This window comes from Capricornis sumatraensis, chromosome 17, assembly GCF_032405125.1.
Source record: "Capricornis sumatraensis isolate serow.1 chromosome 17, serow.2, whole genome shotgun sequence".
Taxonomy (NCBI): domain Eukaryota; kingdom Metazoa; phylum Chordata; class Mammalia; order Artiodactyla; family Bovidae; genus Capricornis; species Capricornis sumatraensis.
In genome coordinates this window covers 61,211,134-61,270,879 of record NC_091085.1, presented here as the reverse complement: position 1 = coordinate 61,270,879, position 59,746 = coordinate 61,211,134, and the positions used below count along the sequence as shown (strand labels likewise).

General features: G+C 41.0%; 1 protein-coding gene across 1 annotated transcript; it reads left to right on the top strand.

Moving 5' to 3' along the window:
• The first annotated feature begins 20,858 nt into the window (after positions 1-20,858).
• PPTC7 (protein phosphatase targeting COQ7) lies at positions 20,859-59,307 on the top strand. Its single transcript, XM_068990285.1, has 6 exons — positions 20,859-21,093; positions 47,646-47,825; positions 52,819-53,017; positions 56,213-56,336; positions 57,734-57,863; positions 59,171-59,307. The coding sequence occupies exons 1-6, from the start codon at positions 20,859-20,861 to the stop codon at positions 59,227-59,229; spliced, it is 927 nt and encodes a 308-aa protein (XP_068846386.1). The 3' UTR covers positions 59,230-59,307.
• The last annotated feature ends 439 nt before the right edge of the window (positions 59,308-59,746 follow it).

The window sequence follows — 59,746 nt, the reverse complement described above, 5'->3', positions numbered from 1 at the left end:
CATCCCTATATTCCATTAGGTTGAGCATTTGGAAAATAAGGCACAAATCCTTTCCTCCTGCCAGCCTTGCCCAGCACCCACTGCTCAGACTAGACTTGAAAGCACATTTTAAATCTTGTGAACATTTTTCAAGTCTTAAAAAAAATCAGACTCAAACGAATTGTGTAGTCTTCAGTCTGTGGGGTTGCAAAGAGTTGGACATGACTGAGCAACTTCGCTTTCCATTGCTTTACTGTAAGAGCTGCTTACTTTGAGGCATCAGTGAAAATACATTTCACTTTCCTTGAAATTTTTTAAAGGGATGGCGCAGGGAAACAAGTTGGTCTGCCTTGGTGATGTCTGTTGGTCAATCGATCATACTGACCTCGGGTTTTGACATTTCAGAAAGAAACTTTCCAGGTCAGCCCAGGATTCTTGGGAAATAGCAAGCAGATTGTCCATTGATCAAGAGAAATCCATTTATTGCTCTTACTTAATCTTCAGATTTCACCTCCTCCAAGAGGCCCTCCTACCTGACCCACCAAGGAGGCAGACCTTTACAAATTTAGTTGCAAGACCAGGCTGTTATTCTTGTTCCATCCTTTATGAGCTGGGTGACCTTGAGCAAGCTAAATAACCTCTATGACAAAATCCATCATACTGATGTTTCCAACTGAAATCAAGACTAGAGGGCTTTTATTTAACTATATCGACTACACATGTTATTTTGTTTCTCCCACACCATAGAGCTTGGTTCTCAAAAACTTCAACATAATTTATTATTTGCTTTGTTCCAAAATACATTTAGCATAGTGCTAAGTCTAAGAATAACAATACCAATACTACCATCAAATATATCATTTTTTTATTCCGATTTTTTTAGCTGCACGCTTTCATCTAATACCTCTGTTTTTAGTGTGTTACCTCACTTCCATCCTTTTCTCTGACTGTGATCTCTGAACCTAGAGCTATCATGTTTCAAATTCTCCAAAGAATAATCTTTGCAGGGATAGGAACAAGGAGTCACAGGAGGGAATCTGGGGTTGACAGCTCCTATTACATATATACAATTAATGACCTGCTTTCAGGGGAATTGCCTGGTTGTCCAGTGGTTAGGACTCTGCACTTTCTCTGCCAAGGGTCTCATGTTACTCCTCACTGACTTTCTCCTCCATAAGATCTAGGGTTTTTTCCACTTAGCTAAATCATCCATCCACTTTCTATCTTCCAGAAAGGATCTAACATCTCTCATGAGCAATCATCTTCTCTCCTGTTGTCTGCGGGCTCACACTCTGGATTCCTTTTCTATCATTTTAATACTGTTTCAGGGGACAGCAGAGATACTTGCATAGGTTTCGTTCACCACGCTTCTACATGTTTTCTATAAACATTTTCCATACCCGGCGTAGAGAGGTAGTGTAGTGAAATGATTAGATGCACTCATTCTGAAGCCATGATCTTCAGGTTCAAATCCCTAGTTTTCCCAGCTTCTGTGTAATTCAGTCATACTTTCTGTGCTTAGATTCCTCATGTATAAAATGGAGATACTGGTGAAGTAAAAGTTGCTCAGTTGTGTCTGACTCTTTCCATGGACTACATAGTCCATGGAATTCTCCAGGCCAGAATACTGGAGCGGGTAGCCTTTCCTTCTCCAGGGGATCTTCCCAACCCAGGGATTGAACCCAGGTATCCCACATTGCGGGCAGATTCTTTACCAGCTGAGCCATAAGGGAAGCCCAAGAATACTGAAGTGGGTAGCCCATCCCTTCTCCAGTGGATCTCCCCAACTCAGGAATTGAATTGGGGTCTCCTGCAAGCAGGCGGAGTCTTTACCAACTGAGTTATCAGGGAAGCCCACAGATAGTGGTACCTACTGCAAAACTGTGTGTGAGGGATGGCCCTGTGAACTTATTAAGCACTCCAAAGGTTTTAAATGTTATTAAAGAAAGGGTACAGGTTTCCACAATCAGAAAGAGCAAAATGACATTGATTAACTCTGCCTTAAACGAAAGGAGAAAAAATTGATTCTCTCCTAATCCTGCCTGGAAGTTGACAGTATTTTCCTCAGGATTTAGTAGTTCTGAATCTTGCAGTTTCATTTTTTCCCTGCAGGTGGCAGCCTTCATCACCAAAACTTTGTTCCTCATATAGAGCTGACCCTGAGGGGAAAACAAACCCTCTACCTTCAGTGTTTCATTGGATCTATCATTCAATCAATAAATATATTATTGAGCATCTACCATGTGCCAGGAACCAGGGGAAAAGCAGTGGTCAGGTGCACACTATTGTTGCCTTTTCAAAACTTGCTGTTTGCCACAGCTGTAAAACTTAATTTCAAAGAAGCTGAGTGGACATCCCAAGAAAACTTTCCATATAAATGTACTACTACTATAGGTAAAACCTTAACTCTGAGACAGAGTGCTCTGTTGAACAAAATGACTCTGTAAAGGAGGTTTTCATAAACTCCACTATCAAAGAAATGGGTTGGGAGGCTAAGGGGCATTGAGATCAGTCACCAGTGCACAAAGAGGGTATTGGGGTGTTCAAGTGGGTAGATGGAAGAGCTTAGGAATTACAGGCCAGAGATGACAACTCTCCTATTGTCCCCAATTTTTAAGCCAAACATCTTTCTTTAAAGAAAAATTAGCCATAATTTGCAAATAAGACCAAGATAGGGCAGTGTAGTTCTTGCCATGTCATGGAGGACATTGTTTAACAAGCTCACCCTAGTATTAATTCTCTAGAAGGAGCTGGCCAACTTTTTCTGTAAAGGTCTAAGATAGTAAATATTTTAGGCTTTGGGGCTATATACTCTCTATCAACGACTTAGCTCTGTTATCATAGTACTGCAAAAGCAGCCTTACACAGTCAGTTCGGTTCAGTCACTCAGTCATGTCCGACTCTTTGTGACCCTATGCACTGCAGCACACCAGGCTTCCCTGTCCATCACCAACTCCCAGAGCTTACTCAAACTCATGTCCATTGAGTCGGTGATGCCATCCAACCATCTCACCCTCTGTTGTCCCCTTCTTGTCCTGCCTTCAATCTTTCCCAGCATCAGGGTCTTTTCAAACGAGTCAGTTCTTCGCATCAGGTGGCCAAAACATTGGCGTTTGAGCTTCAGCATCAGTCCTTCCAATGAATATTCAAGATTGATCTCCTTTAGGGTGGACTGTCTGGATCTCCTTGCAGTATAAGGGAACTTCAAGAGTCTTCTCCAACATCAGTTCAAAAGCATCAGTTTTTCGGTACTCAATTTTCTTTATGGTCCAACTCTCACATCCATACATGACTACTGGAAAAACCGCAGCTTTGATTAGACAGACCTTTGTTGGCAAAGTAATGTCTCTGCTTTTTAATATGCTGTCTAGGTTGGTCATAGCTTTTCTTCCAAGGAGCAAGCCTTACACAATAGGTAAGCAAATGAACGTGGTTGTGGTCCAATAAAACTTACTATAAATGCAAGCAACAGAGTCAGATTTGGCCCACTGGCCGTATATGCAAACCAAGGAATGTATCTTTGTTTTCTCGCTATTTACTTTTTATTAAAGGCTCAGATTTTTGACTGTTTTAAATTCCAAAGTATTTCTTTCCAGTATGAAAAAGGACCAGAGATTAATCAGTTTAGCATTTAAGACTCCTCCTTCTTCAAATATCTACTTCCTCAAAATGCTCTCTGAACCAGCTTTTCCATCCTACTGTTTCCTCTTTAACAAGTTGAACAAATTTTTGACATGTGACTGCCCTCTATTTGAATGAGTCATGTTTCAACGTTGTTGTTTGTTGTACTTTTGTTGTTCCCTAGTAATTAGCAATAAAACCTGTTACCTAAGAGTGCTGTGTTACCATGAAGAGTAGCAAGGAAAGAAAGAATTTAGGAACTGCATCTCATCTTGTGGCCAAACTCAGAAGACAGAGGAGGGAAACCCCCTACAAATGGGAACAGAGTTTTTGAGCCTTTAGTGCTTGTGTGCTTAGTTGCTTAACCACGTCCAACTCTTTCAGACCTTATGTACTATAACCCGCCAGGCTCCTCTGTCCATGGGATTATTTCAGGCAAGAATACTGGAGTGGGTTGCCATTTTCCTCCTCTGGGGAATCTTCCCCACCCAGGGACTGAACCCAAGCCTCCTATGAATTTCTTGCATAGCAGGCGAATTCTTTACCTAGGGTCTAGCAGGGAAGCCCTTTTGAGCCTCTGGCAAAGAATTAAGAGCCAAGATAACTTCCTCCCAAATTGCTCTCCCCTCAGCCCAAATAAGGCTTAATTCCTCATACTTCCAAAAATGGACTATGGGAGGAATCCTTCTGTCTTATCCAGTCTGAGTTGATCTCTAGGATTTCACTTCCACATATCAGTACTGAAGCCCTGGCCTCCTCAAATTGACATTTTTATTTTCTGTTTTTGCCCCTGAACCTTGAGGGAATCTTAATTCCCTGATCAGTGATCAGTCCTATGTCCCCCGAAAAGAAACACACAGTCCTGCCTGTTGAACTGCCAGGGAATTACCTCAAACTGACTTTCTAAAACAAGCCCCACACTGAGGTGTTATGGACTGAATGCTGGTGTCCCTCCAAATTTGAATGTTGCAGAGGAACCTATTTGCAAAGCAGAGACACACAGACATAGAGAACAAATGAATAGACACCAAGTTGGGAAAAGAGGGATAGGATGAATTGTGAGCTTGGAATTGATTGTCAAGATTGGGATTGATTATTGTTTTAGTCACTAAATCGGGTCTGACTCTTTGCAGCCCCGCCAGGCTCCTCTGTCCATGGGATTTCCCAGGCAAGAATACTGGAGTGAGTCGCCATTTCCTTCTCCAGGGGATCTTCCCGACTTGGCAATCAAACCCACGTCTCCTGCATTTGCAGGCAGATTTTATAAAATAGATAACTAATGAGAACCTACCATATAGCACAGGGAACTCTACTAAATGCTCTGTGGTGACAAAGAGAGGATATATATATCAGTTCAGTTCAGTTCAGTTCAGTCGCTCAGTCGTGTCCGACTCTTTGCGACCCCATGAACCGCAGCACTCCAGGCCTCCCTGTCCATCACCAACTCCTGGAGTTCATTCAGACTCACGTCCATCTAGTCAGTGATGCCATCCAGCCATCTCATCCTCTGTCGTCCCCTTCTCCTCCTGCCCCCAATCTCTCCCAGCATCAGAGTCTTTTCCAATGAGTCAATTTTTCGCATGAGGTAGCCAAGGTACTGGAGTTTCAGCTTTAGCATCATTCCCTCCCATGAAATCCCAGGGCTGATCTCCTTCAGAATGGACTGGTTGGATCTCCTTGCAGTCCAAGGGGCTCTCAAGAGTCTTCTCCAACACCACAGATCAAAAGCATCAATTCTTCGGCGCTCAACCTTCTTCACAGTCCAATTCTCACATCCATACATGACTACTGGAAAAACCATAGCCTTGACTAGACGGACCTTAGTCGGCAAAGTAGTGTCTCTGCTTTTGAATATGCTATCTAGGTTGGTCATAACTTTTCTTCCAAGGAGTAAGCATCTTTTAATTTCATGACTGCAGTCACCATCTGCAGTGATTTTGGAGCCCTCCCAAAATAAAATCTCTCAGTGTTTCCACTGTTTCCCCATCTATTTCCCATGAAATGATGGAACCAGAAGCCATGATCTTCGTTTTCTGAATGTTGAGCTTTAAGCCAACTTTTTCACTCTCCTCTTTCACTTTCATCAAGAGGCTTTTGAGTTCCTCTTCACTTTCTGCCATAAGGGTGGTGTCATCTGCATATCTGAGGTTAGTGATATTTCTCCTGGCAATCTTGATTCCACTTTGTGTTTCTTCCAGTCCAGCGTTTCTCATGATGTATTCTGCATATAAGTTGAATAAGCAGGGTGACAATATACAGCCTTGATGCACTCCTTTTCCTATTTGGAACCAGTCTGTGTTCCATGTCCAGTTCTAACTGTTGCTTTCTGACCTGCATACAGATTTCTCAAGAGGCAGGTCAGGTGGTCTGGTATTCCCATCGCTCTCAGAATTTTCCAGTTTCTTGTGATCCACAGTCAAAGGCTTTGGCATAGTCAATAAAGCAGAAATAAATGTTTTTCTGGAACTCTCTTGCTTTTTCCATGATCCAGCGGATGTTGGCAATTTGATCTCTGGTTCCTCTGCCTTTTCTAAAACCAGCTTGAACATCTGGAAGTTCACGGTTCATGTATAGCTGCAGCCTGGCTTGGAGAATTTTGAGCATTACTTTACTAGCATGTGAGATGAGTGCAATTGTGCAATAGTATGAGCATTCTTTGGCATTGCCTTTCTTTGCGATTGGAATGAAAACTGACCTTTACCAGTCCTGTGGCCACTGTTGAGTTTTCCAAATTTGCTGGCATATTGAGTGCAGCACTTTCACAGCATCATCTTTCAGGGTTTGAAATAGCTCAATTGGAATTCTATCACCGTCACTAGCTTTGTTCTTAGTGATGCTTTCTAAGGCCCATTCGACTTCACATTCCAGGATGTCTGGCTCTAGGTGAGTGATCACACCATCATGATTATCCGGGTCATGAAGATCTTTTTTGTACAGTTCTTCTGTGTATTCTTGCCACCTTTTCTTAATATCTTCTGCTTCTGTTAGTTCCATACCATTTCTGTCCTTTATTGAGCCCACCTTTGCATGAAATGTTCCCTTGGTATCTCTAATTTTCTTGAAGAGATCTCTAGTCTTTCCCATTCTGTTATTTTCCTTTATTTCTTTGCATTGATTGCTGAGGAAGGCTTTCTTATCTCTCCTTGCTATTCTTTGGAACTCTGCCTTCAGATGCTTACATCTTTCCTTTTCTCCTTTGCATATAGCTGATTCACCTTGCTGTAGAGCAGATCCTAACACAACATTGTAAAACAACTGCTGCTGCTGCTAAGTTGCTTCAGTCGTGTTCGACTCTGTGCGACCCCATAGACGGCAGCCCACCAGGCTCCCCCGTCCCTGGGATTCTCCAGGCAAGAACACTGGAGTGGGTTGCCATTTCCTTCTCCAATGCATGAAAGTGAAAAGCGAAAGTGAAATCGCTCAGTCGTGTCCGACCTTCAGCCACCTCATGGACTGCAGCCTTCCAGGCTCCTCCATCCATGGGATTTTCCAGACAAGAGTACTGGAGTGGGGTGCCATTGCCTTCTCCGTGTAAACAACTAAACACCAATAAAATAAAATAAATTAATATATTTAAGCCCTTACCCCAGTGTGATTGTAATCAGTGATAAGGCTTTGGGAATGTCATTGAAATTAAATGAGGTTATAATGATGTGACTCTAATCTGATAGGGCTGTGTTCCTTATAAGAAGAGGGCTGTGTGCCAGGTGAACACACGGTGAGTGAGAAGGTAGCCAGCTGTCTGCAAGCCGGTAAGAGAGCTCTCATCAGAACCCAAGCATACTGGCACCCTGTTCTCAGACATTTTTCTTCCAAAACTGAGAAAATAATTTGTTGTTTAAGCCACCCAGTCTATGGTATTTTCTTATGGCAGCCTGGGCTAAGACAACTCCAAACTTATTCCAGCCCAGGACGTTTGCATTTGCTCTCCCCTCTGCCTGGAATGGACTTCCCTGATGGCACAGATGGTAAAAAATCTGCCTGCCATACAGGAGACCCAGGTTCAATCCCTGGGTGGGAAGATCCCCTGGAGAAGGCAACAGCAACCCACTCCAGTATTCTTGCCTGGAGAATCCCATGGACAGAGGAGCCTGGCTGGCTACAGTCCATAGGGTCACAAAGAGTCGGACACTACTGAGTGACTAACACACACACCGGCCTGAATGCCCTTCCTCCAGAACTTTACATGGCTGGCTGTTCTTCTCAAATTTTCACTTAAGTTTCTTTCCTGCATTGGGAAGCAAAGTCTTAACCACTGATCACTAGCAAAATCTCTTTAAGTATTTTTTTAATAGTGTCTTTTACTGTGCAGACGCTCCAATCATTGCTTAAAAATGTTAATTGTGGTAAAATATGCATGACATAAAATTTAAGACAGCATTTTAAAAAGTGTACGGTTCAGTGCCATTAAGTACATTCACACTGTTGTGCAACCATTACAATCATCCATCTCCAGAACTGTTTTCATCTTGCAAAACTGAAACTCTGTACACATTAAACAAGAACTCTCTATTCCCTCTGCCCTCCAGCTCCAGGAAATCACCATTCTACTTTCTGTCTCTATAAATCTGACTCCTCTAGCTTGCTGCCTCATAAAAGTACAATCATATAGCAGTTGTCTTTTTTTGGTTCTGGCTTATTTCACTTACCATAATGCCCTCAAAATTCATCCATGTTATAACATGGGTCAGGATTTCCTTCCTTCTTAAAAAAGAATAATATTCCACCATGCTGCTAAGTTGCTTCAGTTGTGTCCGACTCTGTGCCACCCCAAGGACGGCAGCCCACCAGGCTCCCCGTCCCTGGGATTCTCCAGGCGAGAACACTGGAGTGGGTTGCCATTTCCTTCTCCAATGCATGAAAGTGAAAAGTCAACGTGAAGTCGCTCAGTCGTGTCCGACTCTTAGCGACCCCATGGACTGCAGCCTACCAGGCTCCTCCATCCATGGGATTTTCCAGGCAAGAGTACTGGAGTGGGGTGCCATCGCCTTCTCCGTATATTCCACCATATGTATTATCAAATTTTTGTTTATCAGTTCACCCATCAGGGGAAGATTGGGTTGCTTCCACCTTTTAACTATTGTGAATTATGTTGTTATGAACCTAGGTATATAAATATCTGCTTGAATCCCAGCTTTCAATTCCTTCAGGTACATATATATATATATATATATACAAAAGTGGAGTTGTTATATCACATGGTAATTCTGCTTCAACTGAGGAACTAGCATACTGATTTCCACAGAGTCTGAACCATTTTACATTCCCACCAACAGTGCACAAGAGTTCCAGTTTTCCCACAGCCTTGATAACATTTGCTATTTTCTGGGGGGTTTTTGTTTGTTCATTTGTTTTTTAAAATAGTAACCATGATAATGGAGAAAGACTCTTGAGAGTCCCTTGGACTGCAAGGTTATCAAACCTGTCAATCCTACAGGAAATCAATCCTGAATATTCACTGGAAGGACTGATGCTGAAGCTGAAGCTCTAACACTTTGGCCACCTGATGTGAAGAGTTAACTCATTAGAAAAGACCCTGAGGTTGGGAAAGATTGAAGGCAGGAGGAGAAGAGGACGACAGAGGGTGAGATGGTTGGATGGCATCACCGACTCGATGGACATGAAGGGAGACGGTGAAGGACAGGGAAGCCTGGTGTGCTGCAGTACATGGGGTCGAAAGGAATCGGACACCACTGAGCAACTGAACAACAACAATCCATCTTAATGGGTGAGAGGTGATATCTTTTTGTGATTTTGATTTGCATTTCCTTGACAATTAGTGATGTCAAGCATCTTTTTCCTATGTTTGTTGGCCATTTGTATATATTCTTTGGAGAAATGTCTATTCAAATCCTTTCTCTGTTTTTAAATCTTTTTTATTGTTCTTGATTTATCGAAAAAGCAAGAGAGTTCCAGAGAAACATCTACTTTTGCTTTATTGACTATGCCAAAGCCTTTGACTGTGTGGACCACAACAAACTCTGGAAAATTCTTCAAGAGCTGGGAATACCAGACCACCTGACCTGCCTCCTGAGAAATCCGTATGCAGGTCAGGAAGCAACAGTTAGAACTGGACATGGAACAACAGACTGGTTCCAAATAGGAAAAGGAGTACATCAATGCTGTATATTGTCACCCTGCTTATTCAACTTATATGCAGAGTACATCATGAGAAACGCTGGACTGGAAGAAGCACAAGCTGGCATCATGATTGCCAGGAGAAATATCACTAACCTCAGATATGCAGATGACACCACCGTTATGGCAGAAAGCAAAGAAGAACTAAAGAGCCTCTTGATGAAAGCGAAAGAGGAGAGTGAAAAAGTTGGCTTAAAGCTCAACATTCAGAAAATGAAGATCATGGCGTGTGGTCCCAACACTTCATGGGAAATAGATGGGGAAACAGTGGAAACACTGAGAGATTTTATTTTGGGAGGGCTCCAAAATCACTGCAGATGGTGACTGTGGCCATGAAATTAAAAGACGCCTGCTCCTTGGAAGAAAAATTATGACCAACCTAGATAGCATATTCAAAAGCAGAGACATTACTTTGCCAACAAAGGTCCATCTAGTCAAAGCTGTGGTTTTTCCAGTAGTCATGTATGGATGTGAGAGTTGGACTATAAAGAAAGTTGAGTGCTGAAGAATTGATGCTTTTGAACTGTGGTGTTGGAGAAGACTCTTGAAGGTCCCTTATACTGCAAGGAGATCCAACCAGTCCATCCTAAAGGAAATAATTTCTGAATATACATTGGAAGGACTGATGCTGAAGCTGAAATTCCAATATTTTGGCCACCTGATGCAAAGAGCTGACTCATTTGAAAAGACCCTGATGCTGGGAAAGATTGAAGGTGGGAGGAGAAGGGGACGACAGAGGATGAGACGGTTGGATGGCATCACTGGCTCAATGGACATGAGTTTGAGTAAACTCTGGGAGTTGGCGATCGTCAGGGAGGCCTGGCGTGCTGCAGTCCATGGGGTTGCAAAGAGTCAGACAACATTGAGCAACTGAACTGAGCTGAACTGAGTTATGGGAGTTTTTATATATTCTGGATGCAGGTGTGCTGAGTCATAGCCAACTGTTTGCGACCTCATAGAATTTACCAGTCAAGAATACTGGAGCAGGTTGCCATTTCCTCCTTCAGGGGATCTTCCTGACCCAGGGAGCAAACTCTTGTCTCCTGCCTCTCTTGCACTGGCAGGCAGATTCTTTTGCCACTAGTGCCAACAGGAAAGCCTATATATTCTGGATGTATGCCCCTTATCAGATATATCGTTTGTGTATATTTCCTCCCATTCCATGGGCTGCCTTTTCAGCCTGTTGGTAATGTTCTTTGATGAACAGAAGTGGTTTTTTTTATATAAATTTATTTATTTTAATTGGAGGTTAATTTGATGAACAGAAGTTTTAAATGTTGATGTAGTCTAGTATATCTATGTTCTTCTTTTGTTGCCTGTCCTTTTAGTAGTCGATATAGGAAGTCAAATCCAAGAAAATGAAGCTTTCACCTATGTTTTCTTCTAGGAGTCTTAAAGTTCTAACTCTCATGCTTATGTCTTTGATCCATTGTGAGAGAGTTTCAACTTTTAATGTAGTCAAATCCATTAAAATTTTCCCTAATAGCTTGTGCCATCATTTCTTATCAAAATATTCTATATTTTCTTCTAAAAGTTTTAAATACATGCCCTTGCTATTGGCTTCTAGAATTTACTCTTGAGTATGGTGTGAGAGGGATCCAATTTAATTTTTTTCCCCCAGAGGGATGGATTATCAATGTCCTTCCACCATTTAAAAATAATTTCTTCCCACAAATCTGTAATATTACCTCCATTCCCTCTCAAGATGGCACATGGGCATGAGTCTATTCACCCTCTCAATTTCTAATTAGATGAGCCTTCAAAATATCATTTCCTATGAATACTCTGGTGATCGAATGGTTAGGACTCCGAGGTTCCACTGCTGGGGACCCAAGTTCAGTCCCTGGTCAGGGAGTTGGGGAAATAAGATCCTGAAAGCTGTAAGGCACAGCCAAAGTAGAGGGGGAAGAGTTAAAATTCTTTTAAAACTCATTTCCCTTTCATATCTGTATGGTCTGTCTACTAAAATCATAGTGTTAGCTTTTATAAATCTCTGATCTTTGGGGAGAGTAATCAGGGTGAAGATGGGAGCAAGGTGGAAGGGAAGACAGCTGAGCCCACAGAGAAAAAATCTCACGGGGCACAGGAAACCTGGGTGAAGTCAATTATACCAGCACTGAAAGAAAATTCCCAACAAAAGCAAGCAGTTTAAGGAGTACAAACACCCCCCACACCCCAGCCAATTCTTCTTCTGGGACCAAGGATTTCATGGCCCAGAGTGGGCAACAGATGGGAGAAGATTTAAATCTGCCGTTACTTCTGCCTGTCTCAGCTTCACATCTATGTGTCTGTTTCTCTTTAGTGTGATTGAAAATCCTGTTTGTTTGTTTTTTTTAAATCCTTGCCTTCCTCAATTTAGTCAGCCAGTCTTCCTTTATTTGTCTTCTGCTCTCCTACTAGTTCTGTTTTGGTAGCACGACAGAAGCTTTCTTTTTTTAAGTGATATATTGGGGATTTCCCTGGTGGTCCAGTGGCTAGGACTCCATGCTCCCAAAGCAAGGAGCCTGGGTTCAAACCCTGGTCGGGAAACTGGATCCTGAGTATAGCAACTAAGACCTGGTGCAGCCAAATAAATAAATTAAATAAAAAATTTTTAATTGGTATATTGGAGGTATATTTCACATATTAATTTCAAAATAATTTGCTATTTGTATATATTGCAAAATGATCACTACAATAAGTCTAGTTAACACCCAGCATCACACATGCTTACCAAAACAAAGTTTCTTGTGATGAGGGGTTTTAAGGCCCACTCTCAGCAACTGTCAACTATGTATGATGGAATCATATTTTTGAAAACAACCTCGTTCTTCCTTGATTCCCTGAGCAAACCTGTTTCCCAGAGACAAAGTCTGGGCATAAGCTTCTTGAGCTGCCTTTTCAGCTTTTGGATTTTCATTAGTTTTCTCTACCTCAACCCACAAAGAAGCATATCTCCTGTATAAGAGTGCTGTTCTATTAATTTGTTTTCTCTAATAAAGTGCACCCCCATTCTGCAGGGCAACTCAGCCTGGGCTCCCCAATCCAAAGCCATGATCAAGGCTTATGCAATAGACAAATCGGAACAAACGTGGGCTCCCAGGAGTGGGGTGAACCTTACCAGCATGTACCAAACGGAGTCAAGAGATGAGTTCCTTCATCCCTTCACAGGTTCTGCTCATGACCCTGAATGAAGTTCAAAATGACCTATAGAAGAACAGCTTCGCAGATTCCACCTACTCCCTGGGTTCACGCTGTAAAAAGGCTACAACCTCACCAACAAGAGCTCCCTTGACTCTGTACAATTTCATCACCTTTGCTATTTAAAATCCAGCCTGAAGCTTTGCCGAAAGACATAATACAAGAAGCAAAAATCGTCTACCCAAGAGAGCAAAGCTAAAGCTCTGTCCTCTTTAAAGTAAGCCTTCCCTGGAACAGACAGGCTGTTTTCCCAGTAACGTAATCCCTGTCCCAGCCACCCACTGAGGTCAAAGCTATACTCACAAGGGGTTAGGTCAAGGCCTGCCTGCCCCAGAGGCTCTCGTATTCAGGTCCCCACTACAACCGTAACTGTCCAGGTCAAGAATCCACTTGACCTACAATTACCTTTCAGCCTAAAGTCCTGACTACACCAGAAATCTGATCTCCATGTGTTATTTCTGCCCCCACATGTCAGCTTTCCTGCCCGCCTCTGAAGTTTTCTGATGAGAAAATAACATGTTGGGAGTTTACTGGGCGATAATTAATTGCTCCCTTCTTGGCCCTTCCAAATTCTAAACCCACTGAGACGTCAATGCATGAATCAGGCAGCCAGAGGTACAAGGTATCATCTTTATTGACGAGGCTGACTGGAGTACACCGTTTCATTGCGCCCACAGTTCAGTTCAGTTCAATTCAGTCGCTCAGTCGTGTCCGACTCTTTGCGACCCCATGAATTGCAGCACGCCAGGCCTCCCTGTCCATCACCAACTCCTGGAGTTCACTCAGACTCACGTCCATCTAGTCAGTGATGCCATCCAGCCATCTCATCCTCTGTCGTCCCCTTCTCCTCCTGCCCCCAATCCCTCCCAGCATCAGAGTCTTTTCCAATGAGTCAACTCTTTCCATGAGGCGGCCAAAGTACTGGAGTTTCAGCTTTAGCATCATTCCCTCCAAAGGAATCCCAGGGTTGATCTCCTTCAGAATGGACTGGTTGGATCTCCTTGCAGTCCAAGGGACTCTCAAGAGTCTTCTCCAACACCACAGTTCAAAAGCATCAATTCTTCGGTGCTCGGCCTTCTTCACAGTCCAACTCTCACATCCATACATGACCACAGGAAAAACCATAGCCTTGACTAGACGGACCTTTATTGGCAAAGTAATATCTCTGCTTTTGAATATGCTATCTAGGTTGGTCATAACTTTTCTTCCAAGGAGTAAGTGTCTTTTAATTTCATGGCTGCAGTCACCATCTGCAGTGATTTTGGAGCCCCCCAAAATAAAGTCTGACACTATTTCCACTGTTTTCCCATCTATTTCCCATGAAGTGATGGGACTGGATGCCATGATCTTCGTTTTCTGAATGTTGAGCTTTAAGCCAACTTTTTCACTCTCCACTTTCATCAAGAGGCTTTTGAGTTCCTCTTCACTTTCTGCCATAAGGGTGGTGTCATCTGCATATCTGAGGTTAGTGATATTTCTCCCGGCAATCTTGATTCCAGCTTGTGTTTCTTCCAGTCCAACGTTTCTCATGATGTACTCTGCATAGAAGTTAAATAAGCAGGGTGACAACATACAGCCTTGACGTACTCCTATTCCTATTTGGAACCACAGTTCCCATCTAAATTACACTGATTTACTTGGTCATAGACTGCAGGCCTCCTTCAGAGGAACAGGCTCCCCATGGCAGAGGGGGAAACACGGGTATCTGAAGGACAGACCACAGCAAAAAAGAAAAAAGAGAAAGGACTGGTGACATGCTCATTGAGACTGAGTTACCCTGAAATGGAGGTCCCCTGCCTCTTTTATGATTAACCTCTCTATCCAAAACTTTATTCCTTTCTTGTCCCACTCCTGTTCCCCTCAGGACTGAGGAACACCGAAGAAAGAATGGAATGAAACTGAGCAGGACTCTGGGGGGCCTTTCTGGGTACAAGCCCCTCAGTGTTCCCCACTTCTTGTTTGATCTTCCCCAAGTTCCAAACAGCAGACTCTGGCAGTTAATGATTAGAACAGTAGGGTCTCAGGATTCTGAGTTCTTTCTGAAGGGATATAGACAAGAATCTGACATATATCTGAGTGTTCTGCAGAAATTAAGACTCCCCACCGCCCCACTACCACCCACCACCCTGCCTTGCACCCAGGTGGAGAACGGTGGCAACATTCTGACCACAAACACACAGACGCCAGACTGGCTGGAACCAGAAAGCTAATGAAGATTTACGAAACATCACCCTGTTACCTCACCCCCAATCAATCAGAAAAATGTTCATGACCTGATCATGCACCCTGCAACTCTCACCCTCAATGTTGCCTTTAAAAACCTTGGCCTGAAAGCCATCAGGAAATTTTCAATTCTTTTGAGTACTAGCTGTCTGTTCTTCTTGCTTAGTGCCCTGTACTTTTCTTTACCACAACCTCGTGTCAGTAGACTGACTTTACTGAGCATCAGGCAAGGGAGTTGAGTTCAGTGACATCAGCATCTTCTTCTGAACCCACTAGTCAGACCCAATTCTCCTCTCATGGAAGTAGTAAAGAAATAAATCAGATGTTTTATTTCAGTAATTTTTCTACTGAGGCGTGGCAGTTCCCTCTCCTCTATGTAAACTGGCGGAGAAGTTCCCTTCTAAAAACTGCCTTTGGTTTAGTAACTTATTCCTGATTCAATAATTGTAGTCATGGTATCAGGATCACCTGATCTGTCAGAATTCACTTCACTGCAAGTCAAATTCAAAGTTGCTTAAATAAAAGAGGGAATTAATATGACTTCAGGGACTGATGACTTCAGGCAAAGCTGGATTCAGGGGTTTAATCGATATCACAAATTCTCCTGTCGTTCACCATCTCTAGGCTCTGCTTCTCTCTAAATTCCCTTCATTCTCAAGCTGGCTCTTCCCAAGCAGTGCCAAAAATGGCCATCAGCAGTTCCAAGCTTGCATCTTATGGGTTTAGAAAACGCTAGTGAGAATTTCTCCTTAATGCTTTCAAGCAAAATCCCATAGTGGAGTTTCATTGGTCTAGCTTGGGTCATGTGCTTTCCTATTGGACCAATCACTGTGACCAAGAGAATGCAACGCACTGATTGGTCAGGCCTGGATAATGTGCCCTCCTGAAATCTAGTTCCTTCCAAACCACATAAACAAACATAGATTATTCCCCCAAGGAATCAAAATACTGTTATCAGAGACTGGAAGGCAATGGATTCTAGATGGGAGAGAACATGACCATCACACACAATGCAAAGTTCAGTGGAAAGAGCAGCTTGTGGCTAGTGCCTTCAAAGAGCCTTCAAAAAGGCTTTGCAGGGCAGGGACCAAGACTCTCCCGGAGGGCTCTCCAGTTAACCTAGCTCCACCGATAAAATTCCTATGGGAGGAACCTGTTACTTACCCTTCCCTTTTCTCAGTTGTGAAACGAGTTGCTTGTTCTATATGACCTCTAATGTTCTCTTAGTCAACAGCATTCACTTCTTAGGTATTTATTTATTACCTATTGTATGCTAGGCAGTGTTCCAGACACTTGAGATAAAGGATAAAATACACAAAATCCCCTACTCTTATGGAACTTACATTTTAGTCAGGGAGGAGACAAACAATAAACAGAAAAAATGAGTCCCACGTGAAGCATAGACAGGACTGTTGGGTGTTTTCATGCTTAAATAGGTGGTCAGTGTAGGTCATGCAGGTAATGCACATGGGAAGTTCTTAATCCATGGTATCTTTTGCTCTCATTCTCATCACTATTCTTGCTTTATTATCTTATATAATATTAGTTATTGTTATTTTATTATTATTGGCACATTTAGAGCATTTAGTGACCCCCCGCCTTGTTGTCTCCAGCATTAAGCACACTCAGCTTAGCATACAAGACCCTCTGCTTTAAGTCCTAAACTACTTTTTTTTTTTTAGTGGAGATATTGACACACCATAATATTCACTCCTTTAAAGTGTCCAGTTCATTGTTTTTTAGTACGTATAAAATGTTATGCAACCATTACTACTAATTCCAGAACATTTTCATTACCCCAAAAAAGAACCCCAAACCCATTAGCAATCATTTCCCTTTCCCCTTCCTCCCAGTCTCTGGCAACTACTAACCGGTTCTGTCTCTATGGGTTTTTCTGTTCTGGACATTTCATATAAATAGCATCATACAATGTGTGGTCTTTGGGGACTGGTTTCTTTAACTTAGTATAATGTTTTCAAGGTTCCTCTATGTTGAAGCATGTATGAGTACTTCATTCCTTTTTATGCAAAGTAGTTTCTAAACTATTTTCCTAGCTCCATTTCTCATTATTCCTCATGCAAATCCTAAAGTTGAGCTGCACTGGACTACTTGCTCTTCTTCAATCACACTCTGCATTTGCTGATTTCCCATTTCTTTCTCTTGGAATGATTATATCTCCTCCTCAGACCTCTGTCCATGCTCTTGCTATTGCTTGTGCTCAGTTGCTAAGTCGTGCCTGACTCTTTGCAACCCCATGGACTGTAACCCACCAGGCTCCTCTGTCCATGGGATTTTCCAAGCAAGAATACTGGAGTGGATTGCCATTTCCTCCTCCAGGGGATCTTCCTGACCCAGGAACTGAACCTGTGTCTCCTGCGTCTCCCGCATTGCAGGCAGATTCTTTACCACTGAGCCACCTGAGAAGTCTCTGTCCATGCTGGCCTCTCACAAATGTTACTTTTCCATAAAGTGCCCCGACTGTTCTTCCATCCCAGCGGGTCCTCTTTCTCCTCCTTACATGCCTTTATTTTAACTGATGGTGCTTATTTTCTCTATACACTTACTTAATTTTAACCCTCTTTGTCAATACTATAACTGCTATGAAGGCATCAATGTTTTTTAATCCTTAACACAGAGCCTCAGACTTAACAAGTGCTCCCCAAATATTTGTTCACTTGCAAGGCATTGGTATAACTCAGTGGTTCTGAACTAGAGGCAATTTTGCCCCCTAGGGGCATTTGCCAACGTCTGGAGACATTTTTGGTTGCCCCAACTAGGGAGTGAGTGTGCTATTAGCATCTAGTAGGTTCAGATCAGGGATGCTGCTAAACACCCTTCAATGTGTAACCACCCCCTCCCGCAAAGAACTATGTGTCTCCCAAATGTCAATAGTACCAAGCCTGAGAAATCTTGCCATAAACTAATTAATTCTCTTTTTGAATAGGTTAACAAAAAGAAATCAGAGATCAGTGTACCAGTTTGGCAGAAAATCTCATTAGGGAATTCATGCCTTTTTTTTTTTTTTTTCTTTCTTTCTTTTTTTAGGAGCTGGGGGTGACTCCAGTGCAAAGCTCTTTCCTAATGCCATAGAGGTGCCCTGGGAACACAGATGGTATTTTCACCACTTGCTCGCTTCTGAGAGTGACAACTGACCTCCCAGGAATCCTTGAAGTGCTAGGAATGTAACTCTGTTAAGAAAGAAAACTCTTAGGGCTTTTAAAGTCTAGCAAAATGTCACAAGTGAATTGTGCTCCCAGGGAGGGCAGGGGAAGGTGTATTTTTTTTTCTCCAAGTACCCTGTCCTGGCTTCCCCACTATAGTGAGACTTTTCAGAACTGGCTTTGGAATAAATGATTCAAGGAAACCTGATGCCCTGTCTCTTCTTTCCAAAAAGAGCAAAGGAGCTTTGAGAAAGGATTCTGTTCACACTGTGCTCCGAAAAGCAACTCATTTGCAGGAAACTCAAGGCACCGGTATCATTTAACTCTGAAAACAGTAGCCCCAACAGAGCAGAGGTTACCCAGCATGAGAGTCACATCTTATGTTCCTACTTATCTCATCCAACTGGTTCCTGTGAGTGACATGGAAATGAGGTAATATATGTCCTGAAAATGAAAAGATAGTAGCAGTCGGAGGGAGTCTGATGAGGCAAGGAATAAGGGTTGACATGCTATTTTAAAAAGTTTGTCCTTGGGGTAGAATTACCTGACATCCTGGCTGGGATTTGGTAGTGTTATGTGCTTAAAAGAACAACCTTAGCACGGCTGGCACAGACATAAATGCCAAGCTGAGGATCCACAAGATTCCACCCTCTTCTTCTGGGCACTCTCTAATTCTTGCAGGCCATAAAAAAATAGAAAGGTGTGACTGCATGCCTAGAATCACTCTATCTTTTATCCGGTAAATGAATCTTTTTTTGTCTACACATTTGACAAAAGACCACTCATTGTGTGAAGTGGTTTGTTCAGTCCAATTTTGATGAAAACCCTTAAGGACAGAAACATATAGAGTACTTAGCACACCGTGAACCACAAAAGTATTTAATGATGACAGTAATTGGGATAACGGAATGTGCTTTGAGTGGATGGTTGGCACGTCTTTAGATATACTTAAAAAGGTGTAAAAGAGATTTGTTTGTAGATTGAGACAGGAATCCCCAGAGGAACTATCAGTCAGTCAGTTCAGTCGCTCAGTCGTGTCTGACTCTTTGCGACCCCACGAATCGCAGCACGCCAGGCCTCCCTGTCCTTCACCAACTCTGGGACAAAAAGCTGGAAAAGGACGAATGCTTCTGGGTGATAGCAAAAACTATTTCAGATTAGATCATTTGCCTCAAATCTGTTTTCTTTTATTTCTGAATCCATTCATTTAATCATTCCTTTATTTGACAAATGCTATGTTTTATTAATATTTATGGTTCCTATTCAATTATCCTTTCTTTTGTTCAATAGTTATATAAATTGTATCAGTTGTAATAATATAGTGGCAAATGATCCTTGCCTTTAGGGTGCTTAGGATCTAGTGAAATATGCTTTCATTCATTTATTAAAGTGTTTATCATGTGCCCATATGTTCTGGGGATACACTAAGAAAGAGCACAGGACACTCAAGAAATGGAATTAGATTCACGTGGATGGAAAGGGGCTTCCCATGGTGGTTCAGTGGTTAGGACTCCATGCTTCCACTGCAGGGGTGTGGGTTCAATCCCTGGTGGAGGATCTAAGGTCCTAATCATTCTGGAGTGCAGCCAAAAAAAAAAAAAAAATACACAGTGGGTGGAAGGAAGAGCAAAAGCAAAGGCCTTGAGGCACCTATGAGCATGAGGAGCTAAGGTCCTATTCACTGTGAAGTGCAGCCAAAAAAAAAAATATATATATATATATAATGAAAATAAATACAGTGAGTGGAAGGAGGAGCAAAAGCAAAGGCCTTGAGGCACCTGTGAACATGGCTACAGTCCAGTTAGTGGACTAAACCCGTCCCTAAACCCTTCCAATATACAAATGCTAGAGGTGTTACTAGATTTGTGTACTTCAGTTTAATATATATGTTACAGAAAAATCATACGTGACCCGATTAATTTTTCCAGGTTTTTTTTTTTTTAAAGGAATAGTGGCGTTTTCTCTTCACTGAAAGCAGGGGGGAAAACTTTCAAACAACCCATTTGCAATTCTCCGCATTTTAACTTCGGTCTCGCGTCTGGGAACTCCTCCTAGGTCCTTGAAGCTAGGCAGTGAAGTAAAAGAAGCGACTACAACCTCCTGACTACAACTCCCAGGAGACATTGTGACCACATCCTCTGCGCAAGCTCGACCTCTGTGACTGCATAGGGCACCGAGCCGAGGAGGAGGAGGCTTGGTCCTAAGCCGCGGGCCGTGGGCGGGGCTATAGGCGTGGTCATAAGGGGGGCGGTGCTGCCGGCGCGGCCCGGAACACGCTAGTGGAGCGGAAGATGGCGGCGGCAGCGGTGGCTGCAGCCGGGACCCTGGTCGGGTTGAGGCGGAGGAGCCGCCGGTTCTGACCTCGCTCTGGCTCCAGTGCGCGCGGCGGAGCGTGTGCGAGGCCCCGCGCGTCGGGCAAGGGCGGCGGCGGTAACTGCACGCCGCCTTGAGCGTCCCGGCGGCGGCTCGGCTGCGGCTGAGGAGAGAGCCGGCTCCGGGCCTCCGCGTCCTCCTGTTCCCCGGGCCCCCCGCCTCCTCGGGGGGGCGGCGGCGGCGATGTTCTCGGTCCTCTCGTACGGGCGACTGGTGGCCCGCGCCGTGCTCGGCGGCCTCTCGCAGACCGACCCCAGGGCCGGAGGCGGCGGCGGCGGCGGCGGCGGCGGCGACTACGGGCTGGTGACGGCCGGCTGCGGCTTCGGCAAGGACTTCCGTAAGGGCCTCCTCAAGAAGGGCGCTTGCTATGGGGACGACGCGTGCTTCGTAGCCCGGCACCGCTCAGCAGACGTGCTTGGTGAGTGCCCGGCCGGGTCCCCCCTCCCCAGCCCCGGATCCGCCTCCTGGGGACTCCCCCTGCTCGGGGCTTTTCCAGCTCCTCCAGGCGGTAAGAGGAGCCAGTGAGCCAGTAGTAGCTCATTGTACGGAGCGCTTACTAGGTGCCAGGCGCCGTGCCAAGCGCTTGAAGGTGCGTTTTCCACTTGATCAACCCCCATTTTAGAGATGAGGAAACTGAGGCGCTGAGCGGTGGAGCCACATGCTCAAGGTCACACACCCTGAGAATGTGACCAGTTTGTCTGAGTCCGGAACCGCACTGTCAGTCACTTGGCAGTGCCAGCCCCAGACGACCTCGTTCCCTTCCCCGGCGACACCTGCAGGCTCCGAACCTCGCTCTCACTCCCTCGCTCCCTTCCTCCTCCCTCTGCGTGCCCTGGGGATCCCTGCTTCTTCGAGTTCCTGACGCCTTGGCCCGGCTATGGGTTGCGGGCTCCCGAGCAGACTGGCTGTCGTAAGCCCTACACAGCTCAGCCGCATTCTTTCGTCGCCTCGATCCAAGACCAGATCTCCATCCTTGTCGGAGTCTTGCAGCAGAGGCCGCTGGCCTGGTAAAAAATCACTCGCAGTGCATTCTTCCAACTGATCTTGGCCACTTGAGGTCACTTAGGGTGGAAGAGAGTCTCCTTGACCCAAAATAGAATGGTCAAACCCTCTTCTCCACTGCGGCCAAGAAAGCCTTGAGAATTGGTTAAAGCCATTTCAGGCCACAGGTGCTTCAGAGGGCCTAGTCCAGTTACATCTTACGGGTTGGGAGTCTTTAGAGTTAGAGCTTGCAGAAATGGCTAAATAGAATTCAGAAGCGATCAGAAACTTTTATCATCATGCATGTCTTTGGAGGCAGTGCGTATGCTATAGACTCCTATGCCATTTAAATCTCTCTTAATAAATGGAGCACTTCCTGTGAAAATGAAGGACACGTTGTCATTGAACTCAAGTTCAAATGTCGCTTTGTTTTCACTTCTCAGGTGAGATTGAGTAATTTGACTACTTTAAATTGCATATAGGAGCCAAAGCTTGGCATTGGAACACAAGGTCCTGTAATTTTATAATGATAATTACTTTTTAATTTGGTCTCAGAATAAGTCTATTATCTTTGCTTTTACTCATGTACTGTGTATGAAGATAGCACTAGAAAAGTTGTTTTCAGTTTAATTTATGAAAGACTCCTTTAGGTAGGTTGGAAAAAATCATTTAGTGTTTAGGCAAAGACTCCTTAGAAGGGAACTTGCAAGTTTTAAAAAAAATTTTTATTGGATTATAGTCGATTTACAATGTTGTGTTAGTTTCTCCTGTACAAAAGTGAATCAGATACACATATATCCACTTGTTTTTAGATTCTTTTCCCATGTAGGTCATTATAGAGTACTGAGTAGAGTTCCCTGGGGGAACTTGAAAATTGAAGTCATACAAATCACTCTAAAGTCAGCTCGACCCTGACTAAGAGTTTATTTATTTATTTAATTTATATTTGACTGTGCTGGGTCTTCCTTGCTGCACGCAGGCTTTCTCTAGTTGCTGCAGGCAGGGGCTTCTCTTGTTGAGCATGTACTCTGGGCATACTGGCTTCAGTAGTTGAGGTGCATGGGCTTGGTAGTTGGGATGCAGAGGCTTAGTTGCTCGGTGGCATGTGGGATCTTCCTGAATGAAGGATTGAACCCATGTCTTCTGCATTGGCAGGCAGATTCTTAACCACTGGGGAAGCCCCGATATTTTTTTTTTTAAAGGTCGGTCAGTGGTTCTTTTTTCATTACAATCGAGGCACTTCACAGTTAAAAGCTTGTGACCTGTACTGCTTTCTCAAGTTGCTGGTATAGTGCAATAGGATAGAGGATATTGAACCACTAAGGTTCCCCCTTAAAAATCTGCTATGTGCTGGCTTATGTGAAAGATCTGTGATTTGATTAATGATTCAGGGGATAGTTTAATGTGTCAGATGCCTATGCTGAAATTTGATTTGAAGTTTTTTGAAGGCTACCTTCTTAATGGAGTGGGGTATTCATAAGGATATGTGAAACTTTGGTCAAACCCATTTTGAAAAATGTATAAACATACCATCCTGGCATAAACCCAGCCTGGTTTGGCGCTCAGCTTTTCCACTCTCTGATCTGTGGTTTTGGGCAAGAGCCTCTCAGCTCATTTTCCTCCTCTAGACTAGAGGATGAGGGAAGTGGACTACCTGATCCTCAAAAACTTGTGACCAGCATATATTTTCTTTTTGTTTTGAAAAGATAGCACTCTTTGTTATTTTTCATCTCAAATAGTGGACATTACTTCCCATTTTATTCACATGGCCACCTTCAGTAGATATTTTGTTTTATATCTGGCGCTGAAACCAGTGGTTCTTAACTTTGCTTGGTTCACTGTCCAAAGACTTTCTCTCTTCAGAAATGTGCATAGAGACAGAATTTTGCATAGGCCTTTAGAGACTTCAGAGACCCCGTGAAGTACATAGAATCCACCTATGGGCCACCTAGAGGTCCATCTAGAGGTCCTCTTGGGTGGTTCCAGATTAAGAACTACAGCTCTGTAGCCCCTCTTGAAGGGAATGTTCCTAGACATAACCAGACAGATGATGGCTTATGTGAACTAGGGATGGTCTTTGGCCATATTTGACAAAGAGCTGTTTTGAGAGAGAATTGTATGCAAATCAGGGAACACAGGTTCTCTAGGACTGTCTGTGTTGGAGTGGTTCTTCCAGAAAGCCATCTTGAGAGCCACCTGATACAATTTCTGAGTTGGCCTCATTTGATCTTTGGTTTCCACAAACCAATTCATATGATGGTGACGTCTCTATTTTAGTGACACCATCCCCCCCATTATAGGCAGATCTGGTTATCTCTTGCTATGGAAGAGGTAATGAACCTCAGTGAGTTTTTAATACTGCTTTTTACTCTGAAAGTTGGAGTTGTAAACTGAATTGCATTAAAGACTATTTTTTGGGAGTTCCCTGGTGGCCTAGTGGTTAGGACTCAGTGCTTTCACTGCTGAGGCCCAGGTTTGATGGTGGCTCAGTCAGTAAAGAATCTGCCTGCAGTGTGGGAGACGTGGGTTTGACCCTTGGGTTGGGAAGATCCCCTGGAGAAGAAAATGGCAACCCACTTCAGTGGATTCTTGCCTGGGGAATTCCATGGACAGAGGAGCCTGGAGGGCTACAGTCCATGGGGTCCCAAAGAGTCGGACACGACTGAGCGACTAAGCACAGCACACCACAAGGGAACTGAGATCCCACAAGCAACATGGAACAGCCAAAAAAAAAGAGGCTGTGTTGAATAATGTTATGTTGAACCTCAGTGCTTTGAACCTTCTAGTTCTATAGATAATTAGTTATCTTTGGGTTGATGCTATTTATTGCTGAGTTATCTGTGTAACTCACTGTGGTCATCTAGGACTCTTTGGAATGAAAGCTGTTTATTTCTTTTTGTATTAGAAAGAGAAAGCTATTTTATTTCTTTAATTTAGAATTATCTGTCCTGTTAGTCATGCAGTGACTAAAAGTACTTGCTGCTTTACAACATTTTTGTAGAGTCCCACTGGATTTCTTTTAGGAAAAACCAACTATGGTGGGTGTGGTGAGACATAGGAACCACTCCTATCCCCTGGAAAATTGGCAAAGGTGCTTTCTCTTTATTAGGTCCAACAGGAGTAAACCAGTACCAGCAGGAGCTATGTGCACTTTTCTTTTTCCTTCTTCCCTGTGACTAATACTGGGTTCTCTTGTTACTCAATGCGGTGTGGTTGCCTAAGTACATAAAAATATGGGAGCTGCCTAGTGTGTAATTGCTGGGCCTCTCACAGCCCTAAGCTACTTAACAATAGAATCAAAGACTGTTGAGGGTTGTAAGATTTAGAAACCTTGGAATCCAGTTCTTTCATTTTACTGAAGAGAAGACAGAAGTCTGCAGAGGGTCAAATGACTTTACCAAGGTTACTCCATTAGGAGTAACCCCACAAGGTTACTTTGCCAAGGTTAATGGCAGAATTAGGACTAGCACCAAGATTCCCTGTTCCAGTCCTCTTTCTGTTACACCACTGGTTAAGTGTTCTTGACAAGATAGGTGAGTTCAGAACTGGTCTGTCTTTTGGTACCGTTAAATCATTCTGGTAATGCTTTTCTCCCTTAAGGGGGTGTGTGTGTGTATGTACTTCTTTATTCATTCTATGACTCATAATGAAAGTGCAGCAAAACTCCTTTGTATACTAAACCACAGTTTATTGAAAAAAAGATAGCATAGTGTAGGCCATCTAAGTTCTGGCTTTGAGTTGTATTGAGTTTTACAGTAATTCTTGTAAAACTGGACAATGTTTATTTAAGCTTGATTAACTTGAAACCTTAAGAGACTTAAATTGAAGAAAGTAGGGAAAACCACTAGACCATTCAGGTATGACCTAAATCAAATCCCTTATGATTATACAGTGGAAGTGAGAAATAGATTTAAGGGACTAGATCTGATAGACAGAGTACCTGATGAACTATGGACGGAGGTTCATGACATTGTACAGGAGACAGGGATTAAGACCATCCTATGGAAAAGAAATGCAAAAAAGCAAAATGGCTGTCTGAGGAGGTCTTACAAATAGCTCTGAAAAGAAGAGAAGTGAAAAACAAAGGAGAAAAGGAAAGATATTCCCATTTGAATGTAGAGTTCCAAAGAATAGCAAAGAGAGGTAAGAAAGCCTTCCTCAGCAATCAATGCAAAGAAATAGAGGAAAACAACAGAGTGGGAAAGACTAGAGATCTCTTCAAGAAAATTAGAGATACCAAGGGAACATTTCATGCAAAGGTGGGCTCAATAAAGGACAGAAATGGTATGGACCTAATAGAAGCAGAAGATATTAAGAAGAGGTGGCAGGAATACACAGAAGAACTGTACAAAAAAGATCTTCATGACCCAGATAATCACGATGGTGTGATCACTCACCTAGAGCCAGACATCCTGGAATGTGAAGTCATGTGGGCCTTAGAAAGCATCACTATGAACAAAGCTAGTGGAGGTGATGGAATTCCAGTTGAGCTGTTTCAAATCCTGAAAGATGATGCTGTCAAAGTGGTGCACTCAATATGCCAGCAAATTTGGAAAACTCAGCAGTGGCCACAGGACTGGAAAAGGTCAGTTTTCATTCCAATCGCAAAGAAAGGCAATGCCAAATAATGCCTAAACTATCGCACAATTGCACTCATCTCACATGCTAGTAAAGTAATGCTCAAAATTCTGCCAGGCTTCAGCAATATGTGAACCGTGAACTTCCAGATGTTCAAGCTGGTTTTAGGAAAGGCAGAGGAACCAGAGATCAAATTGCCAACATCTGCTGGATCATGGAAAAAGCAAGAGAGTTCCAGAAAAACATATATTTCTGCTTTATTGACGATGCCAAAGCCTCTGACTGTGTGGATCACAATAAACTGTGGAAAATTCTGAGAGTGATGGGAATACCAGACCACCTGACCTGCCTCTTGAGAAACCTGTATGCAGGTCAGGAAGCAACAGTTAGAACTGGACATGGAACAACAGACTGGTTCCAAATAGGAAAAGGAGTACGTCAAGGCTGTATATTGTCACCCTGCTTATTTAACTTATATGCAGAGTATATCATGAGAAACGCTGGGCTGGAAGAAGCACAAGCTGGAATCATGATTGCTGGGAGAAATATCAATAACCTCAGATATGCAGATGACACCACCCTTATGGCAGAAAGTGAAAGAGGAACTAAAAAGCCTCTTGATGAAAGTGAAAGAGGAGAGTGAAAAAGTTGGCTTAAAGCTCAACATTCAGAAAACTAACAGCGTGGCATCCGGTCCCATCACTTCATGGCAAATAGATGGGGAAACAGTGGAAACAGTGTCAGACTTTATTTTTGGTGGCTCCAAAATCACTGCAGATGGCGATTGCAGCCATGAAATTAAAAAACGCTTACACCTTGGAAGGAAAGTTATGACCAACCTAGATAGCATATTAAAAAACAGAGATTTTACTTTGCCCACAAAGGTCCGTCTAGTCAAGGCTATGGTTTTTCCTGTGGTCATGTGTGGATGTGAGAGTTGGACTGTGAAGAAAGCTGAGCGCCGAAGAAGTGATGCTTTTGAACTCTGATTCTGGAGAAGACTCTTGCGAGTCCCTTGAACTGCAAGGAGATCCAACCAGTCCATCCTAAAGGAGACCAGTCCTGGGTGTTCATGAAGGACTGATGTTGAAGCTGAAACTCCAATACTTTGGCCACCTCATGCGAAGAGTTGACTCATTGGAAAAGACTCTGATGCTGGGAGGGATTGGGGGCAGGAGGAGAAGGGGACAACAGAAGATGAGATGGCTGAATGGCATCACCGGCTCGATGCACATGAGTTTGGGTGAACTCTGGGAGTTGGTGATGGACAGGGAGGCCTGGTGTGCTGCAGTCCATGGGGTCACAAAGAGTTGGACACGACTGAGCGACTGAGCTGAACTTGAAACCTTAAACAGAAATAAAAGTGTACCCTCTAGATAAAATTTTGATTCTGGCCAGGAATGTGAAATGTTTCTGTGAGTTGTGCCAGTCTTAAAAGTAGTTTGTCTTGGGACTTCCTGGCAGTCCAGTGGTTAGGCCTCCACACTTCCACTGCACAGGGTACAAAGTTTGATACCTGGTCAGGGAACTAGGATCCTGTAAATCCCTCAGCATGACCACACACACAAAATTTTTTTTAATAAAAAGTAGTTGTCTTAAAGTATGAGGATTACTTGAACAATATAAAGATCAAAATTTTATATAGGAAGTGAACTGGTTAGGTAGAATTTGATGTTTTCCAACAGTCATAGTAATTTTGATATACTTGATCAAATAAAAGCTCTATATCTGAAAGTGAGTTGCCCTTGTAACAAAGTACTAGTCACCTTGGAGGAGTGTATATGTGTGCTAATTCCAGCCTTTCAAGAAGCCCTCATCTGAATTTCCTTTATCTAGATTTCAAGCTGTGTCAGGAAACCAGTCTCATCATTTATATAGTCACAATTTTCTGAAAGTCAGAATTCAACCTGACCTACCTGTCAACATTCAGCCAACATGACCCTGACTGAATTTTTTTTTTAATATACAATTCACCTGCCATGACATTCACTGTTTAAAGTGAAAAGTTCAGTAATACAACATTCATAAGGTTGTGCAACCACTGCCACTAACTAGTTCCAGAACATATTCATCACTCTGCGAGAAAACCCCTAACGATTAGTCACTTCCCAACTCCCCTCCCTCAGCCCCTGGCAACAGAAAGTAGATTCTGACACTACAGATGTGTCTATTTTGGGCATTTCAGGTGAATGAAATCATGTGGTACGTGGTCTTTGGTGTCTGACTTTTTTTCACTCAGCATAAGATTTTTAAAATTTACCCATATTGGGACTTCCTGGCAGTCCAGCGGTTAGGACTTTGCCTTCCAATGCAGAAGATGCCAGTTCAGGCCCTGGTCAGGGAGCCAAGATCCCACATGCTTCATGGCCAAAAAAACCCCCAAAATATAAAGCAGAAGCAGTACTAGAAGATTTATTTACACTGTAGTGTATATTCCTTTTCATGGCCGAATACTATTCTGATGTGGATATGCCTCATTTAAAAATATCTGTTAATGGACCCTGTGTTGTTTCTACTTTGGGGCTCTTGTGAATAGAGCTGCTATGACACATTTATGTATAAGTTTTTTTGTAAACATATTTTCTATTCTCTTGGGTATATACCAAGAAATGAAATTGCTAGTCATATTATAACTCTGTAACTGTGAGCAATATAGTTGTCTTTATATATCTATTTTATATCGTTCTAATATAATTATTACTAGAGGGGGAATATTTTTTAAATGTCAGCAATCAGATATATAAGTTCTGAGATCAATCAGTACTTTAAATATGCTGGATTTTATAATAATCTATTTGCTTTCGAGAGAAAATTGTGGAACGTTAAGGAAGTATGAGAATTGTTGGCTCAGTAAAAGAGCCTTCCAGGACTCGTAGAAACAGCAGGGTTTAAGAAGCTACTGACGGAACAAATAGCTGCTGATTAGTTGCTCTCCGACTCTTCATGGTATTCTCTCGTTCTGTAATAGATAGATTACAGGGTTAACGGATAGAGGAGTTTTGCTGTTTGTTTCTTAAATCCCGTTCACTGATATTTTTCTCATTTTGCTACATAGGTATATTATTCTTTTTTTTTTGGTATATTATTCTTTTCATAAGGTATAAGGCGTGTTGTTTTTAAAGTCATTGTCTCATTTGTTATACTGTCAGAGAGAGCTGCTTTTCTTTTAGTCAGTCTTTAGTCTAGGAATTCTCAAGCTTAGGTTTAAAATTTTCCTAACTTCTAGCTTCTCTGTTCGTTAATAATCTTCTTAAAGGAATCTGGATGAATTTTTTTTTTAATAGAGCAAGTAATTGCATTTTAAATGCATGACAATACTTATTAGAAAATATACTTTTGTTAAAAGATTTTAAATTGTAGAAGAAGGTAAGAGGTAGATATTAGCTGCTTGTGCTGTGGGTGTTTTAGGGGGAGAGGAGTTGAGGGAACCTGGATTAGAGGAGGCTGTTCCTGAACTTTAGCCCTGCTTTCTGAAACTGCCCAATACATGACCTGAATGGTTGCAACAGTGTCCAAACGGAGTTTGTACCCCTGTGACTCAAGAACCACTACACCAGGTCAGAGTATTTGACCTACAACCATGTCCTTTGAATAAACGCTTATGTCAAGTTCAAGCTAAATGTCAAATTCATTTTATAAAGGTCCCTCTGCCTTTTAGAGAGGCCTTAACTGGGACTTTAAGTCAGAATTTTCAGGAAAATGCTTTGGAAGAGTAAGTTGACAGTTTCTTCTGTCTAAAGAAGTTTTACTTTTCTGTCAGTTGAAGAATGATGTGCTTTGTAAGTTTGCCTTTCAAAGCTAGTGTTAACTTTTGGTCTCATTTTAAGAACTGGTTACCTATATCCTAATTTTTGTCATTTGTATTAAATTCAGTGATCTGTCTTGTTTGAGAGTTGTCAAATATTTTAAAAATCTATTAGTTTTCTATCTCTCTGAGATCTAAAAGCATTTGTTTCCTGTTATTAAACAGTTCACACAGTTCACAGAATTGCATCATAAATCAAAACATTTTTTGCAGAAACTGACACACTGCAGAAGGCATTGGGCTGATAACACACACTTACTCATTTAAACTTGAGTTGACAAGTGGCACCGATCTTCCAGTTTAAAATTTTAAAGAAAATGCTAAACACTTTTGAATGGGATCCCAAACTGAATTTTAAGGGAATGCTGTGGGGGTGGGGCAGTGAAGGAGCAGAAACTTTTCTTTAAAGAGTAAAGATACTTCATTCTGTTTTCTCCTAAGCCTTTGTTCAATATCTGACACAAAGTATGATTCAACTTACCAGTGCTTTATTCAGTGCTTTTGTATTTTTATGTTTTACCTTATTTAATCTTTTAACTACCTCTGCTTAATCTGTGTCTGTTTCCTCATCTATAAAGTTGACTCATCAGTAAGGTTAGTACAGCTAGTATCAGAGCTGGGACTTGAACCTAAGTTTTCTCTTTCGAATCTAGTGCTTTTAAATAAATGATTTTGTTTTGCGCTTATAAAAAGTAACACATGTTCACAAAAGCACAGTATGAAATACTTGTAACTTATAACTCAGTTACAGTCAGTGTGGTTTCCTCTAACTTTTGTGTATATACAATTGTATGTATACAAATTAACAAATAAGATCAGGTTACTATATATTCTGCTCTGTAATGTTATTAATAAGTAATGTAACTTGAGCATATTTCCATACTAATAATCTTAGGTATATTTTACTGCATATATAGCCCATGAAGTCCTCTATTTTTAGTTATTTAGATTATTTCCAATTTTCTGTTACAAGTAACACTAGAGTAAATATCTGTACATTTGAATATTTCCTTAGGATAAATTCCTTGAAGAGGAGTTCCTGAGTCTAAGGCTATGAACTTTTGAAAGGCTTCTGATTTAAATAGTAGTGTAGGTCCCTCCAAAAAAGTTGTACAAATTCATACCTTTTCATTGGTTATGAAATTACTCTCATCAGTAAGCTTATTGTTGGAACCTCCCTGGTGGTGCATTGGATGGGAATTTGTCTGCCAGTACAAGGAACACAGGTTCGATCCCTGGTCCAGGAAGATACCACGTGCTGCGGAGCAGCTAAGCCCCTGCACCACAGCCACTGAGCTTGAGCTCTAGAGCCCTCAACTGCAATTACTGAGCCCTGCTGTCAAAACTACTGCAGCCCGAGTGCCTAGAGCCCGTGCTCTGCAACATGAGAAGCCAGCGCACTGCAACTAGAGTTGCCCCCATGCAAAGCAACGAAGACCCAGAGCAACAAAAATAAATAAGGAAAAATTTAAAAATATATATATAAGCTTATTGTTGATCTTGAGTCTGTCACATTTAACAATTTATGAATTTACTAGGTTCTTAAAGAGTTATTTTTGAGGTGAATAAGTTTGTAGCTGGTGAATAGTTCTAGAATTGATTGAATTTTTGGTATGAATCCCACGGACTACAAAATGACTGCAAAAACTTTGCCAGAGACTACAAAAGTGACTTGCTACAAAGAGTGCTTTCTGCTTAGCGACTGAGTACTATTTTGACTCAAGCCAGTTCCAACACATTTTTGCACTGATTTTTCTTTTACTCATTTCTTTTTGCTCATTCCCTCATCATCATGGAACTTCTTTCTTTTTGTACTACTGTGACTGTACATTTTGATCTTTGAAGGATGCTGTCTCTAGTAGGTTTTTGACTTATCAAAGTAGTCTGTGCCGTCATTTGAGGCAGATGCAAAAGGTTAGCTATGCTGAATGAAGCAAACAAAGAGTGCTTCTGTTTTTACATCAGTGTTTGGGTAGCAGTTTTGAATTAGAAAATAGATTTAAACTATTTACACAAGAAAACTGTTCATGGCCTCTAGGTTGAATGCTAATTGGCAATATGGTCATCAGTGTTGCTATGAAATGAGAAAATATAAACAGATGTCTTATTTTAAAAATCCACTTCTTAATTCTTGAGAAGCCACATTCATCTTAGTTTTCTTGTTCCTGTACATTGAATTCACTGAACAATTAATGGTCTTTGATGTGTTTTGTGAATAAATTCTATACATATATACTAAATCATTTACAGATCATCTGAATTCAGTGAAGCCAGTTAATCTAAAGCTATCTTTTATTTTATCAGAATTTCAAATTGAAAAATGGTTGGACTTCCTTTTTGTCAGTGGCCTAAAGGAGAAAACCCTGGAGAAGGAAATGGCAACCCACTCTAGTATTCTTGCCTGGAGAAACCCATGGACGGAGGAGCTTGGTGGGCTACAGTCCACAGGTGGCAGAGAGTCGGACACGACTGAGCGACTTCACTTTCACTTTCACTAAAGGAGAAAAAACTTCCTCAACATTCTAGTCAGATGGTTAAAACTGAAGTAAAAGGATATGGGACATTGTTTTTTTAAATCATTATTGAAATTCTCTGAAAACATACATGAGGTGGTATACTAATGGGAAAGGATAAATTGAGAAGCCTACAATGGAATGTTTGCTTCAAAAGTAAATGTAATATTCTTCATACAGTAAATGTAATATTCTTTCCAGGTGGCGCTAGTTATAAAGCATTTCAGGAGACATAAGAGATATGAGTTTGATCCCTGGGTCGGGAAGATCCCTTGGAGAAGGACATGGCAGCCCACTCCGGTATTCTTGCCTGGAGAATCCTGTGGACACAGGAGCCTGGCGGGCTACCATCCATAGGGTTGCAAAGAGTTGGACATGGCTAAAGTGACTTAGTACGTGCCTATTAACTTTTATTTTATAGAGTTTCTAAAACAGGCTCCCTTGTCTTGCATTGTGACTTCAGTTCAGTTCAGTCACTCAGTCATGTCCGACTCTTTGTGACCCCATGAACTGCAGCACTCCAGGCCTCCTTGTCCATCACCAACTCCCGGAGTCCACCCAAACCTATGTCCATCGAGTTGGTGATGCCATCCAACCGTCTCATCCTCTGTTGTCCCCTTCTCCTGCCCTCAATCTTTCCCAGCATCAAGGTCTTTTCAAATGAGTCAGCTCTTCTCATCAGGTAGCAAAAGTTTTGGAGTTTCTGCTTCAATGTCAGTCCTTCCAATGAACACCCAGGACTGGTCTCCTTTAGGATGGACTGGTTGGATCTCCTTGCAGTCCAAGGGACTCACAAGAGTCTTCTCTAGCACCACAGTTCAAAAGCATCAATTTTCTGGCTCTCAGCTTTCTTTATAGTCCAACCTTCACATCCATACAAGACCACTGGAAAATTCATAGCCTTGACTGGATGAACTTTTGTTGGCAAAGTAATGTCTCTGTTTTTTAATATGCTGTCCAGGCAAGAATACTGGAGTGGGTTGCCATTTCCTTCTCCAGGGGATCTTCCCGACCCAGGGATCGAACCCGGGTCTCCCGCATTGGAGGCAGACGCTTTAACCTCTGAGCCACCAGGGAAGCTCCAGTATGCTGTCTAGGTTGGTCATAACTTTTCTTCCGAGGAGTAAGCGTCTTTTAATTTCATGGCTGCAATCACCATCTGCAGTGATTTTGGAGCCCAGAAAAATAAAGTCAGTCACTGTTTCCACTGTTTCCCCATCTGTTTCCCATGAAGTGATGGGACCAGATACCATGATCTTAGTTTTCTGAATGTTGAGCTTTAAGCCAACTTTTTCACTCTCCTCTTTCACTTTCATCAAGAGGCTTTTTAGTTCCTCTTTCACTTTCTGCCATAAGGGTGGTGTCATCTGCATATCTGAGGTTAGTGATATTTCTCCTGGCAGTCTTGATTCCAGCTTGTGCTTTTTCCAGCCCAGTGTTTCTCATGATGTACTCTGCATATAAGTTAAATAAGCAGGGTGACAATATAGAGCCTTGATGTACTCCTTTTCCTGTTTGGAACCAGTCTGTTCCATGTCCAGTTCTAACTGTTGCTTCCTGACCTGCATACAGGTTTCTCAAGAGGCAGGTCAGGTGGTCTGGTATTTCCATCTCTTTCAGAATTTTCCAGTTTATTGTGATCCAGACATTGTGACTTAGAATCTTAGAAACTCTGCAGAGAATTTGTCCTCCTGCCCTTTATTTCACAGTTGAGAAAACTAAAGTTTAGAGAAGTTATTTGGTCAGTGTCCTACAGCCAGTTAGTGGCTAAGAATGCTGGGTGCTGTGTCATCTCCAAGACTCCTTTTCAAGTGTCTTTCCATTCAGGCTTAGGATGAGGTAATGGGCTCATTTCCTCCCTCTCTCTTTGTTTTTAAAAATTTTCTTTGGAATAAAGTTGATTTACAATGTAGTTTTAGGTGTACAGCAAAGTATCACTTATATATATATCCGCTCTTTCTTTAGATTCTTTTCTCATGTAGGCCATTACAAAGTATTGAGTAGAGTTCCCTGTGCTATACGGTAAGTTCTTATTAAGTTCTTATTAGTTATCTATTTTAGTAGTGTGTATATGTCAATCCCAGTCTCCCAGTTTATCCCTCTCCCCCACCCCCAATGGATTAATTCTCTTTTTGAAGTGCTCAGGTGAAAGTTGGTATACAAGAATTCAGTATTCTAACTTACCAGTACAATCAACTGAATTCATTGTTTACTGGTTGTTTCCTGTTAGTCCCTGATAGATGCTGTGGAAAAGACCCAAGAACAAAACAGATTTAGGCTCTGACGTTTCATAGCCCCATGGAGAAGTTCACATATGCACAGGAACAGTATAAAAGAATGCATACACTTTGGGAGATGTGGAAACATGGAGTCGGGCTTCCAGAGATTGGTTTTTCAATAAATTGAGTGAAGTGAAGGGATTGGTAAGGCTGTCCAGATTGAGTGATCAGCAGAGGCACAGAAGACTTCCTAAATACAGCTGTTTTGAGGCTAGAGAGTAGTTTGGGCTGGCAAGGTGGAGATGGAAGGATGCCTGAGAATTGATGTTAAAAAGCAGATTAAGACCAAGTTGTCAAAGGTCACAGTTGCCATATTGGGTGTCATTTTGTTTTTCGGTTTTGGTAGAGAGCTATAGAAGATGTATTTGCTTTTGTTGTTTTGGATTTAGTTTGATTGTTTTTTGAAGAAGCAACACACTTGAATGGTACAGAATGCAGAAGGTATTGAGAATTCAAAAGTATGCATACAGTAAGGTTTCCCTTGTCTCCTAGTTGCAGAAGTTCCTCTCCCAGAAGAAACCAGTGATATCAGTTTTTTATATATTCTTCTAGAGAATGTTCTTAGAAATACAAGTAAATAAGTGTATATACATGGAAGGTATTTGACAAGAAATATAATATGGACATAGCAGTCTTGTTTAAAAAAAAGGTAGAGAGGATATAATGAGAGCTCAGAAGGCAAAAGACCAATTAGGAAGCTCCTGAAATGGTCTGAGCTAGAATGGGGTTTAACTAGGGACACTGGGGAGTAGCTGGGCTTCAGGCACAATGCAGACATAGAATCACCAGGACTTAATGATGATTGGACAAAGAGGGTGAAGGAGAAAGAGAAATTGAAGTTGATTTTGAGGTTTTACCTTCTAGAAGCTTCTTTAAGGTTTCAAGCCTGCAAGTGTGGCTGGGTTTGGCTGCCTGTAATTGGGTTAGGAAATGCAAGAGTCGACTTTAGAAATTGAAAACGGAATTGATTGGTAGAAGAGGCATTTCAGAGACACACTTATTTGGCTTGGGCATGCATGTGTCCATCTGGTCTTTATGGAGTCCTTACTGTGCGGAAGAAGCTGAGTCTTGTTAGAATCTCTTGCACAGTTTGGATTTTTAAACTTTATTACGAGGCCCAGGCTTATCCTGGGCCTACTGGCTCCGTAGGTGGGGTTTGGGTTCCACAGGTCATCTCAGTGTGCAGCAGGAATTCAGAACTGTTGGGATGGGAACCCTGCTAGCACTCGGGGATGAAAGATGTTACCAGTATGAGAAAGTCTCAGCCCTGAAGGGGGTCACAATAAGGAGAGGAAAGTTATGATAGAGGTGTTGCTGTTACCATAGTAGGCTCAGGAGATCGTTAGGTCTACTAACATCTATGTGTTAGTAGTAGTTATAAGAGTCCCCACTTAAAACAATAAATTTCAAAGTGTGAACTTTGGCACATTGTAGACAGCAGGTGCTTAAGAGATATTTGTTAAATAAGCTTACTTCAGAGTCATTTCTGGAAAAAGAAAGCTAGTTTATTTCCTCAAGATGCAGGTGAATCTTTTTCTTTGTGTATTTTTTGGAGACAAATCCAGATTTGTTCCTTGGTGCTTGAAAATGTTGCTGTTAAATGTTTAATGGAATATTGAATGGTGGTGGATGTGTGACCAGGAAAGCTGAATGGACCACTCATCTTTTAGATGTTATTCATGAGTGGGAATTGTCTTTTGATTGAAACCATAGTCCAGTGTTTGTCAAGCTTGCAGCCGACACTGACCAAAGAACTCTTTTTTTCTGATCGCTGCAGAGTCTGTATACACAGTCTATAACTTGGCCTTTTTAAAGAGAGGCATAACAGTCATTTACTGCGTGTTGGCCATGAGCTGAGCACTGTAATGAGGCAATCTTTACACCATTATCCCTGTTCCCTCACACCAGGACTTGATGTTCATGAGTTGATTCCCATTTACAGGTGAAGATAATGAGGCTCAAAGTGTTACCCAGGGTGCCCTTAGTACACCTCATCCAAGTCCTGGAGCTGGAATTTGAACCCAGATCTGACTCCAAAGCCTGTGCTCTTGCCCAGTGTGTTTATAATGACTTTGATGCCACAAACGATCACTTAGAGGCCTGGCGTTCTGCAATTCGTGGGATCGCAAAGAGTCGGACACGACTGAGCGACTGAACTGAACTGAACTGGTGGTTCAGATGGTAAAGCGTCTGCCTGCAATGCAGGAGACCCAGGTTCGATCCTTGGGTCAGGAGGATCCCCTGGAGAAGGAAATGGCAACCCACTCCAGCTCTTGCCTGGAAAATTCCATGGACGGAGGAGCCTGGTAGGCTACAGTCCATGGGGTTGCAAATAGTCGGACACGTGTTTTACTGAGATAATCTTTGTTGGGTCTAAGTACTGTTTTTTTTTGAAAGTCACTCAGTCATGTGTGACTCTTTGTGATCCCATGAATTATACAGTCCGTGGAATTCTCCAGGCCAGAATACTGGAATGGGTAGCCTTTCCCTTCTGCAGGGGCTCTTCCCAACCGAGATCAAATCCAGGTCTCCCACATTGCAGGCAGATTCTTTACCAGCTGAGCCACAAGGGAACCCCTTTATTGTTAAGTTGCTCAGTCATGTCCAGCTCTCTGTGACCCCATGGACTGCAGCACGCCAGGCTTCCCTGACTTTCACCATCTCTGGGAGTTTGCTCAAACTCATATCCATTGAGTGGATGATACCATCCATCCGTCTCATCCCCTGTCGCCCCCCTTCTCTTGCTCTCAATCTTTCCCAGCATCTGAGTCTTTTCCAGTGAGTTCCCTCTTTGCATCAGGTGGCCAAAGTATTGGAGCTTCAGCATCAGTCTCCAGTGAATATGCAAGGTTGATTTCCTTTAAGATTGACTTGTTTGATCTTCTTGCTGTCCAAGGGACTCTCAAAAGTCTTCTCAAGCACCACAGTTCAAAAGCATCAGTTAGTTATAACTATTCCTTGGCTAATAATTGAGCAAAGCCCCCTGATTAAAACAGAGAAAGACCTCAGTGAGCCTTGCTGAACTGTTAGTAGGCCTCTGTAACTTTGTTGGCATCAGGCCAGCCCTTTGCTTCTGAGGGACCTCCCAGATGCCTTAACTCCCACAGTGCATTGTTTGGCTAATTGCAGGTTAGAGGTTCGTGGTAGGGGGATGATAGGTGTTTACCTGAAGGTGAGATTTCTCTGCTCTTAGAGCTGTAACCTCACCTTTATTACTTGTACTTTATTCATATTAGTAAAAATCACAGGGAGCTGTCTGAAATGCCTCTCTCCTCAGCCTCCTCTTGCACAACTTGTATTTTCATCTTTCCAGGCTCAAATCAGACACCTCTCCCTTAATACTTTGCTGATTTCTTCAGCCGGATGTAATCTGATCTTCCTTAGTTTTGGTTTTAGTGGTGCATATATATATATTTTTTTATAGCCAGTTATCTTAAGCCTCTCAACCCTACTCCCCCCATCACAGCACTTGATTTTAAGTTCCTCTGGCCAGGAAATATTTTACTATATGTAAATCCCTTTGGCTCCCTTTCACCACAATGTTTTACATATAGGAAATACTCAATAAAATGTTGAATAGCTTTACTATTTAATGTAAGTGTAAAATGCAGTTCTCACTGAATTTGTATAGTTTATCATTTCTCCCTTAAAGGTAACATGTACTCATTACTGAAAAAATGAGAAAGTATGGAAAATAAAAAGAAAAAAATTACTTGTTTTGCCACCTGAAGGTCATTACTTAATTGAACATATATTGAAAACATAATTAGTATTCAGAAATTAAGGGTCAAAAGAATTGTTTTCACTTGTTAATTAAAAAAAAAAGCATTTATTGCCAGGGTTGCATGTGACTTGACCTCTCCCAGAGGGTGATATTTTAGTAAAAAACAGCTGTTATTTTTATAGAGGGGTGAAGAAAGTAGGGGGTAAAATAGTATCCTCTTTGGGTGTTGTTGTTTAGTTCCTAAGTCATGTCTGATTCTTTGCAACCCCGTGGACTGTAGCCCGCAGGCTTCTCTGTCCATGGGATTTCCCAGGCAAAAACAGTGGAGTGGGTTGCCACCTCTTTCTCCAGGGAATCTTCCTAACCCAGGGATTGAACACTCCCCCGACCCCCGCCCTGTCTCCTGCATTGGCAGACACTTTCTTTACTACTGAGCCACCAGAGAAGCCCTATGTTAATTGTTATGAATATTAAGCTAACCTTTAAGACCAAAATTCTAGATCTCATAAATGGAAGGAAATTTTTTCTGTTAACTTAAAGGGCCAGTACAAGGCACATATCAGATGGCTGAACTTTCATTGTTGTTACTTTCTTATTTAAATATTATTAGGCATTGTGTAACATTTCCTAATATCTAGAAATGGAAAATCCTCAGCTTTAATAGAAGCCATTAATTCTGTAACACACTAAGGGCCCTGTGTCTACTGTTCATAACTTAAAATCAGTGTGACCCCCCACACCCAGATGATTTGTCTGTTGCTTCCTCCTGTCCAAAAAGCATTGCCAACAGCATTTAGCATTTGAATAAGATACTGTTGCAGCTCAGAAAAGAGTGAAGTGACCTTTATCTGTGACTTCACCCTCAACTTTTAAGGTACCCAAGATCCTCAGCCACAGTTAAGTCCAAATACATCATTCCACGTTAAATATTTGGTATTTAAACAGAAGAGGTAAAGGAAGTTAGAGAAAAGAACATTTTTTTGTTTAAAAAGGTTGACTTTGAGTTTCTTTGCCGTCACGCTGTCATTTCCTAATCATCTTCTGGAGATTACAATCTCTAACTAATGAATTATTCTGGACATATATTTATACGTGTGTGTATTTTAATTTGATTACTGAGTAATTTCATGTTTACTGAGCTAGAAAGGAATAGCTATTTTCTTTAGAATTCTAAAACATAAAATAGATCATTTATTCCTCCTTTGAGTCCATTTTTGAGCTTTGTTAACTGTTCTGCTACTGCTGCTGCTGCTAGGTCGTTTCAGTCGTGACCGACTCTGTGTGACCCCATAGACGGCAGCCCACCAGGCTCCCCTGTCCCTGGGATTCTCCAGGCAAGAACACTGGAGTGGGTTGCCATTTCCTTCTCCAGTGCATGAAAGTGAAAAGTGAAAGTGAAGTCGCTCAGTCGTGTCCAACTCTTAGCGACCCCATGGACTGCAGCCTACCAGGCTCCTCCGTCCATGGGATTTTCCAGGCAAGAGTACTGGAGTGAGGTGCCATCGCTTTCTCCGGTTAACTGTTCTAGACAGTACTATTTCTTTAGCACAATTTGAGTTTTGCTGCCAGGTTCCCTTTTCACACATTTTATCACAGAGTTTGAACCATTCTTTCTTCCATCCTTTCAGCTTTATTGCCTCAGCTTTGAGTTAGCTGTTTTACTTAGAGATCTTGAGTTCTTGACGTAGACTTGGTATCTGGAGAATTAGAAGATGCATGTTTCATCGTGACTGATGCATAGTGGTTACTTGGGAGAAACCTTGCATAGGGAATGTATCACTTGCTTGTTAAAGCAGGAAGGACGTCATAATCTATATAATTTCACCTCTAGAGAACTGAAAGGAGTTTTAGTCAAAGCAAATTGTACTTTTCTGAATAAATCAACTCTTAAATACATTTTCCCAGTAATCCTTCTTTTTGTTCCCTTCGGGATAATTATTTGCAGATACATTTCACAGTCCTGAATCACAGGGGAGTGTTCTTAATGCCCAAATAGTTGAGGCTTCAGGATTGTTGATACAAGTGTGATCTGTTCTATTTGCTAGAAAGTGAGTTTATACTCCGTTCTCATTTCTCTCTAGTTACAATGCTTCAGATTGTGATGTCTCTCCACAGTGTTGGCTCTGAGAACACTAGATTTCGTATTTGAAGAAGACCCTCAGCATCTGAAAAGAAGCCAGCTGTAGCACTGCAATAGCTACTGCCTAACCAGTTCCTCATTAGATGAGCACTCACTGCAGAAAGGGTAACACCAGACATCCTTATGCGTTGGATGCAGAGGGTCTCCTGCTGCTTTTATTTTTTTTATTTTTTATTTTTTGTGATTTTATTTATTTTTGTTTTTATTTTTTTTCCTTTATTTTAATTTACAATACTGTGTTGGTTTTGTCATACATTGACATGAATCAACCACAGGTGTACATTCGTTCCCAAACATGAACCCCCCACCCACCTCCCTCCCCATAACTCCTGCTGCTTTTATTATTCACCTCTTGTGATCCAGCCAGATACTTAACTCAGTTTCTCCTCTGGAGTTTCAGTTCACTATCAAGTACCCATTCTAGTAGATAGGAGGTGTGTTTCACTGATGGAGAAACAACCCTGTAGAACCATCTTGCTTCATTAGAGAGTATGAGGTTCAATGTAAAAGGCCTCAAGATTATCAAAGATGCAAGAATAAAACTCTATTACCTTTGGGTACTACTTAGTATTTGAAATTCTGACAGAGCTTTTGTTGGATAAAAACAAATGACCAATTTTTCTTCACTGATTTTTATATTAAAATTGAAACAGTATTTATTTGGGGGGCATTACTTTCTTCTAGAAAATGTCTTGTAACTAATCGCATGTCTGTCTGAAGAGTATAGTAGGAAGAGTTTAAGAAGAATGGCAGCCTCGTACTGCTTGCTGATAATGGATAATGATGGAGAAACTCAGGCTGGTGGTGGTCACTTAGTTCAAAATCTTGTTCAAGGTGAGCCTTTTACAACTGCACAGTTAGGTGGCCGTATGCAGTTGAAAAGAGGGTTTTTAAGCTTCCACAGTTTTAGCTTACTTACCAAATCTTTTTTTCGCTTGTACTTTTGGCTTAGAATAAAGGTAAATATTTGAGTTAATAAAAAGCTAGGTGATCTTTTTTTCAAGTACAGCAAAGTTTTGTTTCTATGTGGTCATAACCATAGGTGAAGACAAAAATGTGTTCAGTTGAAAAAATGAAAATTGTCTGTTACTTTAAGAATTTTCTTCCTGTTAAAAGATACATTTAAATAATGGGAGATATATCTTCTTTCTTTTAAGCCTACTGTAGAAAAGCAGTCTATGGAAAACAGCAAAATATTTTATAAAAATCAGAAATTTAAATATTCTCTAGTTGCCTATTTCCCACTTCATAAAACTTGACATTTCCCATTGTAAATGGTAACAACTAAAGGAATGTTCTGTGCCCTATCGTTGTTTCCTCTCAGCCTTTTGCTCAGCTCTGTCAGATATGGATCCATTATCTTAATCTAATAATGGTTTTAATTGGATCTTAGGGTAAAGCAAACACTTCAACTAGACATGGGCTGACAGAATGTTATGGATGGAGACATAAGATGATTACAGTGAGTTAAAGGAAATAGCTTCTGTATTCAGTGGACATTCTTTATCTTGGCATTCAAAGACTTTCTGTCCACCTTTTCAGCTTCACTTCATCTCTAAAGAAATTATTGGTATATCATTCTGATAAATTGGGTTACTTAGCTGTTCCTTAAACTTAAACAGTTATATCTGATTTTGTAATTTGATGCCTAGAATAAGAATGCAATTCACAAATGAGATATTTGGCTAGGAATTCTTATTCCTAGGGCTTCCCTGGCAGCTCAGATGGTAAAAAAAAAAAAATTGTTTGCAATGCAGGAGACCTGGATTCCATCCCTGGGTTTGGGAAGATTCCCTGGAGAAGGGAATGGCTACCCAGTCCAGTATTCTTGCCTGGAGAATTTCATGACAGTGGCCGAAGAATCTGACATGACTGAGTGACTAACATTTCATTTCGTTTCTTATTCCTAAGATAAAGTTCCCTTTAACTCCTTAAACTTTTTGCTCTATTCTCCTTGAGTATCCATGGGGTCAGTACTAGACCTTTGTCAGAGATCTGGCCCTGATTGCCTTCCTAGCTGCAGAATCTAAGGTCCCAACTTCATACAGAGCATGTCCACAAAAATACCCCACTGGTGCCTGAAAATCAGCATTCTTGAGACAGAAGTCAGTATCTTCTAAAGGCATTTTTACCCCCTCCTAACTGGGGAATCATCTAATCAATACTCATTTCTGAAATCCAGAAATAACACTTATACTAATTAATACAAAATGTATTGATGTAGAGCCCTGTTGTCTTTATGTTCTTTGTATTTCCAGTGATTGTCTATTCTACTTTTCCCATTACCTTTAACCTAAAATCTCACAGCTGATGCCTCTCTTAACCTGTTCTCTCCACTGGTCTCAAGATTACTTTTCTAAAATATAGGTTGGATTTTACACTTCTACCCAGAAACTTTTGATATTTTCTATTGTCGAGAGCAGTGTTCTTCAGTAGAAATACACTGTAAACTATATATGTAATCTTAAAATTTTTAGTAGCCACATTTAAAAAAGTAAAATGAAATGGATGACTTAATTTCAATTACTGTGTTTTATTTAACCCAGTATATCTGAAATATATGTTCAGCATGAAACTAAGACATTTTACAGTTTGAGGGGTACTAGGTTTTTGGAATCCAGAGTGTATTTTGCATTTAACAGCTCATCTCAAAGCAAACTAGCTACATTTCAAACTAAATGACCACATATGGATGGTGGTGCCCATATTGGATGGCACGGGTCTGTAGCATAAAGCTTAAAGTTCTTGGACTGCAGTTTGGGGCCCACCACAACTTTAGCTCCTGGACTGCATACTTAACTTCTGTGCCACTCACCCAGGCCCCAGCAGCACCTAATTGCTGTTGTTTTCCTTTAACTACCCTTCCCTGCCTGTGGGAATCTGACTTACCTTCCAGGGCCAGATCTGAATGCCACTTCCTAGTGAAAGCTTGCTCCACTCTCACAGTGCCCTGTAAGCATTAACCACTTGCTTTTGACTCTTCAGTAGCAGCGTTTGTGGGAGCCGTTTGTCTAGTTCTGTGAGTGAGTGGTCTAGCTGCCCACTAGAAGGTGAGCTTCCCAGAGGCAGGGTGCACCTCCCTCAACCTCTGTTTCCTACCGTTCATTGTAGCCGTTTGCTCCTAGGGATTTTCTTACCCTTTGTTGCTTGATATCTTCGAGATCTAACGCAATTTCTCTTTTAACAGTTGTTTACTGCAATGAAATTTCCTTTAATGTATGGATCAGTTCCACTGTTTAATTGGAAGTGTTCTCTCTTTGTGGATTGAAGCTTTTGCTTATGCAAGAGAGGAAATACTCGTTTTCTTGTAGAAATAACTGCCTAATATGAATAAACTAGGTTTCAAATGTAGGTTGCTCTGGTTTTAGCCTGGTTCTAATCCCAAATGCAACTCTTTCTGTTATATAACTTGGTCTGTGTAAGTAAACTTTGTATGTGTACTAAGACTTTTCCCCCCAAAGATTTATTGAAAAGTTTACATGCTTTTTGAATCCCCTTTTCCCCTAACAAGATTTACAAGTGGAGTTTTGCCTGGGTTCTTTTTCCCATATAAAAGCAAACAGGTGCCTGAAAGGTTATGCTCTATTCTGGGAGATATCTGATTAATGTTGAGGGGCTATGCCAGGTCAGACTCTGTAACCTGTTGAGAGATTTTTTAGTGAGTGCCAGGATCAACTCTCAGCATTATCTCAGCTTTTAATGGTTTTCTTCTGAAGGGCATTTGTAGATGAAACCAGTTTGTATTTAAAGTTAATTGTGGCTCTCAGATCAGAGACTGGTTAAAAAGAAATTCTTTCCTCCAGCAAACAGTAGTTTGAAAAGAATGAATGATTCATCAGATGGAGTTGTAAGGACTATAATTGCATTTTATGTTTTAACACAAATTATTGCATTTAAATCGTGGTAAAAATCTTACCCCTGGTGAAGTAAGAATTCCTCAAAAGAAGATCCCACTAAACTTTCGTAAGAATTTCTAGATAGCCTTCCAACTGCCTGAAAAACAGCGATACTTCTCACTGGGAGGGTAGACGTCAGCCATCCCTGAAGCTTCTCTTTCTGCCTTCCTCTCTACACCCCATCAGTCAACCTGTGAGTCCTTTTGTTTCACCGGATCCCAAATCCCTGCACTCTGACTGCACTGCCACTGTTTCCTAACTGAGCCACTGTCTCCCGACTCATGCCATTACTGCTTTTGCTCTCCACGTGGCAGGCAGAAGGATGAGTGTATCTCTCATTCAACTTCAGTTATCCATTCATGGTCAGCCTTATTTCATCTACTCTTCTCACACACACACACCAACACACACTCCTACACCCACACACCCACACCCCACTAATAATTTGAAACAAATCACAGACATATCTGATCAACTAATTTGTATTTTGCCCTAAAGTAAAACTTTGCCTTGTGACTTCCCTGGCAGCTAGTGGTTAAGGGTTCGTGCTTCCACTGCAGGGGGCATGAGTTCAATCCCTGGTTGGGAAACTTACCACAAAGCATGGCCAAAGGGGGAGGGAGAAAACATGAAATTTGCCGATTGGTTGGTCATAAGAGATGGGAAGGTTCTGCCACAAAGTGATAAGGTATTTGTCAATCTCTTTACTGTCTTCCAGCTCTGTTTCCTCTTATTTTTTCGGGATGTGTTCCACTTCTGTTTATTAAGTGCCATTACCAGAGAAACAGTTTAATGTGTTCATTTTATGTTAAGTCAGTTTTTCAGAGATGCATATATAAGCACCTTGCTACTTTTGTACCAGATATGTTCTTTGAAGTGTGTAAGTTGAATGTACAAAAAATATACATATAGCCCATTTACACTTCAGAAACAAGCTCATAGAAAAAGAAATCAGGTTGTGGTTACCAGAGGCCAGGAATGGGTGAGGGGTAATTGAATGAAGGCAATCAGAAGGTACAAACTTCCAGTTATATTAAATAGTAGGAATGTAGTATACAAGTTAAATTATATGATAAATATAATTAACACTGCTATATGTTATATATGAAACGTGTTAAAAGAGCAAATCCTAAGAGTTTTCATCACAAGGGAAAAAAATTTTTTTTCAATTTAATTTTGTTTATATATGAGATAATGGGCTTCCCAGATGGCTCAGTGGGTAAGGAATCTGTCTGCAGTGCAGGAGACACAGGAGATGTGGGTTCAATTCCTGGGTTGGGAAGATCCCCTGGAGAAGGGAATAACGACCCACTCCAGTATTCTTGCCTGGAGAATCCCACGGACAGAGGAGCCTGGCGGGTTGCAGTCTGTGGGGTCGCAAAGAGGTGGACACAACCGAGCACAAGGCACCCTGGCACATGAGATGATGGATGCTCACTGAACTCACGATGAAGTCACTCCATGTTGTCTGAAAATCAAATCATTATGCTGCACACCTTGAACTTTAATAGAACCATAGGACAATAATATCCCAATACAACTGGAAGAAAAAATTAAACGTGTATATGAGGAGGGTGTTTCATGCTCAGAAAGCCTTAAGAATTATAAATTTCCTAATATTTTTTGTTATAAAATCAATACATGCTCATTATAAAAATAAAATTTAAATAATACAGAATAGTGTGAGGTAAAAAGCTTAATTTTCCCATTTGTTCACAGATCACTTTCAGTCTTTTTTATTTCAGAAACAACTATATTTCTTATAGATCATTCCAGAAAAGTTCATTTACTTATATTCACTTAAAACCTTAATAATATATATATCTGACTTTCAGTTTGGATTTTAGTTTAGTTTGAATAGCAAACCATTTCAGTTTGTTTGAAATTAGATAGAAATCAATTTTAATGTTGAACAATTAACTTGATGTTGCAAGGGATTGAGTAGGAGATGGTATGTTGACTTTGATGTCTGATTTTTCTTGAGCACTAGTTTGCTCACGATAAAGGAGTCTTAGACTGAAATCATCAAGAGTTCTGTGGACCCATGAAAACCTCTATACCAGTGCTGTCCAATAGAAATATAATGTGAGCCACATATGTCATTTAAAATTTCCTAGTATTCACATTAATTAAAAATAAAAATAAACTTTTAATTTGACATTAATTTTCATAATGTATTCTCTTTAGCACATTATATGCAAAATATTACTTCAACATATAATAATATAGAAATTAATGAGATAATTTACTATTTTTTTCATGCTAATAAGTTTTCAAAAAGTCCAGTGTGTGCTTATACTTAGAGCATTTCTCAGTTTGCATCAGTCAGCCCCATTGCTAGTGCTTACTAGCCACGCAGGGTAGTGGCAGTTATTGCTGGGCAGTGTGGCCGTGTACAGGATGGTGGTTGTCTCTGACGGAGGAGCAAAGAGGGTAAGATATATTCTTAATTTTGTTCTCTCTTTCACAATTATTGACCAATATTTGAAGTTAAAAGTGTGCTGCCTTTGGTATTCTTCATAATGGCCAAGTGTGGCTCAGTTGTATTCTCACTAGCATCAGCAATTTTTAAGAAAATCAGTTTTCATTCTTATAAAATACAACAAAGATTAATAACACAGCTAGTTGTGTACAAAGATGAAAATCCTGCTGAAAACAACCTTTTGGCCGGGAGGCAATGCCACCCAGTGGTAGGCTCACGTGTTTATTCATCAATATATGAAAGATCAGATTCTAAGTAGAGAATGTGGCTTAGGAGTGTTAGTGTATAATACATTAAACCTGACTGCTTTTTATTCTGAATTTCATGGTAAATTTATGTACTGCTGCCAAGTCGCTTCAGTCGTGTCTGACTCTGTGCAACCCCATAGACGGCAGCCCACCAGGCTCCCCCGTCCCTGGGATTCTCCAGGCAAGAGTACTGGAGTGGGGTGCCATTGCCTTCTCCAAATTTATGTACTAGTATGTAGTAAAATTAGTAATAGAAAGCCGGAGTAAGAATTCCTGAGACACTGATTAGGACTATCTTTTGAATGTAATTTTTTTTTTTTTAAGGGGTTGCCGATGGTGTAGGAGGATGGAGAGACTATGGTGTTGATCCTTCTCAGTTCTCAGGGACTTTAATGCGAACATGTGAACGGTTAGTAAAAGAAGGACGGTTTGTCCCGAGTAATCCCATTGGTATCCTCACCACAAGCTACTGTGAGTTGCTGCAAAATAAAGTACCTTTGCTTGGTAAGTACATATCCCATGTGTTTTCCTCTCTAAAGAAACCCCCCCTGGTGGTTCAGACAGTAAAGAATCTGCGTGCAATGCTGGAGACCCAGATTTGATCCCTGGGTTTGGAAGATCCCCTGGAAAAGGCAATGGCTGTCCACTCCAGTATTCTTGCTGGAGAATCCCATGGACACAGGAGCCTGGTGGGCTTGCAAAGAGTCAGACACAACCGAACAACTAACATTTAAAGAAGCCCAGGAGGTGGTTAACAACAAAACCAAGAAAATCACTTACAACCCAGCTGTTTATCCGAGGCTCTTCCTGTTAAACAGTTTGATGGAGGAGCTATAGGCTACACCAGAATACTTAATACTGTGTGAGATAAGTACAGCCACTTTGGGAAACAGTTTGGAAAGAATAAAGTTAAACATGAATAGATAATATGCCCCAAAAGTTCAACTTCTGGGTCTTTACCTTGAGCTAGAGAAGCTCTTGCACACATATGTGCAAGAAGCTGTTGCATATCAAGAGATGGGTACAAGAACGTTCATAGTAACCTCATTTATAATAGCAGAAAACTGGGAACAACCTTAAAGTCATTTATAGGAGTAAAATGCATTTTGAAACAGAATGCGTTAAGGTTGCATGCAGTACTCAGGAACATGTTATTGAGGAGAAAGACGACTTTGCAGAACACCACCCACCAGTCTGAGTCCATAAATTTCAAATTCAGAAACATAAAACTGTATCATTTAGGGGTTCTAAAATGTAAAAGAAGAAAGAAAAGCAAGTGGTTGTATAGTTGGGTTAGTGATTCTCTCCCAGGGAGGAAGAAAGGGGATTGAGGTCCCACATGTAACACTCAGTTGACTACTTGTGGGGAGTTCAGGTTGCAGATGGATTGCCCAATTGTTTGCAGTTAGCAGTTACATTAGTCTGTATAAATCCCTGTTAATCTTGCATTAGAAAATATACAAATATGTAGTGTTTGTTTATATGGCATGCCAATGAAGCATCCTTTGGCCAAGCTTCTCCATTTGTTTGTTAAATGGTTTCTTGGGCACTTACCCAGTCTTCTAAGCAGGCTCTCAGAAAGGGTGTTATTAAGTTTCTGCTAATTGCCAGCATCTTTCTGGTTACTAGAAGGTCCCCTCCCAGTCACCAGGCACATTTAAAATCAGCCTTCTCTTTTCAGTGTAAATGGAAATCTCCATTTTCATAGAATTTTACCTTCAGTTTGAAACCTTTGTAAGAAGGGGTTGTTTCCATCATGCTTCTGTCTTCTCTGTGCTGTGATTAACCTCCTTGTTCTCCTTCTAACTGAAGAGAAATCTTGTCTTGAGGTTTCAATATACTACTTTGTCTTAATCTGCTATTTTAGACTTGCAATCTTGAACTTCCCCGGTATCTTGAAATATCCTAGATTCTATTTCTAGCACCTCTCTGTCAACTTGCCTGCCATATGACTTAAGGCAAACCACCTAACTTCTGATCTCCTTATTTCATGTTAACTAGATAAATCTTTTTTTGTGAAAAGCAGTGACTTAAAGCTTCTTACAGTACTCAGAAACATCTTAAGGGAAAACACAACACATTGCAGGGTACCATCTAACAGAGAGTCTGTAGACACAATACCAGGGACCTGACTCCTATACATTCTTGTGAGTCTTCTGCCAATACCACTCCAACCCCAACCCTGCAGTGCATGTACTAAATTATTGTGACTTGGAATAAACCATTACAACCTATAACAACTATCCTCATTTTGTGCTTTGAAAGCCTTGTTTTTTTTTACTGAGTTTCTTCCTTATAACTGCTTTTTCCCCTATTTACCTTCATGTAACTGGAGATCTTAGTAGAATAAGTTTAAGGACATAAAAGAGGGTTTTTTACATTGAGTGTTACAATTAACTGCTTTCTCCTAAAAGACACTTTGAAATATTCCTTTGTTACTATGTTTGACAACATGTATACTTCTGTCTTTATCTGCATATCTCTAAGCTGTTTGTAACTAAAACCCAAGTATATTTTGACAAAGGTAGGCTGCTGAGTTTTACTGAACTTCAGCTGTAGTTATAAATAATAACTTTATAAGATTAGATAATCTTTTAGAAAAAATCTTACAACCTTGCAAAAGCATAATTCCAGTATAAGGGTGAGCTGATAGCTGTAACCACTTATTTCTTGAGAATTTCTAGCTGCTTTTAGATCTGGATTGACATCACAGGCTAATTGTTTACATATATTATTTCTTCAGAAACCCTTAAGTGGATTTAGGTCTTATGAAACCAACATATCTTAAGAATTTGAGTAGTTAATCCTTGTAAGGTTATCCCTTTCTTCCTTTGCTGCTCAAAATGCTTAACTGTAGTTTACAGAGTAAGGGCCATTTTTTCATGAGGGATATGCTTGGGGACCTGTCTGGATTGCTCATCTGAATATTCAGCATGGTTCTTAGCACTCTTTTCTTTCTTCTTTGCTTGTTTGTTCTTCATCAAACATGTAAGGATGAACTCTTCTCCCCATGTTAGACTGTCAGGGCCTGAGCCGCTGTACTCAGCAGTAATTTGAAGAGGCCCAGATGCTTGTGTAAGGCCGAGCTTCCCCTCTTTGGCACTGCTTTGCATGTTAAAGCTCTGTCTATCACTCACGGGGACCATTTTGATTCTAACACAGCGGGTGACTGCCACAAGGGTAGCAAAATGATAGCCTAGGTTTGTCAGTGAGTAATAATGAGTCGACATGAGTCCTTCCTGCAGCAGCATCTTCAGGACTGTGCTTCTCATCTGTCATTTTTTTGTTCTCAGTTGAATTAATCCCATCAGCTTTCAGAAGATCTTTTGTGTGGTGGTTCTGTTAATGATGTAAATGATTAGATTTTTTGTGTATTGGGTTAGGAAGGAAGGGTAATTGGTGACTTTAGCTCTAATGTAAGCTATAGAATAGGTTCTCAGATAGCATGACCAGTCAGTTACAATACCTCTGTTTTTCTTTTCTTTGACATTTAATGGGTAGGGACTAGATAATTTAGCATTAACGTGTCAGATTTGTACCCATGCATATACTGTAGATAACAAGGAAACAGAATTTCTGAACATTGCAGTGACACAAATGCTTATATTTAAGTGTTTTTTAACTAAGTTACACATTTTCATTAAGGAAACTAACAAAAACTTAAATTACTTATAATCTATTGAGAAAACTATTAATTTTTTAGTGATTATGCTTCCTGACCTGTTTTCTTTGTGCATAGAATAATAGTAACAGGAATTGAATCTACTGTGTGCTCACAGTACCCCAATGAGGTAGATTTGTAGGTGCTTTTATTCCCCGTTTTGCTAGGAAGAAACTGAGGCCTAGAGAGAATAAGTGGTTTGCCCACAGCCATATCACATGGCTAGAAAATGACAGAGCACTGGGATTTAACACAGCTGGTTTCACAGCCTATTTATTTTCTTCTTTTTGCCCTTTAACTGTCATTTTAGCAGGTTAGCTTTTGCCTACATATTGTGCTTTTTAAAAAAAGATGACAGTAAGTATTGGTGTTTCTGATGTACAATTCATTATATTTGGTGTCACTTTTTAAAGGTAACTTCAATAGGAGCTTACAGTCTACTTGTTTCACTTAACCTTATCTTTCATTCTCAAACATGTTTCTCTCACACAATTTTAGTTGCTGTCAGATAGCCAGCGAACACTTATTATTTGTTGTAAGTCTTTGACATGATTTAACTAATTTTATCTTACAAACAACTCTCTGAGGTAGTTACTGTTATCCCTGTTTTTATAGATGGGGAAACTAAGGCACAGACAGGTTACATAATTTGTCCCAGGTCACACAGCTAGTAAGTGGCAGAGCTGGCATTAAGATGCAGGCAGGCTGTCTCTAGAGTCTGTATTCCTAAGTATTATGTGATAGTGCATAGCCTGCCATTGTATGGATGAGCTGTAATTTATATAACCAACCCCTTAATTTTAGATGTTGAAGTTGTTTCCAGTTCTTTGTGATCTTATACAGTGCTTTGTACTTAAGTCTTGTTTGCGTTTCTATTTTCTTATAATAAATCCTCACAAATGGAATTGCTAGGTCAAAGGATATGTACATTTTTCAGGGCAGTATTATCCTTTAGAAAGATTTATTTAAGTTTTACTCTCATCACCATGGAATGAGAGTGACCACGTTCTCTATACTAGTGCAGTGATCATTAAAAATATATATATCTTTACAGACCATTTACATGGTTGTTGAACTTATTTTTCCAATTTTGGCATTTTCTGTAGGTATAGGTTGAAATTTTAGCATTTGAAAGCAATCTCACTAACTGGGTTACCAACTTCAGGCTGAGAAAGGTCATGTGAGCTGTGTGGTACAAAGGTACACAGAAGCTTCTGCTTGGAATGTTCCCTCTAAATGTTGGTAGTCTCTGTGAAGTGAACAGGTTGATTCCCCACCCATGAAACTTGGTCTTGTTACTCCACAGTGAGTCTGCAATAAAATTTTTTCATGACCTTAGCAGATGGAAATCCCATTAAAAATTGAAGTTATGTGCCCTGTCTTAAATGTTAGTGAATTTCACAGGGAAGGCTTTCTGCCAGTGACTAATGAAAAATGTCATGGAAACGTGACATTCTCATTTTGGCATTAAGTATTAAAACTTAATATCTCAATAACATCCTTTAGAAAATTTGGCATAGATTATAGCACTATTGAAGTGAAATAATGTGGTTAAATACCAGCCATTTTTATTATTTCTTATCTCTGCAAGTGGAAGAATCCAGATCATCAGTGGCCCACTTTGTATGCGTAGTATAAATCCCTTTTTCTCTCCCCATTGTGTTGATCATGATCAGGTTACTACTGACATGGGTATGGAGCCGTAACTAAGAAAGGACCTATTAGGCAAAGGAGGTTCACATTATGGTATATTGCTCCTCAGGATGATATGATAAAAATGTGTATGCAGAGACAGTCTGGGAAGAGAAAATAAATGGACATTGTTTTTGTTTCTAGGTAGCAGTACTGCCTGCATTGTGGTGCTGGACAGAACCAGCCACCGCTTACACACAGCAAACCTGGGTGACTCAGGCTTTCTGGTTGTCAGGGGTGGGGAAGTTGTGCACCGATCAGATGAGCAGCAGCATTACTTCAACACTCCATTCCAGCTCTCAATCGCGCCCCCCGAAGCCGAGGGAGTTGTCTTGAGTGACAGGTAATCTCCCCTCTCTCACCAACAGGTTCCCTCCCATTCCCCTTAACTAGGCTGTTGGAGATGGGCATTTTCCATTCTCACGTGAGAAGAGAAGACACACTGAAGACCTTTTAGTCTGACATCGAAAGATATTCTGCTTGAACTTGATTTCCAGCCAAGTTGAATTCTGATAAACACCTATTAATTTGACCTGATTGTGAAAATACTATTTCAAGCTTATAGAATATCAGTTTTTCATACCAAGACCACATGGTACATACAGTTGTATTTGTTAAGTAGTGCTGGAGAAATGAGTCATTATTCATGTGTGCCGTGCCGTATACAAGTTTTTGCATATGTTATTAGGGAAGAATGCAAATAGACATCTGCTTTATTTATCAGAATAACTTCCTGATTCTCAGAGCTGCCTATAATGTGCATCAAGTGGAACTTTCAGTCCTTGCAGATCTTGTCAGGCAAAGTTAACTTGCAGGAAATGGACTTAAAGGTGGTTTTGGGAATGTTCTCTGATGGTACTCTTGAGATGTGTGCTTTTTTTTCTTCCCACACCTTCTCAGTTCATTTTAAACTGTCAAGAGCTTTCCAGGACAATCAGTACTTTTTTGAATCAACTTTTATAGTTTGTCTTTTCTCAGATCAGAGTACAGAGTAATACTAAGTCTCAGATTTCACTGCCTTTAGGAACCTTTTAGGGTTTGACACAAACATTGTTGGCAATTCATAAGTGTAGTAAAATGGGTAATGAACCTGTTATAAAAGTAGAAGCATCCTAGCAAATACAGATTGTCTCTACTTAATAGTTCTTATTAGGCCAAATCTTAGGTCCAAACTAAGGTAAAATGATGATTACTGCCATCTTTTACTAGAATGAGCATATTATATAAGTGCTCCATATTACCCAACTAAAGTTTATTGCTGACTCCTACAGAGAGGGAAGCATTTTTTTTTACTTTCAGAGTAAGGCAGATTACCATAATTGGAAGAAAATTTGATTATAGGCCCTTCTTCAGTTGGCTGTAGTAGCACATCGATATTAGTCACATTGGAGTGAGGCAGACTCAGAACCCCAAGACCTTGGTATGTGTCAAGTTCAGCTAACAGTTTTTGGAGAAACAGTGTTTTTCATTTTCCTTTATTTGATCCTTGTTGTTTTGGCTTCCCAGTGCTAGAGCACCCCTGCAGTACCTCACATGCTATCTTTGGGACAGTTTGGTCAGGGCAGCACTTGGCCTGTCCTGCCAGTGAGGTGGAGGTTGCTTCCCCTGGAGCCCAGAGACAGTTTGCTAGCATGTGATTGCAGCTCGTGTTTCAGTGCAGTCAAAAGTTTCCAGCAGCACAGTATGTTCAATCAAAATGGGCAGAACTGCAGCTGGCAGAACACCAAGCTCATGGGTGGGAGTGTTGGGAGAAGAGGACGAACTGTCCAATGGCAGCGAGTCTCTCACAGACAGCATAGCAAAAGACACTCCTGGGGAAAGAAAGACCTCAGCATAAAATAGAGCTTCAGTGCCAACCTGGTCATTAATCTAAACTTCTAGAGGCTGATTCGCTTCCAAAGACTGAGCAAAAATGCAATGTCTTGTATTGTTTCTCTTTATTCCATGGAAGAAATCGACCTGGTTTCTACCAATTTACAGTCTGTTTTAGTGTGTGTCTTTTTTTTTTTTCCCTTCTCTTGGCTGCTTGTTATCCTTTGTTATCAGTCTCTCTTATCTATAAAATATTATTTTAACGTTAACTTACAAATTTCCTTTAATAGCTGTTTTGACAACAGCTATTGTTGTTAAAACAGCTATGTTATTGTATAAATGTATAAGTGAAAGCTAGTTTGTTCCTTGTCAGAAGCCCGTTACAAAACTTTTCGGTGTGGTGCTGCTTTCCTCAGTCAACAGAAGACAAACTAGAAATTTTCCTAGTGTAAATCCCCAGCAGGCATGGGTAGGCTGTTTGTTTTTATGTTTTCCCTTTACAAATTTTATAGTACATCACTTAAACAATTAAGTTTTTTTTTTTTTTTTTTGGTGAGGCTTAAGGTGCTTTGGTTCTGGCCCCTGCCTTCTGGGTCAGTGTATGAATTTTTTCCTGGCTCTTGTTCCCTAATTACACGTTTTAAGGCAAATTATCAGATATCTCACCTTTCCCTCACCTTGGAAGCCTGGAAGTGGTAGAGCTGGCCTTTCAAAGTGGCTGAGAATCCATCTCCAAGGGAGCCATGAACTCTTTGAATATATTATCTTCTCTTTTTCTCCCCACCTGGGCTTCTGTTTTCTTCATGTAAGTCTCCCCTCTATCTTTTTAAAAAAGTTTTACACAGATGTAATGAAAAATCTACCACCTGTCCTCAGAGGCAGCCAGTTATGTTTCTTTGAATCCTTCCAGATTTATTCTCTGCATGTAGAAGCGCCTGTATATATAGATCTTTCTTTCTCACACACACAGTACCTTGTTCTTTTCATTAACAATCTTGAGTCTTTACCCAAACTGAGGATTAGTTACTGTGATTCTTCATTCATTAACTATTCCTTGAAGACGTATTATGTGCCAGGAGCCCTTATAAATAAGTAACCTGTGCGTGATGAGAACTTTGTAAGTCCTGAGAGAGACAGTCTTTACTCTGCCAGAGTGAGGGTGATTTATTAATATTTATTTGGTGTTACTGGTAATATACCAGTAATTACCAGCATTATAGTAAGAAATACCATTGTAGATATTTCACAGGAATTAATTCTTATAGGACTGGCATGTGCTCCTCCATAGTGCTCATTTATTCCACTAGAACACAGCCTCCAAATTCAAGCCTGCAGGGAAACCGATGAGTGGAAAGTGAGTAAGAGAGGATGGAATTTGGCACTAAAGAATTAGGAAACAAAGACTCATTCCCACTAGGATTCTAGAGGCATTTTAGTGTCTGACTCAGAAAAGAACCCTTCCGCCTTTTAAAGCACATGTGACTAATCATCAAACTCAGTTTTACTTGATAGTTTTTGTTAAGCTTTTGAAAGATTTATATCAGAGTTTTTAGTTAATTTTTTTCAAGGTTAGGAATTTCAGAATAGTGATTTTTATTATTGACTGCTACTATAAATTAGTTTTCCTTAAAGCTTCGTTATATTGTAGCATCGTCCCCATTGGAAACTTCTAACAGTATCTCTAAAGGGCTCTGCTAACTTTGCCCCCACCCTGTCCTTGTTACAGCCCAGATGCCGCTGATAGCACATCTTTTGATGTCCAGTTAGGGGACATTATCCTGACAGCGACAGATGGACTCTTTGACAACATGCCTGACTATATGATCCTTCAGGAGCTAAAAAAGTTAAAGGTAATTAACTCAAAGGTGGGCCTTTAGAAACAGTGACCCTCCCTGGACAGCCGAGTTTTTTTATTAATTCAGTTGTGTAAGCTCTTTTTGTAGTTTTGGAAAGGACTACTTTGTGAATTTAGGAAAATGAAAATGGTTCTGATCTTGTTCTAAACAGTTGTAGACAGAAATATTCACAGTTGGAAAACCTGAGGGAAAAAGAGGCTTCTCATCCAAGCCTCTCTTTAGTAGGGTGGTAAAGGTAGGAAAAACTCTGATAAGAGATTTCTTGTGTTTTTAATTGTGCTTTAATGGTATTTAATGGTGTTGGTTGCTGGTTATCTTTTTCATTTTTTAGTCTCATAACAAACCCAGCAGGTGTTGAGGCTGGGAAAGGTAGGAAATCATCATACCAGAGCCAGCCAAGGCAGCAGCCAAGGGTAGCAAGCAGCTAGGGGCCTTGATGTGATCTGAGCTGTCACCAGTAACAAAACAGTTCAGACTTGGCCCATACAGCGAGTGGAAGGAAGTGAAAGCCAGTCTGCATATTCTCCTGGCTTTGTGAAGTACTGACTTGGGGGGATTGATCTTTTCTTATGTTTTTAAAACTACTAACCAGTATGACCTTGAGTTTTCTAAACTTTCTTAGCAGTGTTTTTCTCACCTATAAAATAGGGGTGGGACGGTTCAAAGACCCTGTTCTGTAGGGCCGTGGTGAGGATGAACCAAGACCACGCACTGGAAATCCTTAACACCATGCTTTGTCTGTGGAGCTTAGGAAGGTCAGGTGCTGACACTTGCTGGCACTGTGCCATGTGTGTAACACTGAGAGGCAGAAATGACACATTCCCTGACCTTACGGGGCTTACATTCTAGTGGAGGAAGACAGAGAATACAGAGAAAGAAAGAATAGAAATAGTGTTGTTGCTAAATAAAAAAGAAAAATAAAGCATGGAGAAGAAATAGAGAGTAGAGAGGGCTTTTCAGTGGGGTAACTGGCAGCATTTACTTGGAGAGCAAGCACACTGAGCTTGGCCAGGGGTGCATTCCCAAGCAGGGAGAATTTTGAGGTCATCCTAAAATGCTATCAAAATCCGCCCCTTCAATCCCATCCCATTTTAGCAAGAATGCCTTAAGAATTTCAAGGGGGCTGGGGAGATAAAAAAATTCAAACTTCAGGACCCAAGGCCATCCTCACAAAGAACTTTCTCGTTGATGTCCTATGTAGGCAGCACTGGTGATCTTGTTCATTTTAGTCGAGGTATTATGTTCCACTGTCTTCTCTAACTGGAACAAAATTTAAATGGTGGAAACTATGATTAGATAAATATTACTGTCTTAAAAAGTGATGTTCACTTGCATGTAGAAATCATGTGAGGCAATTTGGTAAAAATATCTCCCTCATATTTTTGTATTAGAATTCAAATTATGAGAGTATACAGCAGACGGCAAGAAGCATTGCTGAGCAAGCTCATGAGCTGGCCTATGACCCAAATTATATGTCACCTTTTGCACAGTTTGCATGTGACAACGGATTGAATGTGAGAGGTAAGCATTCTTTGGGAACTTCATAAGGACTAATTGGGGACATAGTGGATGGAGCATTCTGGGCTGTGTGTGAGGCCAGCTGCTGCACTGGGGTGAGACTGCTGAGGGGTCCTCTCCCAGCTGTAAGCCGGTGACTTTGCACAAGGTCAGCAGGCCCGAACACTGGAGGACAGCAAGTGCATGTGTTCCCTACAGAGGTGCCCTTCAGAGCTGCACATCATTGGCTGCAGAGGCAGGTGGAACCTGAAGCCCTTTATCGCCGCCAATGCTCTGCTTGGACCCGAGCCCAGAAAACCTCTGAGTTCTGCCTGGAGGGCCTGGACATTGCTAATGGTTTAAACATTCTGCCCTTCACAAGTCTGACATTTCACTTCTCCCTTCCTCTGGCTTTGTGGGACTCATTCACAGTATTTGCCTACCAAATTGCTACAGCAAGTTTTTTTGTTTTTTATTAATTTTTATTAATTGTAATTAATTGCTTTACAGTGCTCTGTTAGTTTCTGTCATACAGGAAAGTGAATCAGCCATATGTCCCCTTTTTGGGATTTCCTTCCTATTTAGGTCACCACAGAGCACTGAGTAGAGTTCCCCTGTGCTGTGCAGTAGGTTCTCATTAGTTATTTGTTTTATGCATAGCAGTGTGTATATCTCCATCCTAGTCTCCCAATTCATCCCACCTGCCTCTGTAGGATGTTTTGAAGAGGGAAGACTCTCCTTGCCTAGAGTCTTCCTATCTACTGAGCAGTGTGTAACTTTGGGAGCAGGCCAGTAGCTCAGCTTTTAGGTTGGGTAACATGTTGGTGCAAGCGTATCAGCACTTGTAGAGTTGGTCAGCTTCTTGGAGGTATAATATGACACGCAAAGCATTTCTTAGCTGTCCGGGAAATATTAAATAGAAAAAAGCACACGCCATAGCTATTTGCCAGGTTAGACTACAAGACTATCAGCTAGTTTCAAAACATTGGGTATGTTTGTCCAAATTAGGATTGCAGGAGGGAACTTTCTTGTCAGGCAGAATAAATCTTAGTAACATTTTGTCTTTATTGTGATTGCTATACACAGAGGATGTGGTGGTGGCCATTTTAACAAAGCTCCTATTGTAAAGGAGCAGAGAGGATTTTTTTTTTAAGCTTCAATTAAATTAGATGTAATTTCTTGGTGTGTTTTAACTATTTATCGATTTTTTCTCCTTTTTTTCTACTAGAGTATATTGACAAACCTATTTGTCTCCTATTACTTACTTATTGAGGCTTATATTTTTTTCTTGAGTTTTAAAATGTATGACTACATTTTCATTTTCATTGTAGGTGGAAAGCCAGATGACATCACCGTCCTTCTCTCAATAGTGGCTGAGTATACAGACTGACTTGCCTAGGTGTCGACTCCTGCCTCCCCTTCATCATCCCAAATTCTCCCCTGCCGTGTGTGCTGATCCTGCTGGCAGGACCACGTCTCTTTGCCACTGATCTCAATGGCCAGTGATGTAAACCTTTTGCCTGTCTTTTTGAGATCCTTGTTGAGAACCACTACTGTCATTCTACTGCTCGTATCTGCCAGCAACATTTGAAGAAAATCAAGATCTGAAGATTGGCCTTCACATTGTCCTTTCCATGATGGGATGGATGTTTTCAAAGCCAAAATGACTTACTTTTTGAAAACGGTTGAAGTATTGAAAATGAGTAATATTGGTAAAGTGAATTCAACATTACAGTGTGTAAAAGGGATTTTAAAAGTCTGACAAATTGTATGTTATGATACATCTACTAGAAACATGCTCATCAAATGATGCATTACACGTGTACTATACAGTCTGTTATGATCGAGTGTGACTTTATGTTTTCATTATAAACTCCTATTTTTCAGGGGCTTATAATTTTGCTCTA

Bases quoted from the DNA above. Each gene is read 5' to 3' on its own strand.
- PPTC7 (XM_068990285.1), top strand. From the start codon at position 20,859: ATGTTCTCGGTCCTCTCGTACGGGCGACTGGTGGCCCGCGCCGTGCTC. The intron at 47,826-52,818 runs GTAAGTACATAT...TTTTGTTTCTAG, and splicing joins AAATAAAGTACCTTTGCTTG to GTAGCAGTACTGCCTGCATT. The intron at 56,337-57,733 runs GTAATTAACTCA...TTTTTGTATTAG, and splicing joins AGGAGCTAAAAAAGTTAAAG to AATTCAAATTATGAGAGTAT.